This window comes from Galeopterus variegatus, unplaced genomic scaffold, assembly GCF_000696425.1.
Source record: "Galeopterus variegatus unplaced genomic scaffold, G_variegatus-3.0.2 Scaffold2101, whole genome shotgun sequence".
Classification (NCBI taxonomy): Eukaryota; Metazoa; Chordata; class Mammalia; order Dermoptera; family Cynocephalidae; genus Galeopterus; species Galeopterus variegatus.
In genome coordinates, this window is record NW_007728212.1 from 11,423 (window position 1) to 83,511 (window position 72,089).

General features: G+C 36.2%; 2 protein-coding genes across 4 annotated transcripts in view; one reads left to right on the forward strand and one right to left on the reverse strand.

The window, feature by feature from the left end:
- COMMD6 (COMM domain containing 6) overlaps positions 1–2,117 on the reverse strand; it is an 11,001-nt gene extending 8,884 nt beyond the window's left edge. The window contains exons 1-2 of one of the 2 annotated variants that reach the window (XM_008580448.1): positions 2,026–2,117; positions 1,925–1,936 (exon numbers count right to left, since the gene is read on the reverse strand). In XM_008580448.1, the coding sequence (XP_008578670.1) occupies positions 1,925–1,936; positions 2,026–2,067 (54 nt within the window). In that variant the 5' untranslated portion in view covers positions 2,068–2,117. Of the gene's footprint in view, positions 1–1,492; positions 1,937–2,025 lie in introns of those variants that run through there. The other variant, XM_008580447.1, reaches the window with a different exon arrangement.
- Positions 2,118–11,989: 9,872 nt separating this feature from the next.
- On the forward strand, positions 11,990–57,064 carry UCHL3 (ubiquitin carboxyl-terminal esterase L3 (ubiquitin thiolesterase)). 2 transcript variants are annotated; one of them, XM_008580450.1, is made up of 9 exons: positions 11,990–12,078; positions 12,436–12,447; positions 20,298–20,426; positions 24,233–24,389; positions 24,744–24,829; positions 26,906–26,953; positions 50,449–50,524; positions 56,188–56,246; positions 56,837–57,059. In XM_008580450.1, the coding sequence occupies exons 1-9, from the start codon at positions 12,034–12,036 to the stop codon at positions 56,918–56,920; spliced, it is 696 nt and encodes a 231-aa protein (XP_008578672.1). In that variant the 5' UTR covers positions 11,990–12,033; the 3' UTR covers positions 56,921–57,059. The 2 variants fall into 2 exon arrangements, with proteins under 2 accessions (XP_008578672.1, XP_008578671.1); XM_008580449.1 differs by lacking the exon at positions 11,990–12,078 and adding an exon at positions 12,225–12,320 and having other exon boundaries at positions 56,837–57,064.
- Positions 57,065–72,089: the final 15,025 nt, after the last annotated feature.

Genomic DNA, 72,089 nt, shown 5'->3' on the forward strand with positions numbered 1-72,089 from the left:
ATGAAGTTATGAAAATTATATAAAGACCTCTTAGGACAATTTTAGTGCTCAAACTTTATTATTGACTAGAAGAAAAAATGTAAACTGCAAATATATTTAGAGAAACATAATGACTATCATTTACTAATATCAATAACTTTAAGGAAGAAAGTAGAGTTGAGTTTAAGCAAATCAAACCTGAAAAATTTTTTGAAAAAGAGCCTGTTCCAAATTTATAAATGGCTCTTCCTTATGAATACAACTTAGTTAATTACATTACTTGATAAAACGGACTTTGTAGATGAAATAAAATTATGTATCTTACGATAGAGGGATTTTCCTGGACTATCCAGTTGGGCCCAGTATAATCACAACAGCTCTTATAAGAGGGAGGCAGAAGGGTCAAAGTCAGAGAAAGCAATGTGACGACAGAAGCAGAGATTGGAATGATGTGCTTTGAAGATGGAAGTAGAGGCTACAGGCCAAGAAATGCAGGAAGCCTCTAGGAGCAGGAAAAGACAAGGAAACAGGGAAAACAGGTTCTCCCCTACAGCCTCCAAGAGAAACACAGGTCTGCCAACACCTTGTTTGTAGCCCCACAAGACTGGTGTTGGACTTCTGACCTCCAGAACTGTAAGATAATAAATTTGTGTTGTTTTAAACACCCGGGGCCTTGGTGTTATCAACACCACACTCTCCCGAGTGAGCCACGGGCCGGCCCCAGTTTCTGTATATTTTACTCGAACATAAGATGTAATGTAAATGAATGGATAAAATAACTTACGAGAGATTGAATCTAAATGCACTAGCTCGTGTGACTGAGCAAAGCCTGGTCCTGGGTTGATTACTACCTTCCTAAATTCCCCTACTTTCCAGTGTCCTTAAAAACAACGAACAAAGGCCGGCCCGTGGCTCACTCGGTAGAGTGCGGTGCTGATAACACCAAGGCCACGGGTTCGGATCCCATATAGGGATGGCCGGTTTGCTCACTAGCTGAGCGTGGTGCTGACAACACCAAGCCAAGGGTTGAGATCCCCTTACCGGTCATCTTTAAAAAAAAAAAAAAAAAAACAACGAACAAAATCAGTTGGAGCCAAATGACAAAGAGAAGTCAATGGACACCTCTCTCAGCCCCTGTGTTATTTTTTTACCTCAGCCCTTTCGTACATCTTGTATGGACCTGGGTAATTCCTGACCTAAGATACTCTAGTTTTAGTACTCTTCTTCCGGAAGTGTGTTAAGTTATGCCTAAAAATAGTTTATTAAATGAAACAGAACAGGAACACTTGAAACAAACAAAAAAACCCCATGGGACCAAGATACATTTTCAAAAGTCAAATTCTTATTTCTAGCATTAAAAACAGACACTCTGAAAGGTTAAAATTTTTACTCCATTTGAAAAAAAAACTTTTTTAAAGACTAAAAACTGGTTTGCGGTGTTATCTTTGTAAATTTTAATAATCTCTTCTATATCCATCACATTCTAAATTTCTAGCATTAAAAACAGACACTCTGAAAGGTTAAAATTTTTACTCCATTTGAAAAAAAACTTTTTTAAAGACTAAAAACTGGTTTGCGGTGTTATCTTTGTAAATTTTAATAATCTCTTCTATATCCATCACATTCTAAAAGACTGTTCCTAAATTCGAAAACGTCGCCTCATCAAGGAAGAACAATACTTGGTCTGTACGCTTTGAGTTGGAGAGGGTGGAGGAGCTTAAATCACAACGGCAGCGGCTCCCTTCTCGGGTGCAAAAGGGAAGGAGCAAGGCAGGGAGGTGAGCTGAACATCACCGGATTGCGGACACCAGCCTCGGTCTGGGAGAACTGGGGAAGGCTCAGGGTGGCCCTGTCCTCCGGCTGCGGGAGGCGGGCCGGGTGCAGCAGCCCGCCCCCTGCCCAGCGAAGGCCGACTGAGGACGGGGCGGGGCGGCCACTCACTCACCTGGTTGGTGACCTGAAACGGAAGCAGAAAACACACATTTAGGGAAAGATCTTTCTTGTTCCACAGCCCCTCTGATCCTGCTCTTCCAGGCCGGGACTCACCCCGGACTTAGCATCCAGCAGCGGCTCGCGAGCCCTCTCCATGGCAGGGGCCCGGGACTCGCCCCGCGGCCTCAGGCAGACGCTCCCCCGGCCGACACTTCCGCTTCCTCTTCCTGCCCTTTGCGGCATTGCGCACGCATCGGACGTGGGGAGGGCTGAAAACAAACATCTCCGTGAAACTTTTACCTCTATTCTCCATTCAGCAGTCAGTTTTACGAAGATACTCAGTAATAATGAATATTGTGAGAGGAAAAGGTCAAAGACTTGAAGAAGCCTGGCGAAGGGAGAGACCAATTAACTTTAGGATGCTGTCTACCCCCGTCTTGGGCTGTACACGTGGGCTCTTCCAGTCTGGGGCCCAGGGGATCGTGACTGCGCGAGGGATTGATGCCCGCCAAATTAGAAAGCAGCTGGCCGACCACACCCCCTCCCCAAGGAAGTTTGTCCTGCGAGGGAGGTGCCTGTGAGAGCTATAGTTATATGATGAGCTTTCGTCACTCGTTTACTTCACTGGCCTCGCTGGAGGCCGGGGTTGGGTGGGGTGGGGTGTTGTTTTTTTTAATCCCGGCTGTCACGTCCTACTCCAGTCCTCAACCTGATTACAGCAGTACCTTCCCATCCAGTCTTCCCACTTCTCTCTTATTCGCCTCAAATCCATTCTACGCAGAGTATCCGGAATGATTTTTTCCCCAACTTTTTATTTTGAAAAACTTGATAATATTTTTAGAAAAGTTGCAAAAATACTTGAATGAACACCTGGACATCCGTCATTTAGATTCACCACCTAACATTTTACACATTTGTTTTATCTCTGCCTACATGCATAGTAATGTTACTTTACTCCTAAATACTTGAGCTTGTATTTCCTAAGAACAAGGGCATTGTCCTAAATAACCACAGTACAACTATCACATTCAAGAAATTTAACTTTGATAAAATACTATTGTCTAATAAACAGACCAAATTAAGATTTCCCCAGTTTCGATACTATTCTTTAAAATTACTCCCTACTCCACCCACAACAAGGATCTAGTCTAGGATTGTATTGAATTTAGTGATCATGCCTCTTTAACCTCCTCTAATCTAGAACTGGACTGGTAAATTGTAGGCAGGACTATGTTCACCACTTGGAGGCTCTGGGGGAGAATTCTTTCAAGTTTATTCAGGTTGCTGGCAGAACTCACTTCTGTGAAGTTCCCGTTTTCTTGCTGGCTTTTAGATGGAGATTCTCAGCTTCTAAAGACCATCTGCATTCCTTGGCTTGTGGATCACTTCCTCCATCTTGAAAGCAAGCAATGGCAGGTCATCTCCTGTTAACACTTTGAATCTCTCTGATCATTCCTTCTGCGTCATCTCTCCTATGCCTTCTTTTGCCACATCTCTCAGACTCCAGCCTGAGAACCAGCCTAAGAAAGTTCTCTGTTTTTAGGGGCTCAAATGATTAGATCAGGAATACCCAAATAATTCAGAATAATTTCCCTTTGTTAAGGTACAAAGGGGTCTTCAAAAAGTCATGGAAAGATTTGTATTATCTTTTAATCCCATTTTCCACAAACTTTTTGAAGTACCCTCATATATAATTTTAATTACATCTCTAAAGTCCCTTCAGAGCAATACCTAAATTAGTGTTCCATTGAATAATCAAACCATGAAAATCTTTGGGGTTGGGGGGCAGGCATTTTTAGAATTCCACTTGCCACAAACACCCGTCATAGGATTGGTGGAGAATTACATTAGTTAATGCATGTAAAGCACCTAAAACTGTGCTTGGCATGTAGCACTCAGAATCTAGGCCAAAAAAAAAAAAAAAAAAAAAAAAAAAAAAAAAAAAAAAAGCCACTGACTCAGGTCATTAGACCTAGTTAAATGTACTAATTAGATTGGAAGCATAGTCCCTGAATGAATCAAGTGATTTCTTTTCTATGCAAAACTGATGAAAAGATAGAACACTACTGTGCACCCAATTTGTCAGTGCATGAGTTTCATTTGTCAGGAAATTTTTTTCCTTAGCTCTTCGCTGCCATCAGATTTATGCTCCGTGGGGGGCGGGGGGGGCGGGGAGGTGAGAGAGGAATGCGCACACACGCACGTACAAATCTTAACATTGTAAAAATGCTTCAAAATGATAAAAGGATATATATATATTTTTTTAAAGTTAATGTGTGTTATTTTTCTGTATTTTTCATGTATTACTTTTAAAACTTATTGTTATTATTATTAGACATGAGTGGCCCTTTCCAAAAATCTATTGATCTAATTTGGGGAGAGAAAATGTCAGTAGTGTTTAGGCCAACCTCTGCCAGTTGTTATTCTTATTCTTTTCTCTTCACAGCAAGCAACACATGTGGTAAGCCGTTTATTTTTAAGGCGTCCATCTTACAGAAGATCAGAACTTACTTATGCTTCATACTTAGAAAATACAGATTTTATAAAGAGTCAAGAAAAATGGTAAAACTAAAGATGCATGGGTATAGCTTTTGTTTATTTATATTTATTTTCATCTAATGACATGTAAATGGACATATAAATCAGAAAATATTTCTGGAGCTGTTACAGTAAACCTAGTACTGTTATGTGCATAGGAGAAAGCCCACAGAACTATGGTATGAACTCTGATGTCACGAGGATTACAGTGTAATGGAGAAAGCAAAATGGACACACATAATGCAAATAATACTTAAACTTAAGCATTTATTTTAGGGCTTTTTTGTGCCAAATGATATAAATCCATCTCAAACTAGCTTAAGAAAAATAGCAAAAATTATTGTCTCACAGGGACGGCCTCTTAAGTGTAGGGGTGGAGCCACTGGCAGAGTCAACAGAATAGTGAGATTTAAATAGCAAAAGGGCCCACTCTCTCTTTCTCATTGTAGTCTGGCTTTCTGCTTGTCTGTTGGCTTCATTCTCTTTGGCTTCTCCATATGTTCTTAGGGGAAGAGTACATGCATATAGATATATGCCACCAGCATCTCTGGGATCACAGCCTTATGGCTCATGATCCAAGGGGATCAATTCACAGGTAAGGAGTCTTATTGACCTGCTTGGGTCTTATGCCCACTCTTTGGACCAATATTGGGCCTAGGATGATGCATTATTGTTTTTGCCCCATGTCCCCTGTTGTGTCCATAGGCAGTAGAATTGTGTGCCTAATAGAGTCACTAGTAGCAAGAGGGGTGGGAAGATACACCCTATAGGAGACAGAAGTGAGGATGATGCAACAAAACTTAGATGAAAAGTTGCTGGGAAAGCAAGAACCATAGATGTCCACTAAACGTATTTACTATACTGTATACTATGCTATACTGTACTATCCTATATAAACAGTGGATATAGTAGGCAGAATAATGTCCCCTTCCAAAGATGTTTACTTCCTAGTCCTCAGAATCTATGAATATGTTATACTATGTGGCAAGGGGGAATTAAGGTTGCAGATATCATTAAAGTTGCTAATCATTTAAGCTGACCTAAAAGGAGGAGAGGTTCCTATATTAGCCAGGTGGCCCAGTGTAATCAGAAGGGTCCTTAAATGTGGAGAATGGAGTCAGAGGGGTTAAAGTCAGAGAGAGTGTGTCAGAGTGATACCATGTAAGAAAGACTCTGCTGGCCTTTGCTGGCTTTGAAGATAGAAAGAGGCCAAGAGCCAAGAAACACAGGCAGCCTCTAGAGGCTGGAATAGGAAATAAAATGGATTCTCCCATATAGCTTCCAGAAGGAGCACGGCCCTGCCAGAACCTTGATTTTAGCTCAGCAAGACTCAGTTAGTCTTCTGACCTTCAGACTGTAAGATAAAAGTATGTTGTTTCAAGCCACAAAATTTGTGGTAATTTGTTTAGCAGTGGCAGGAAACTAATACAGTGGAGGATAACAATGACATACTGGGAGCTTTAGAGTCACCTAATCCTAAATCTAAGTCCCTCTTCCACCACTCAGCTCTGTGACTTCAGTAAAGTTAGCCTTTCTGAGCATCAGCTTCCAGATCTGTAAAAATGGGGCTATTAATATTTATCTCACATGGTTTTTATTAAAGGGTAAATGAGATCATGTATGTAAAGCATGTAGGAAAGTTCTTGAATATAGTAAGTGCTGAATAAATACTAGCTGCTATTATCATCATCATGACATTCAGTCCTCCAAAGAAGCCTGTAAGCTATCTTGATCATACATTATCTCCATTTTATATATGAGGAAACTGAAGTTCAAGAATACTGAGCAACATTGTCACCTAGCTAATAGGTAAAACTTCAGTCTGGTTTTAATTTAGTTTGCAATTTAATTTCAGAGAACTCTGGAGAAATTCCAAACCCCCAATGTGCCTACTAAATCTTTCTTAGCTGCTTTCTGCTAATTAAATGTTCTATTTCTATTCCATTCTATTCAAGAATATGAGTGACTCGTGTGTGTGTGTGTGTGTGTGTGTGTGTGTGTGTTGTGCTGGTGGTTGGGGTGGATAGTGGTGCTAATCACTGGGCAATATAAGCAAAAATGCAGAGCCAGGAATGAGCATGATCACTGAGCCTAGAATTATAGAAGTTTTAGAGCTTAAAGCAGGGCTTAAAATTCTTAGCCTTTGGCCAAATCTGGACTACCCTCCTACTTAAAATAAAACAAAGAAAACAAAACAAGCTATATCAGAAACTCTCAAGTAAAAATGCACTTACAAAGGCTTCATATGTTCCAGTTTGTCACAGGTCCCATGTTGCTCTTTCATTTCACCTGGTCAATTCATATTAACCTGAAACCTGCAAGATATAGATTTCAACCTTTACTTACAAAATGAGTCTTAAAAAAATAAAAATAAATAAGAAATAATAAAAAATAATAAAATAAAAAATGAGTCTTGTCTTTAAAAAATGAGACCTAAGTAGGTTAAGCTCCTGGCTTGTGGAAACACAGCTAGGTTGTGGTAGTCATGATTTCTGATCAAGTGGGGAAAATTATTATTCCATAATGAGGAAAATGATGCTAAGTCACTTAAGATCAAAGTAAGGCTTTGATATGTTTTTAAGTTTGGCAAGAAGGCTGTGTTTTAGGATGGTAGTTTGGCAATGCAATACAGGTTCAAGGCAGATGACAGGGTACATATGCATGTAGCAGGAAGACAGCTGGGACATATTCCTATTAAGATAAGTAATGTAAGATAGTGAGTATTCAAGGTGGTATGCAATGAGTGAGTTACAGCTGTACAAAGTGATTGATTCCCATAGCCCTAGGGACAGCTGGGTGGGGACTGAGACTAGAAGGATTCTCTGGGTTGGTCACAACTGTGTTGACAAACTTACCTGATTAAGTCAAGTGTTATACAAATACTAAGTTTCATCAATTCTTAGATGTGCTTTTTTTTTTTTTTTTTTTACATTTAACATCTCAGAACTCATACTGCACATTGCATCAGATGGCTTCTTAAAGTGACCATTAACTGGGCAGCAGTTATGACTCAGTTGTTTTTGAAAGTGCATGCATGAACTTAGTCATAGCTCTTCAACACTTCTTGAGTTATGGGTATTGTTGGCTATTTAGTATGTTTAATATCCATTTAAAATAGCAAAAATTTCCAAGGAATAGAAGCAGCCATGGGAACGGTGGGTTATAAACTTGTAGTGGTGAGGCAAATATGGATTATTGGAGAAATAACCACAATTCCATCCTTTCTTGCAAAGGAACTAAGTAATTTACAATTCCTAAAAAGGTGGGTAGCCTTGAGTAGGTAAAGCAAAAGGGTTGCTTATTTCACTTAAGGTTGGATAAGTCACAAAGTCTCTCAGAATATAAGAAAGAATATGTATAAGGATAAGCACTCTTGTTAAGGCACAAAATATTAATTTGTCAAAAAATGCCCTGCTGTCTTTGAATAGAAACGGCTAAATTTTCAAAGATGTATGATGTACTAGTTGCTGAAAAAAATGAAACTGTGTTTTGACAAGTATGAAATGCTGATAAACCCTGATATCCTATGGCAGCCATCAAAATTATACTGTCAATGCTAAAGGTACTAAAAATAGATGAATTTATATAAATAAGTGGCATGTCACTATGATACTATGCATAAGCCTCCCACTATGTTTTATTAAAACTATAAAATGATATTTAATAAAATCTTCCCCTATGATGATATTGTGCATACTAAAAAGAATGGGATGCACAATACTTGAGTTGATGGTCTATAAAGTTGCCATAAACACTGAATTAGCAAATACTGAACCATTGCTCCAAGAGGAAATACAGGTTAGGTTCCTGTGAGCCTCTGTGAACAACATTTTCATCAGTTGATCAATACATAATGTTGTTTTATATGTGTTTCTGTTTAGTCAGCTTATTTAATATACAAGGAGTCTTCAAAAAGTTCATGGAAAGAATAATATTATCTTTTAATTCCATTTTTCCATGAACTTTAAAAAATACCCCTATATATTGGAGATTCATTAATATTGAACTATGGCCAACAGCACTTAGTCCACTTTGTGCTGATATTTAAAAATACCTTAGACTTGGTAATTTACAAAGAACAGAAATTTACTTCCTCACAGTTCTAGAGTGCTGTGGATTGAATGTTTCCCCAAAGCTCATTAAAGTTTAATCCCCACTGTAACTATTAAGAGGATGGGAAATCCTATTATGGTATTTGAAAGGTGAGGCCTTTTAGAAGTGATTAGATTGGGAGGACTGTACCCTTGTGAATGGATTGATCCATTCATGGAGTAATGGGCGTGGCTCTGATGGCTTTATAAGTAGAGCAAGTGAGAAGATTAGTGTGCACTCTTTCTCTCTCTCAAGCTTTTCATCACATGAGACCCTGTGTCCCTGTGGATAGTCACCACCATTGAAGAAGGCCCTCACCAGATATGTTCCCTAGACTTTGGACATCCTGGCCTCCAAAATTGTAAGAATAAATTTTATTCCTTTATAAATTACCCAGTTTAACGTATTCTGTTATAAGCAACAGAAATGGACTAATACATGGAGGCTGTAAGGTCCAAGATCAAGGTACTGGCATTTGGTGAAGGCCTTCTTGCTATGTCATCCCATGGCTGAAGGTGGAAGGACAGAAGAGGGTGAGAGAGAGCAAGAGGAGCCAAATGTGTCCTTTTATAAGAAATCCACTCCCATAATAATGGCATTAATTCATTCATTCATGAGGATGGTGTCCACATGATCCAAACACCTCCTGTTAGGACCCATCTCCCAACACTACTACACTGGGGATCAAGTTTCTAACACAAGAACTTTGGGGGACACATTCAAACCAAAGCAAGCACTATAACTGAAGGTCTGAACAAAGCTTATCTAACACATATGTTTTCTCTGTAAGGCACATCATAGCCTTCTTGCACTTAGAAACACTAGAAAGCACTTCATCACTACGCGTGGGGGCCATTTTAAACAGTAAAATTGTCAACAAAAAGCACAAAAATAGAGAAAATGAAGCACTAAATAGACCATGAAAAGAACGCTTGTTTCTATTGTGAGAGCTGAAATAAGAAGGCAGACCACTGCTTTGTTCAACTTCAGCTGGGAACTCATATTTTTTGCAATTTTGTGCATGTGTGTGAATGACCACGAAAGTGCTGTATTGATTTGTGAGTTATAAATAAATTTCAGCAAGTAGGCAAATTCAAAATGCAGAATCCATGAATAATAAGAATGGACAGAACTTTGCTCTTTAGTGGAAAACACTTCCAAGTCATATGGCAAAATATGAAGATAAAAGGGTTAAAAAATTGGGGCCAATGATGCCAAATCTTGGGCCTCCTCAGAGACCCATGGATCAAAATCTGCATTTCAGATATCCCAAGTGTTTCTATGCACATTCAAATCTGAGAAGTACTGCCCATGATATCATGGTAAGTACATACATGACAGAGGGTAGAAGTTAAAGATTAGAAGCCAGTTAACATTTGTAAGTTTTTATTGGTCCAAAGGTCTGAGGAATGCTAGGATAACAACCTCTCTAAGGTGAAAGATGAGTTACTGCATCTTGAAATTCCTATTGATAGGAAAGAGACAGGGCACTTGGTGGGCCTCTTTAGCTTTTAGAGACAACATCTACCACACTCGGGAATACAGCTCAAATTCAACATTTATTGGGTGGCATGGAAGACTCCCCATTTGAGTGTGTCCCTGAGCAAGAGTGCTCTGCAGCAAGTCCATGCTGGGATGCACGCTGCCTTGTTATGTGGCCTTAAGTCTCAACAGATGCAGTGGTGCTAGAGTTGTTTATGGTGGATAAGGATGCTGTGTGGAGTCTTAGGCAATCCCTAACAGGATAGTCACAGTGTAGAACCTCAGAGTTCTGGAGCAAGGCCATTCCTCTAACAGCAAGCCATTTGAAAAGCAGCCCCTGAATTGCCACTGGGCCCTAGTAGAGACTGAGAGCCTTGCCATGCAACTCAAGCAATTATGCAACTAAAGCTGCACATCATGAGCTGGACATTGTCAGATTTACCAAGTCACAGTGTTGGGTGGATATAGCAGCAATCCATCAGACAGAGAAAGAGAAAGAGGAACCAAGGGTTGAAAATGTCATTGAGGTGAAAGGACAGTAGCCAGAAGAACATGGCTGGGAGTCTTGGAAGTTCCCCAAGAAAGGCAAGATCAAAATTATAAAATTATCTTTTTCCCACTCTCTACTCTCTCCCTGAATTCCCTGTATTGAGTTTGGAGTAGTAATATGCACTCTATTTCATGTCAAATCTCTGGAGTCATCATTGACCTCTCCTGCTCATCAAAGAGATAACCCCTTCAAATAATATCTGCTGAATCTGTATCTGCATCTCTATTTCCAAGGCTACTGCCCTAATTCTCTCAGCACTTCCCTCTTGCAAAATTTCCACATTATTGAAAAATGGTGTTTCTGCACATCTGATTATATCATTCATTCCTCAAATATTTATTAAGCATCTACTATGTATCAGGCACTGGGTTAGGCCCCAGGGAAACAACGTGAAGAAGGAAAAGGCACTGCTGCTGGCCTCCTGGAGTTTACAGTCTGGTGGAGGAGAGACAAAAAAAATCCTGTTTAAAATTCTTCAATGGTTCCCTGCTGTTTTGAGGATGAAGCCCAGATGTCTTGATAGGGTTGCCCGTGATTATCTCTCCAGCATCACCTCTAACCAGTGTTCATTACTCTCGCAGGCTCCGCAGCCACAATGTACTTTCCCTTCTTCAGAGCACCCTCCTCTCTGCCTGGGTTCAGTCCAGGAATCCACTTTCTCCAAGAAGCCTTCTGGACACGCACTTCCCCCGTTAGCTGCACTTCTCTGTAATTCCAGCACGCCTCATGCTATCACTACCACAAACGAACCATGCTTCATGGTGATTCTCTATTCTCTCGTGCACCCCCTCTACTCTTGAGTGAACTCAGCTTTGTGTTCCCAACACGTAGTACAGTGTCTGGTTCATAGTAGGTACTCGACATTTTTTGTCAAACGGACTGAATAGATATATATAGAAATGCCCCCCCTCCCCCAATAGCACATAAGGCCAATACATCACTTCTGCACCCTGACAAAGGAGCGACAGGGCCATGACTAGAGGGCGTCCTCTGGCCCTGCTGTCTTCTGACGGGTAGCAACCTGGTCCCTCTCTCGCAGAATAGTACTCAGCGACGCGCCCCCTAGCGCCTCCGGCTGACACTGCAAGAATGGGAGGGCGCCGGCAAGCATGCGGTCCCAGACCAGAGCGTGGCGCAAGCGCAGAACGCGAGCGCTCGGCTTGGATAAGGAGAGTCCAAGCGTGAGGGGGGCGGGCTGTGGATTCAGATTCTGTTTTTCTTGCTAAATCGAGAAGTAGCCCTATTTTTTTTCCCTTCGACTGTATCTTAATTGAAACTATAAGAAAAAGTGTGGCTCTGCAGGGACCTATAAAGGGGATAGGGGGTTGTTAAGCTCTACTCTGTCCTTCGGCTCCCCTCTTGCGGGGCGGTGGGTTGGAAGGTCCCAGGTCAAGGCGCGCGGGGGCGGAAGCGGCGGCGGCGGCGGACGTCAGAGCCGAGAGGGGCAGGGCAGAGCGGCCATGGAGGGTCGGCATCGCTGGCTGCCACTGGAGGCCAATCCTGAGGTGAGCGCGGCTCGGGTTCGCTCCTGGGGCCGCGGCCAGGGACGGAGGGATTCGGGCTGCCGCAGCTGGACCGCGGCGGTTTGGTTCTAAATCGTGTTCTGTGTTTGGTTTTCAGGTCACCCCAGGTCAAGGCGCGGGGGGGCGGAAGCGGCGGCGGCGGCGGACGTCAGAGCCGAGAGGGGCAGGGCAGAGCGGCCATGGAGGGTCGGCATCGCTGGCTGCCACTGGAGGCCAATCCTGAGGTGAGCGCGGCTCGGGTTCGCTCCTGGGGCCGCGGCCAGGGACGGAGGGATTCGGGCTGCCGCAGCTGGACCGCGGCGGTTTGGTTCTAAATCGTGTTCTGTGTTTGGTTTTCAGGTCACCAACCAGGTGAGTGAGGTGTCTGTCGCTGCGGACCCCGGAGTCTTTTCTGCCTTCGTGGTCAGCTTTTTCACGTCTACGCTCCTACGGATTCCGGGATTTAATTCCTTGAGGGTCTCTCTTGTTCTGCTTCAGGCGGCACCTCCCCTTTCACGGCTGTCTCTCTGCCACCTGGCTCCTGGTGATGCTCCTAGCTGCCTCAGCCCCTTTCCTGGTCTCCATCCCGGGTCATCACGTTTCCTGGGGCCTCCGGTCTGAGGTTTGAGGGACTTTCATCCCGTATTCCTATTTCTTTTCCCTCCTCGTTTTGCCTCCGACTAGTGCCGATTCCATGATTTTTCCCACCCTGTACCTTCTGGGTGACTAATTTGCCGACACTTGTGACTCCAAGCTTTGTTAACTCGCCCACCCCGTCCTTGTAATTTCATACACCTCCTGCACTATGAAATCATCTTCCAGTCATCTTCTCTTGCCCCATCAAGTTACTTCTCCCCGCCACGCCCCCTTTCTCTTCCAGTCTTTTAAAACTGGAAATTTAGTTGCTTTCATACCATAGAAAGCTCAGCTTAATAGTTTCCACTCTATTCTTTGCCACCTACGACCCTTAAACTTCGCTTTGGGTATTGGAAGTTGGGGTTTGGGGAGGGAAGAGGGAACATCTCCCAGCTACTTGATTTAAAGAACAGTGGGTGTTATCGGGTATAAACTTTTGATTTGCTGAGGTGTATCTCGTCTTATCCTGTTTTTTCATTCTCAACAGCTCGTTACTGCTCTCTTGGTTTATCGTATGAAATTACCCCCCCGTCCCCCCATGGTCCTTGTCATTAACAAGGAGTATTCATTATGTACTTAAATTGTTGTTTGGTTTTCAAAGCTTATAGCAAGTTCCTTATATTAAGTAGGTAGTTAGGCTTTATCTTGATTAAGCTGTAAACCCCTTTACCTTCTTGTTCAGGTTTATTATATGCTTTTGAAATGACTGTTATTCCCCTGACTTTTTAGTAATCTAGAAATATACAAAGCTTAAAACCCAGAATGTATCTTTTATATTATTCTTATGGTGACTTTTCCAATGGATGTTAATTTTCTTTTGTTTTCCGGCCTTCCAAATCTGGTGTTCATTTTTTCCCTAACACATATTTGTCCCCTTTGTACAGAGAAAAATCTTAAGGCTGAAGAAATCAGTATTTGCAATTTCCGATTTAGTGCTGTAGGAAAGAAGCATATTTCTTTCAGACCTAAACCAAACTATTTTTACACCTTTGTCAAAAATCAATTTACCAAATACCTGGATTCTTTTTTGTTCCATTGATCTATGTGTTTGTCCTTTCACTGGTACTACACCATTTTGATTACCGTCGTTTTATAGAAAGACCTCACATCAAATAGTATGAATCCTCCAACTGTGTTCTTTTTCAAAATTGTTTATTTCTTTCTAGTTACTTTGCCTTTTCATATAAATTTTAGAATCAGCGTATCTGTCTCTACAAAAAGCCATGCTATGATTTTGGTAGGGAATGTGTTAAATCTATGGATGTATTTTGAGAAAAATTAACTTAACAATACTGAGTGTTGTAATTCATGAAGGCGTACATTTCATCATTTAGTTAGGTCTTTGATTTCTTTCATCAGTGTTTTGTAGTTTCAGCATGTTTATCTGGAAGATATTTTGTTAGATTTATTGTACTTATTTTGTTTCAGCATTTATATCTTGGATATTTTGCTAGGTATTTAATGATTTTTGGTGCTGTAGTAAATGGTACTGTTTTAAAATTTCAATTTCTAGTTGTCTATTGCTATGAATAGAAATATAACTGATTTTTAATAGTTGACTTTGTATCCTGCTGCCTTCCTAAATTTACTTACCAGTCCTACTTCCTGTTTTCTGTAGATGCTTTGTAATTTTCTATATAGACAATTATGTTTTCTGTGACTGTTTTGTTTCTTTCTTTTCTGTGTGCCTTTATTTCTTTTTCTTGCCCTCTTTCACTAGTTCGGGCCTTTAATACAATGTTGAATAGTATGGAGAGAGGGACATCTCGTGTTGTTCCCCATCTTAGGGGGAAAACATTTGATCTTTCACCATAGAGTATGTTAGCTATAGGCTTTCAGTAGATGCTATTTCGTTAGGCTAAGGAAGTTTCCTTTCTTTTCTAGTTTGCTGAGAGGTTTTATTATGAATGTGTTGAATTTTCTAAAATGATTTTTCTGCATCTCTTGAGATGATCGTTTAAGGAAGAAACAATACCAATTCTACATAAACATAAAAGAAGGGAGACAATTCCCAACTCATTTTATGGCCAGCGTTACCCTGACGTGAAAACCAGACAAGCCAAGAAAAACTGCAGGCCAATTCCTCATGAATGTGGATGTAAAAATCCTCAACAAAATATGAGCAAATTGAAAAAATGTAAAAAGGGTGATAAATCCTGACCAAGAGCAGTTTATCCTGGTATTGCAAAGATGGCTTACCATTCAAAAGTCAATGTAATTAGCCATATCAATAGACTAAAAAACAAAACTGTTTTTAGGTGATAATTATTGTTTTAATGAGATATAAGCTTGTATAACTGGAAACATATTCTGTGATTCAGCTGCTATTGGAACTTGTTCCTAGGTGATCTTTATAAACTATAAAACACATTCACTCATTCACATTAATTAAATGATATTTTGGGCATACCTTTCATAATACCACTTGTTTGAACAGTAGTTGGTTATTCTTTGGTGATTAAAATATTCATGGTTTTCTGCATTTCAGTCAAGTGGGAAAACAGTAAACAAGTAAGCACACACATCATTAGTGATTGTTTTAAATGCAATGAAAAAAATTAACAGGGTGCTGTGATTGAGACCATTGGGGAAAACTTAATAGGTTGGTTAGAGTGACAGGAGACATTTGTGAGGTGACATAAGCAAAGGAAAGATGTTTTTTAGTCTATGATTGTACACTGTGTGTGGCATGCTTTATTTTAAATTTATTTATTATAGGAATAATATTTTTTTTAGTGGGAGAATGAGCAAGTATCTAAGAAGTTGTTGATTTTAACCAAAATTTTTGTGGTTGTTTCTTTGTTCTCTGTGAGTTAAAGGCAAAACCCAGAATAGAAAATGAATAGAAATTTAATTAACTGACTTAGAATTTAAAGAATTAATAAACCCCAACAACAAAATCCATCCCTACCCTCTCATTAACTCAACCTAATAGAATCATAGGACTTTTACTTGATCTTGATCTCACTCTGTTACCATCTGGTAATTGCATGTGTTATTAAATCTAAGTTTGAGCAAATATTGTTTTATGTCCTAATGATGCCTAGTGTGTAAGAATGGCCAACCAATTTCTACTATAAGAAGATCAGTATTAATTGTTAGACATTAGCTAGTAAGGATATTTTGTCATGCTACAGGTAGGACTTAGAGTAATAGAAATATCCTTAATTGTGATTTTATTGAGGAGGCAAAATATTTTCTAGCATAATGTCCAAAGGTAAATAAATTTACTTTAACATAACTATTCTATTTAGCCTAAATGCTTAGAGTTAGAAAAGCAATTAGAGGTCATATGCTGGATTATTGCCATAAACATACATTACTGTGTTGTCCTCTAGCTACTGCATTGTCTGTTTCCCTTGTAAACTTTCCATGAAGAAAGAATTGTCCATAGCTACTGTCGCTACTACCTCATCTCCTATTCTCTTCTGTGTTCACTCCTATCTAGCTTGTTTATATCCCATCCATTTTATAATAACTACTTTTGTCAGATTTACTAATGATTGCTGCTTTGCCAGATCCAGAGGTCACTTTTCTGTCACTGTATTTTTTGGCCTGTCAGCAGCATTTGGTAGATCAGCCATCCTTCTTGAAACATTATCTTTTCTTGGCTTCTGTGATAATCCTGGTTTTCCTCCTATTCCCCTGACTACTTTTTAGATTTTTCTTTGCTAGATCATCTTCCTTCCAATTTCTAAGGGCTCCTTAGAGTTTTTTCCTAAACTGCTAATCTTTTCTATGTGCATTCTCTCTCTAGTGATGTTGTTTGTTGTGTACCTTTAATACCATCACTAGTCACATAGTTGACCCCAAGTTCCTCTAACCTCTCACTTCACCAAATTAGAAAATTGTACATTCAACTATCTCTTTGATATCTGCATCTGCATGTCTTATAGATACCTCAAACTTAACATGGCCAGAAAAGAAATCTTGGTTTACATCATCCCACAATCTCCCCAAATCCATTTGTTTCCCAGTCTCCCATGCACACTGCTATCTATCCAATGTTCAAGTCAGTGTCATTGATTCTTCTCCCTGACTGTGTAGTTTTGAAGAGGCTGTAGCTTATTGATTTGATTTCCTAGGTTAGAATGTCTGCTCTGCCATCTACCAGCTCTGAGACCATGGGCAGTTACCTACTCTCTTTGTACCTCAGTTTGTTGATTTCTTATAACCTCTCCTAATCTTGTTAAGATTGTTGTGAGCATTCAATAACATGTAAAGTATGTAGAATGATGTATGAAACAAAGCATCACTCCATGAATGCTTGCTAGTTTTTTTTTTTTTTTTTTTAAAGATGACCGGTAAGGGGATCTTAACCCTTGACTTGGTGTTGTCAGCACCACGCCCAGCCAGTGAACGAACCGGCCATCCCTATATGGGATCCGAACCCGTGGCCTTGGTGTTATCAGCACCGCACTCTCCCGAGTGAGCCACTGGGCCGGCCCATGCTTGCTAGTTTTTAATATAACCCGTGGCCTTGGTGTTATCAGCACCGCACTCTCCCGAGTGAGCCACCGGGCCGGCCCATGCTTGCTAGTTTTTAATATATTTTTTTTACCCTCTTGCAGACTCTTCTTTCAAAATTTATCCCATGTCTGGCAATTTTCTCCATTTCTAATACCACCACCCAAGCCACCGTCATCCTAACTTGGACAATTGAAGCTGCCTCCTAACTAGTTTTTCTGCTTTACCATTTGCCTCCTTAAAATTTATTCTCCATTGTATTATTCTATTTGTGTTGCTATAACAGAAATACTGGGTAATTTATAAAGAACAGAGGTTTATTTGGCTTATGATTCTGGGACAGCTGCATCTGGCATGGGCCTGAGGCTGCTTCTACTCATGGCGGGAATCAGCAGGCAGCTGGTGGATACAAGCAGATAACATGGCAAGAGGAAGCAAGAGAGAGAGATGGGGGAGGTGCCAGGGTCTTTTAAACAACCAGCTCTCTCGGGAACTAATAGAGTGAGAACTCACTCATTAATCCCCCCACCTAGGGATAGAATTAATCCATTCATGAAGGATCTGCCCCCATGACTCAGTCAGTTTCCAACACTGCCACATTGCGAATCAAATTTCTGCATGAGTTTTGGGGGGACAACTCTTCCAACTCTATTATCCGTATATACCCAAAGTGGTCTTATAAAAATGCAAATCACATCTTGTGACTCCTTGCTTAAAATACTCTAATGGTCTTCCACTGTTTGTCCTTAGAATACAATTCAGACTTGCTGTGGCTGGATGAGGAGGTACTGCCCAACTCTGTCCCATTCATGCTGTGCTGCAGTCTTCAAATGTCAGCCCATCCCTGCTTCAGAGACATTGCACTTGTTATCCTTTGCTTGAATCATTGTACTCAAGGTTGTTTCATGGCTGATTCTTTTTTGTTTGTGGCTCAACTTCAGATCACTTCCTCAGTGAGTCTTTTCTTGACTACACATCTAAAGTATCCCCTCCAAGTCTGTACTGTCCTGTCTTGTTTTATTTTCTTTATAAAACTTACCACCTTGTGAAATTATCTTGTTTCTTATATGTTTACTTGTTTATCATGTGTATCTTACCTCTAGAATGTAAGTTTTGTGAGAGCAGTGACAAATCTTAAGTACCAAGAATGGTGCCTGGCCCTTGGGCTCCCAATAAATAGTTATTGAATGGAAAAATGAATAGATCTTATGAATATAAAGGTGCTTTCCTGTTCCAGAAAATCTTTCCCCAAATTATCCTTAATGTGGTCATGAATCCTTTGCCTGAATATTATTATTTTTTTTCCTTTTTGTCTTTCGTACTGACTGGTAACGGGATCGCAACCCTCGGTGTTGCACCCACACCGCACTCAGCCAGTGAGCGGGAACCAGTCTCCACATGGGATCTGAACTCTCTAGTGCGCCACCAGGCTGGCCCCTTTGCCTGAATATTTTAATGAGCAATATTCTATCTCGTAAGGTGGTTTAATTTTTTATTATAATGCCGAGAATAATATATAATATAATTAGAAGAATTATATTTCTTTTTATTAAACCAAAATCTTCTTTTCCGTAACTTCCTCCAAGTTTTCGTCCATCCTCCCATTGAAACCATACAGAGTAAATTTAATTGCTCTTCCATGATATTACTAAAAATATCTGGGGACAGGGATCATGACAATTTAATTCTTCTATGAACATGCCCAGATTCTCCAGCTATAATGTCTTCGAAAACCTTATCATTCCTGGTCACTTTCCTTTGGATTCTATTCCCTTTGTCATTGGCCTTCATAAAATATCCCTCCCAGAGCTGGTATCATAATCCATGTTGAATAATCTATTTTGAGTACAGTGGCTATTACTACATTATCTTGAATGAACCTTCTTTTAAAGCAGACTAGCATTGCATCACCTTTGTTGACAATTTTGTAGTTAGTACATATTGAGCCTGCAGTGAAGTCAACCCCCTTTGTTCTTAATCCCCACATAGAACGTTTTTAGTGTTTCCGCATTCTGTACTTAAATAATCTCATTTTTGTTTTATGTTTTACTCAATTTCCATTAAATTTCATTATTACTAGTTTTCAAACTGCCATTTTCTCATTTAACTATTAGTTATTCTCCTAGTTCTTCAACTAGCAGTTACTACTCATGTACTCTTACTGGTAGTAATATCAAACAATTACTAGACAAATATAACTTATGTCATAATTCACATAATTAATAAATTAGTAACAAGGCAGAATCTCTTGTTGCCCTGAGCAGCTAATTAAAGACCACCGGAAGTGGCACCGTACTCATTATTTTTTCTTTTTTCTCTATGTCATAGGTTAAAGTCTGACATTTTATTTGAAATGAAATTATGAGTTTTAAAAAACCAGTAATCTGTTACATTTCTTTTGCCAGATATGAGAGGCAATGAAGTTGAGAGTAGGTTTCATTGTATACTAGAGGTCAGGAAGCCAGTGGTTTACTTGCAATATCAAGCATTTTCTTGTGTTTACACAGGTAATTTGGATTTTTTTGGCTCTTTGTCCATTGATATAATTCTTAGCTATGTATCTTTCTTTAAACCTCAGACATTATTTTTGGTAAGTAGGATAAACTGTGTTGGTCTTTCACTAAATTAATAATTTACTGGAACTTTGGTGTATCTTCTTAAAAAGCAAGTGCTAGAAATGAATTCAACATATCAACCAAACCAACTTGTACGTATTTGGTAAAGTTCTGGCTTACATTCAGTCTCAAAGTAATAGACTTGAAAAAGGAATTTTGCTTTTTATGTTTTGAATTTTAAGTGTTTGTTATGTGGTATAAATAAGTTGCTATCTCTTCCCACCCTGTTCATGGAAAAGTTGCTTTAATGTATTCTTTTTTCCCCACCTTTATTAAGGTATAATTGACAAATAAAAATTGCATATATTTATGGTGTACAATGTGATGTTTTGATATATGCTGCTTTCTGCATTATTATTGAACATCAGTAATAATTTGTATTACATTTCCTTATATGCATTAGGTACATAGTATATACTTGTTGATTATTTCAATGTTAACATTCTACTGGTATTTCTTTTACCAGTTAACATTCTACTCTTTTTTTTTTTTTAATTTTACTAGTTTCTCCAACAATTAGGTCTACATCCTAACTGGCAATTTGTTGATGTATATGGAGTGGATCCTGAACTCCTTAGCATGGTACCAAGACCAGTGTGTGCAGTCTTACTTCTCTTCCCTATTACAGAAAAGGTAATATAAAGTAGTTTTCATTATTGAATTAAAAATAGAATTTTTAAGAACAAATGGTCCTCCTCTTGCATAAAATCAGGCAGTCCAGACAGTGAGGAAATCTTAAAAATGTTTTATTAAAGAGACGATATTTAGATTTGATTTATAAATTGACAATAAAGCTCTGGGTTAGTCTTTTAAGCTTGGGTATTTTTTTTTTTTTAATAAAATATTAGTTTGCTTCAACTGTGTTATGATGTAACATTTAATCACATTTTGATGTATGTACTCTAGAAATTTAAGCAGTAGAATGATCCTAAATCTGTATTAGAAAATATATGAATAAAGAATATTCATTCAATATTATCTCAATATAAAAAATACACAAATTTTTTTCTATATGTAAAAAGAAATCTCCTTTGCTTATTTTAAAGGAGATAGGGGAAGCTGATGACATGGGTTACATTATTTTCAAAATAAACTTGATTTGGGTGGGAATCACTAAGCTTAAATACTGTTAATTGGCTTTGTTAGGATGTTTTGGAAATTATAAATAGTTATTCCTAGATCTCAGTATTTAAATTCAAATCTCCATATTTCAATTCTTCTAGAATGCTGTCGTGCTCGTGTGTGTGTGTGTGTGTGTGTGTGTGTGTGTGTGTGTGTGTGTGTGTAGTAGAGCTAGAACTTTTAAGTACATTTAAAAATAGCTGGTGAGTCTATATATTTCTGATTTTTATTTTTAAACTTAGAAATAATAGGATGAACAGTAGTTGTAAAAAATGAGGAAATGTTTGGGAAAATGTGAGAGAAATGAGGTGTTGATGATTTGACATATACATGCTTAGGTCATCCTATTCTTCAGAAATAAATGGAGCCAAATCTCACAGAAATTAAGAATTAGGCTTTGCTCAGTCCTACATATTCTTCATCATTTTTTTTTTTGCCATAACTAAATAGCCTCAGTTTGAGATTAAATAAATAATATTGAAATTTTTCTCTCTTATACTTAAGGTTGTACAAAACAAATTATTTAATAAAAGAAATGGTATTTTTTCACATTTTGTATTCATAATATTGATAGGAATTTAAGTTAGAAAGTTTTTGTGATTATCCAGTGTTAACCAAACCTTTGTTTTTAGTGGTGAGATTGTGATTATTCTGAAATTTGTAGAAGAAAGAGCAGTAAAGAATTGAAAAAAAATCAATTGCTTAAAGCTTATGCTTTCTTAGCTGATGTGATACAAATATGAGTTCATGGTTTGAATTAGAAATTTCCCAAACCATCGGTTTTTATGATTTCCTTTTTTTTTTTTTGTACAGAATAAATTGGATTTGATCTCCTTCATTTAGTGGGTCAGTATTAAAAAAACCATGTTATTATCAATAGGAGCTCTTCATTTAATGGATCAGGAGAACTGAAGATCATTAGAACTTGTGCTTATCGGGCCGGCCCGTGGCTCACTCGGGAGAGTGCGGTGCTGATAACACCAAGGCCACGGGTTCGGATCCCATACCCATTCGGATGGCCGGTTTGCTCACTGGGTGAGCGTGGTGCTAACAGCACCAAGCTAAGGGTTAAGATCCCCTTACCGGTCATCTTTAAAAAAAAAAAAAAAGAACTTGTGCTTATTGCTAGGAAGAACACAATTCTGAAGTATGTATGTAAGTAAGTATAGATACTTTACATACATACTTTAAAATTGTGTTCTTGTAAGTATCCATACTTACAGAAAGAATATAAGTGACATCTGCCACTTTTTGATGACTCTTAAGCAGTTTGGTAGATTCCTGTTTCATACATATTAGTATTACATATGACATAAATGTCATATGAATATCATAAGTGACAAATGAGTATTACATAATCATTCAGAGGATATTTCGTACATGTTTTAGGAGATACAAAGTGTTTCAGTCTTCCATGTTCTAATTTAGAAATTGAATACATAGCTGGGAATGACTTAACAAAACTACTAGCAAGGGAACTATCATGGATACCTCATTACTCTTTAAGTAAAGCCAATGATGGTGTTTTGAATGTGTTCTTTATAATAGTGCTTACCAGCCAGTGAATCATAGATAAAGATACTATAAATGTATTTCTTTTTGATATTTATGTCTCTTTACTTTATGTTTTTTGCTTTGATCTGCCATATTTACTTTTTTCCTCTACTTGCTTTGTAGCATTTTAGGATTTTTTTCTAAACATTAAATCTTGAGAAGTTAACAAATCTTATTTGCTTTGTCAACAAGAACGTTAATATTAAACAACAAACTAAACCATAGAACTGTATAAACATTTCAGCATAAGACCTTCGTATACTGAGCCTTTCAATGGTTTTTATCAGTGGAACTTATATGAATGAATTAATGTTGGTTTATATTGCAAATGTTACTTAAAATTTTGATTTAGAAGCACATTCATACAATTCATTTTTTTTTTTTTTTGTCTTTTGTCTTTTTCCATGTCCGGCAACGGATCGCAACCCTCAGTGTTGCCCCCGTACCGGACCGGGGACCGGCAACGGGATTGCAACCCTCGGTGTTGCCCCCGCGCCTCACTCAGCCAGTGAGCGGGAACCAGTCTGTATGTGGGATCCGAACCCTCGGGCGGGAGCGCCACCGCGCTTCCCAAGCGGCGCACCTATCCAGTGCGCCACCGGGTCGGCCCCATACAATTCATTTTTTAAATTGTAGATATATTTGTTGTTAGAAGCAGTTTCTTAATTCTTGGTTTTCTGTAGAAATCATTTGTTTTCTTTATTGCAGGGATCAGCAAATTTTTCTGTAAAGGGCCAGATAGTAAATATTTTTGGCTTTGCAGCCCTTAGAGTCTCTGTTGAAAACAGATATAGACAATACATAATTAAAATTTTACTTATAAAAACAGGCAGTGGGCTAGATTTGGCCCTGTGGGCTGTAGTTTGCTGATCCCCACTGTGCTGGAATCTGAAAATTATAAAACAAAATAAACCATGAAATCATCTTTCTCTTCTCTCCCCCCCCCACCCCGCTTCTCCCCACTTTTTAACCTCTTTATTATTTTTAACCCCTTTTTACAATCAGGAAACTGACACCTTAAGTAATTTGCTGGAAGTCATGCAACTAATGAATCAGCCAGGTTGTGCGCCCAGGCAGTCAACTGTAGAGCCCATACTTTTGATATTCATTATTATACTATATTGCTTTTATAACCAGTTACTATAGATAATGGTGAATATTGGTTGTGAATATTCTACAGTTATAAATTTTGTGTGGATTTTATTTATATAATAGGATTTTCAAAAAGGAAAAGTATTTTTGCACTAATAGTACAATAATATAAAACTCAGATTGACAGTTCTCTGGTAAAATCTAGGCCCAAAATTAACCTCTGTTGAATTTTTGCATATCCTTTCAGACTTTTCAATGCATATATAAAGTAAATATTTTAAAAACATAAATGGAAATCATAATAATGTATACTGACCTATAACCATTCTATAATCTTGGACAGATTTCTAAGTCAGAATATAAATTTCTACTTCATTCTTCTTAAAATGCCTTATCATATTCTATTAATATGTGCCATAATATGTGCCCTTTAGCATATTTGTACAAATGTATACTTTTAATAGTAGCATGTGAGAATACCTTTTCACCAATACCCTTACCATCACTGAGGACTACTATTCTTTTTTCCATCTTTTGTCTGGTAGGTGATAAATTGATTCTTTTACTTTAAACCTTTCCTTTTGTAAAAAATGTTTTGTCATTTGTATTTTTTTTTACCTAATGTTATTTTCCACATGTAGACTGTTGACTTTTTTTTTTCCCCCCAATAGTATGAAGTATTCAGAACAGAGGAAGAGGAAAAAATAAAATCTCAGGGACAGGATGTTACATCATCAGTATATTTCATGAAGCAGACAATCAGCAATGCCTGTGGAACAATTGGACTGATTCATGCTATTGCAAACAATAAAGATAAGATGCACTTTGGTAAATTTTCATTACTGCTATTTTTGCGCCTTAAGATGTAATGTGATTTCACTGAGCAGTGGGTGGTGCTCTAATTCTTTCAAACTGAAATAAAGCATTCCCCCCCTTCTTTTGTAATGAGAACGTATGTACTGTTAGAAGAAATATTAATCCTTCCCATTCTTTTATATTAGTGATAAACAGAGGTTTAACAAATAGCTTAAAGCTTATCATTTATCCCAAGATTCTTGTATTCTTAACTTACCAATGAAAAGATTTTATCTGTCATTTAACTAGCATGCTTCTAGTATTTTCATATATCTGTTTCTTTGTGATATCAAGCCTTTTCAATATTATCTTCTTTGATATTTTCAGAATCTGGATCAACCTTGAAAAAATTCCTGGAGGAGTCAGTGTCAATGAGCCCTGAAGAACGAGCCAGATACCTGGAGAACTATGACGTCGGTACCTTCTTTCTGTCTTGATTTCATATGTGGGCAAAATTTTGTGGGTTTGTAGATTCTGTTTGGGGTTTGTTTTGAAACTATAGTTTTGAGCAATTATGGATTTGATTGTGTCCCTTAAGAAAAGCCTTTTGTATATTTTGGGTAACTTTATCTGAAATATCCACAAATGTTGGTAAATTGCTACTTTTACATCCAGAGTTGAATGAGCCAATAAAAGCAGTTTGATTTACAAATTAATAAAATATCTTATGATTGACTATTCCTTACCATTTCTTTCCTATCATAAATGTATTCCTGGCAATACCCTGTATGTCTTTCATTGGGAATTTGAAACAGGCTGAAGATGAAAGGAAAAAGCAAAGGTTTAAAGGCAGATATTAGATTATATTCTAACTATTTGGTTAGTGTAACAGCCAGGCCATGTATAGTTTTAAATGATTGTACCACTTCTTAGAACTGTTTTAAAATAGTTTTTAAATTTTATTATTTTTGACATCAATTTTTTACTTCAATGCTTTTTATTTTTTAATAACATTATTAAGCAGGTTGCAAGTTCTTTAAAATTAGAAGCAGTATGGTATACGAATTATTTAGCTAGAACAATGCCTTGTGCAGAGTTTGTGTCCAATAATTTAATTGATTTTTTCATGTTGTTTAGTGTTACAATATACTTTGATTATTTTTTAATTGATTTTTTTTTTTTTTTTTTTTTGGTGACTAGCCCGTGTGGGTATCTAAACCTGTGACATTGGTGTTATAACACCGTGCTCTAACCAGCTGAGCTAACTGGTCAGCTCTTAAATTGTTTTTTTCTTTCAAAAAACCTGGAGATTTCATAAAACGTCTTTATTTTACATAAAAGTAAAACAAATAGGGCCGAGCCCGTGGCGCACTCGGGAGAGTGCGGCGCTGGGAGCGCAGCAGCGCTCCCGCCGCGGGTTCGGATCCTATATAGGGATGACCGGTGCACTCACAGTGCTCACTGGCTGAGCGCGGTGCGGCCGGTCTCAAAAAAGGACAAAAAAAATAAAAAATAAAAATAAAACAAATAACATGAAGGTCACTAGTAATCCCACCAATGAGATGTAGCTACCATTAATATTTTTTATAGGTAGTATATACACAATTTTTTACAATAGAAGTTTGATCACACTGTAATACTGTTTTATAACTTGCTTTTTTCATTTATCACAAATGTATTACATACCAGTAAGTATATATTTGACATTATCATTTAATGGGTGCATAGCTTTCCATTTTATCGTATTTTATTTAACCCATAAATTATCATTTGAAATTTTATAGTTTTCTCTCTTTTACACTATTTTAAAAAATACTTTAAGGTATATCGTTTTAGCTAAATCTTTGCAGATATCCTTAATTATATATAATTATGTGCAATTATATGTAAATATATAAACTCCTAGAAGAGAAATTGCCAGATCAAACAGTTTGCATGTTTTTAAGGCTTTGATACTTATTGCTGATTTGCTATTTATAAAGGTTGTACTTTCACCCATAATTTACTGTTGTGCTCATTTTTTTCCATCTTTGCTAATAGTGGGTATTATAAAAACATTTTTTTTAAGTTCAGGAAACCAAATTCTATAGCTTCTGATAAATGCATGCATTTTGCTCTACATTTCTAAATTGCCAACTGAAACTGCATGATTATGCACAAATACAGCCTGAGCTGCAGAGGAGCATGGAACCTGGAGACAGATGAGATAAGCTTCTTCAGTCTCTATCTGTGAGATGCTCACTAGTGTTAAGTGTTAGTTCTAACAATTACGTTAAATGACCCTTACTTACACACAGAAATTATAAATAATCGGATATTCAATTTTCTAAGACTTCAGAGATTTGTGGGTTAGAAAGTACAGCAATTCATTTGGTTACCCAGATATCTATCATTCTTTAATATCTAGTATTGAAGTGTTATTAAATTTCCTCTGATTTGTTGTTTCTTCACAAGACTGTATGTATTAAAATTTAGCTTTGTTGTTGTTTTCATTTAAAAAGTTGGGTATAGTCATTTCTTCTTATGAATACCTTGTATTCTTATTACAGGCTATTCGAGTTACTCATGAGACCAGTGCCCATGAAGGTCAGACTGAGGTATTTTATATTTTTTCAAACTTTTTCTTGCTATATATAAATTTAACCATAGTGTTACTGTAGGACGTATAGTTTTAGAAGATTGCTTGGCCTTTCTTTTCCTTTGAGGGAATTTGCTTATGTGAAAGCAGTCATAAGGTAGCACAAGAACATGTTTTGACAAGTTGATATCTGCCATCTCAGTTCATCTAATCATTTAGACAGATTGCAGGTTGTGTGCTGTTTGCTTTAGCCAACAGGTGGCCTTTGTCTTCCCTATCGGCTCCCTTTGACTTCTAAGTATTTTGAGAAAAATACTTGCATTATTATACAGTTAAATAGCCTGTATGATCTTCAAGAGTCTTTATCATGCCCAGCTTCCAGCAAGAAAAAAAAAAAACACATCGTTCTCTTTGCTCAATAAATCTGTTCTGGGGCAGTGTGATGATCTTTACCATTTCTACTGTGTTAGCTAGTTCCACTAGGTTGCTTCTCTCCTCTTCTTGCCTCTTTTTTTATTTTATTGTTTTCTCTCATTCCCATCTTCCATTTCTTCCTTTTATCCTACTTTCTTTTCTTCCCTCCAACTCTCACTCTATCACTCTTGGGGGAAGTTTGTCAGACAGACAGTTAAAATGAATAGAGTTTAATTAAAGCTGTTTGGTGTGCTTATAGCACATTTAAGTGTTAATGCCAGAGAATTATAGATTTTCTTCTTTCTTTTCCCATTAGTGACCACACTTTTTTGCATATGACATTGCCTTTACACTTTAAAAATACTAGAAAAAATACCTGATTTAAGAATATTGGTTTTAAATATTCACAGTATCTTCAAAAACATTTTTTTAAGGAGAAAATGGTTTGATACTGTTATCTAACTGTAATTATTCTTAGATTCAAATGGATAGCTGTGAATGTTTATACTAAAACTGTTTAGGAATTGAAACATTAATTACATCATATCTTGGTTGCTCTCAGGTGCTGCTTTCAAAGGTGTGGACTATTGTTTTTGACTAAGTTTATACATATAAAAGTGCCATTTCTAAATGTCTTTAACACCTGATTAGAAATTAATGAACTGTTTTTTGTATTGCTTTATATGATCCTGAGCATGTTCTTAATGTCCACAATGCTTTGCTTTTTTATTTGCAAATTTACAGTGTTAAAATTAGTGGTGACTGGGCCGGCGCGGTGGCGCACTGCTACAGTGCGCCGCTTGAGAGCGCGGTGGCGCTCCCGCCGAGGGTTCGGATCCCACATACAGACCAGCCGCTCACTGGCTGAGCGAGGTGCGGGTGCAACACCGAGGGTTGCGATCCCATTGCCGGTCCCGGTCCGGTACAGGCGCGACACTGAGGGTTGCGATCCATTGCCGGCCATGAAAAAAGACAAAAAGGAAAAAAAATTTTAAAAAAATAAAATCAGTGGTGACGAGGATCAGCATAAGATTGTTGTAAGATACAGAAACAATTCCTTATAGTAAAACTATTAAATGCTTTAATACATATTTACTTCAAAAAATGTTTATGTTTGCTAAACTTTCTCTTGCCTCCTTTTTGGAGCTTCATCCAAATTATGGCTTTAACTGGTCCTTTTTAGATGATGTTCTTATCTCTTTTTCCAGACCTAAAGTCATTCTTTCCCGTCTTGGGTGTCTGTTAGATATCTCCTGAATGACCCACCAGTATTTTAGAATACACTTGTCCTTGTTTGAGGTTATTATCTGTATCTTAAACTTTTTCTTTTCTTTATTTTTCCTATTTCTTATAATTGTTCCACCATACTACCATCACTAAGCTAATACAGATTTGTTTAACCTCTTTGGAAGATTGGCTTCTTATGCAGATTCTCAGTTTTTATTCTAATTATCACTCATTTTTACACAATTCTGCGGGATTGCCTTTTCTAAAATGTAACCTGACTCAGTTGTCTACTCACATTTTTCTAGGGGCTCCCTAGTGCATAGAGCAGTGATTTTTCAAGGTGGGGTGGAGGTAGGAGTTAGGATCTTCTGGAGAGCTTTTTCAGACTTTACTACCACAAGAATTAATCTCTTCTGCTCCTTTCTCATCTCCCACATTTGAGGATCATTGCTAGAATGAACCATATTTTTGATGTATAATATATCCCTAAAATGTATTGGGGTGAAAAAGTGTTTGAGAATCATTCCTCAAGCCTGTGTAATCAATTTCAGCTGCTTTAGCCTAGCTGTGTTCAAGGTTTTCCTAACTCCTGTATTTTTAACTTTGTGACAGTGTTCCTCTTTAAATATTTTTCTCTAGCCATTCTTTATTTTATTATTGCTATTTTGTACTTCTTGCATTCCTTCTTTCTAAAAATATTCCTTCCCTCAATCTCTGCACTTCCTACTGCTATTCGTCCTTCAGGACTCAGCTTAAATATAACTTTCTGAGTGAAGCAGTCCCTGATTATCAGACCTGGATATATTTTATCCCTTCTATGAACTCTTTTATTTGACTCCTCCAACAATTTGTATTTTAGCTGTTTTTATATTCTTTTTTATTTAAGATGTATATTTTCATATTTTAATAACTCTGAAAGTAGGATGTATCTTATAACTGATGTCATAGTTTACTTGGTTTTATTCCTTTCTTAGTGACACATAAAACGATGCCTCTTATAACTGATGGTGCCTCAGTTTAATAAAATAAGGTATCATATCTCCCGTACTGTGTCTCTTAGTCCTAGGTCTCATTCATGCCCATGCTCCAAATTATCCAACACTTTCCCTTGTACATAGGCACAACACATATTTATTAATTCACCAGAATTAGCTTAGAACTGTTCTTGGTGATATAAGGACTACAAAAATAGGCCAAATCTTAGTTTTCTGTAGTCTCCTGAGTAAACAAGACATATCCATTAGCCATTGTTCCTCAATAGGGCACTGTTAACATTTTGGGAATTCTTTATTTTGTGGGACTGTTTTGTGTATTCCAGGGTGGAGTATAGTGTCCTCTGGTTACTATACATTAGTGACTTCTGGTCACTGAGAGAACAAAAACCCACACCATGCATTTCCAAAACCAGTTATCAACCAACTTAAAACCCCTATACCCAGGGCTTTTTTCCTGATCATCTCATTTCAGGTTCATCTGCCATCTCTGGGCTTAAGAGTCTTTGATGTATTATCTCTATTGCTCTCTACATTCCAGCATACTGGTTTCTGTCAGGTCTTTCCCATCTGTATTAGTCTGCTTGGTCTGCTATAACAAAATACTACTGCGTGCCTTAAACAACAGAAATTTATTTTCTCTTAGTCCTGGAGGCTGGAAGTCCAAGATCTAGGTGCCAGCAGAGTTGGTTTCTACTGAGGCATCTCTTCCTGGCTTGTAGATAATTGCCTTCTTGCTGTGTCCTTACATGGCCTTTCCTCTGTGTGCACATAAAGAGAGAGACAGATTTCTGGTATCTCTTCCTCTTATATAGACACCAGTCCTATCACATAAGGATCCTATCCTTATGACCTCATTTAACTTTACCTCCTGAAAGGCCCTATCTCCAAGTACAGTCACTTGAGAGGTTAGGGCTTAAACATATGAGTTTTGGGGGGACACAGTCTAGTCCATAACACTGTCTTTGTGTTTTCCAGTACCCTTCTAGGTATAACCTTCCTCTTTACAGAGTTTGGCACCTTCTCATTCCTCAGGTCTAACCTTTAAAGTCATTTTTCCTGAGAAGCCTTCTTTTATCACTGTTAAGTGGGTCCACCTTATTTTCTCTTCTAAAATTCTGTTTATATTCTTCCTGGTACTTTTTAATAATCTGTAATAAGTTTTTTTCTTCTTTTTGTTTGTTTATCCTGCTCACTTACTAGAATGTAAGTCCCATGAGGGCATGGGCCTTGTTTGTCATGTTCACTTTGAATCCCCAGAACAATGCTGGACATATGTAGGAGCTTATAAAAAAAATTACATAATATAAAGTTAAGAGCACAGGATGTAGGTTCGCATACTGACTCCATCACCTATTAGCTTAGGCAAGATACTTTTCTCAGCATAAAATGGAGATAATAGCATCTACTTTATGGGATTGCTATGAAGATTAGTGAGTTAATCACATAAACTTATTAGAATAGTGCATTCCATAAGTATTAGGTGGTAATTTTATTTTAGTAGGCATTCAGAAAAATGAATCTGAATGGCAAAAGATGAGGCTGAAGTTATGGGTTGAAACCAGATCAAGGAGGATGGCTTGGATTTTATAGGCAATGGAGAACCACCAAAGATGGTTTGTTTAGTTTTCAGTATACTGAAAGATGAGCTTATTGGGTCATCATTAGTAGTTTAAAATTCAGGGGAGATATCTGGAGTCTTTTTTATTTGGGTAGTAGTTAGATTCTTGAGAATTCTGTAGAGGGAAAATAGTGGTGGACCAACAATAAACCCCTGGGGCATGTAGGTGTTAATGGATTGGGTAGAGAAGAGGAGCCAGTAATAATACAGTGTAATAGCAATTGCAGTCATCATTGACATCATTGGTACTCTCTATCAGAACATTTTCATGGGAATGGAGGACGTAGGAACCTTACTGCATACTGAGATTTGTAGACTAAATGAGGAATTAGTACTTCGAGCCACCAAATACAGTAGTCTTCTCAGAAGATTGGCTGTAGTGTGCTGCTATAGAGTAATTATCTATTTAGTTATGTTTTTCTGTATCCCACCATGATTGCCTGGCAGACGTTGGCTAATTCTGAAATTCGGACAGTAGCCCCACCTTGCTTATGCTTCATTAACTTATACTGAAAGGTATTTCTTTCATTTTTCACTTAAGATTGGAAAGATAAAAGAACAATGAGATATGAGGAAATTAAATTATGAGTAGTTGAGAGAATTTTTTTCCTTTGATTTTTCATTTGCTACAACCACCATTTTGTACACTATTCTAGATAGTGAGAATAAAATAGTGTTATTGGATTCGCTTCTCTTTAATAATGCTACAGAAGTGGTTGATATTATGGGACATTTAATTCAGCCCTGTGAGGTATTACCATTATCCCCCTTTTACAGGTGAAGTAACTGAGACACAGAAAGGTTTAGCTACTTGCTGCGAGGCCACATACCTGCTAAGTGGTAGAGCCAGAATTTGAGCTCAGGCAGTCTGGCTACAGAGTCCCAATTCTAGTCCCTCTCTCCTCTTCACCCCCAACCTCCAAACAAACATTTTCATTAAAAGTTTGAAAAGCTGATTTTGCAGCAATTCTGTTAAAACCAGTGCTTTTTATTAGTCTAATGTAATGAAAGGGTATTTTATTTGCCTTCAGACTCTTTTACTTCATTGATACTTATCTAAAAACTAATTTCTAAAGTTTGTGATTTGTCCATATTAATCTAAGAGCCAACCCAGATATAAGTAGAGATCTCTTGATGATTTATTGCTTATTTATCTTTTCACAAAAAGAGTACATTTATTGTATTGCCCAGAACTCGCCAGGTAAATTTATAGTAATAATGAAAAATAACAGGAAGCACTATTGTCTTATTTATGTTTTAAAATAAACATGACAGTGTGAAAAATATAGCAAAAACCACTTTTACAATTTATGTATATTTACCTCTAATATTTTTTAGTGCGTTTTTAAAACAGTTGAGATCTACTTTGTGGGACTTTTTTCTTAACATCTTATCATGAGCATTTTCTTGCTTCATCGGAATCTCTTCATAAATATTTCTTCATGACTGTATTCTATTGTATGAATGAACCGTAATTTACTTTCTATTTCCTTAACTTTCGATGTTTAGATTATTTGCAGTTTTTCAAGTTTAAAATAAATTCATTGAATATCTTTGTTTATTCAAGTATTTATTCCAGGTTCTTTCTTTAAGATAGTTTTTTGTAGGTGGAATTACTGAGTCAAATAGATGAACATTTTTAAGGTTCTTGTTACGGAATGTGAAATTGTCTTATTTTTATTTGATCAGCCAAATAACCTGTTTGAGTACCTACTATGCCAGGTACTATGGTATGAATTGTAAAAAAGATGAGTAAGACATGGTTTGTGTCTTCAAAGATCTTTTAATTGAGTGGAAATAATAGCTTCAAAAATAGCCCTTGCTGATGTTAAATTCTATTTTTAAATTTTTGCTAGTTTAATAAAGGGAAATAATATGTTTGATTGTTAATGATACTTCAAAGATCTTTAGTAAAAGTTCATAAAATGAATTTAAAACATGAGATAAAAGTGTAATTTACAATGAAATATGTAATCTATTTTGGTTAGTGTTGTTGACTTATAGAAGATTTATTTGACCACTGGGTAAAAAAAATGGTTAATTTCTGATTTCAAGTATGTAATCATAAATATATATGAGGGTACTTCAAAAAGTTCATGGAAATATTTATGTTATCTTTTAATTCTGTTTTTCTATGAACTTTTTGAAGTATCCTCATATACATAATTAACAATAATTGTGTGTGGGCGTAGGGGTGTGTGTGTGTATTTTCAATTTAAGAAAATCGTCTTTTAGAATCTAGTTGCCTTTTTTTTGGCCCAGCGAGTGCATACTGTTAGTGGGGGGAAATAGTTTAAAGTTTTATCTTCATTAGATGTATTAGTGTATATAGTTTGCATGGCTTCATTTTACTCTGGGACTATAGTTTTTAGTTATTTTTATTTTGTTGGAATTACAGGGAAATAGCAGAAATTATTCCAATAAACCAAAAGTGATTTACGCACACATAAATTAAGGTGTTCACATAGTTCTTTTCTTTAGGTATTTATTTTCTTCTTTCCTTCACTTGAAAGAAACTGAAGTTATTGGGAAGAAACTTAGTTCTTGTGTAATATAAAATTTAAGTTCCAGATTATCTTGAAAGAATCACATGGAAACAGTAAATGCAACTCTGATGAATAATATCATATGGTTGAATCGGTATAGTCCAGTTTTGTCAAGAAGTCTGAAACTGCAACTTTCTAATCTTTCTTTGTTTTCTTTTACTTTCCATACCCCATTTTCTTAATTCTATTCCAACAAGACTTAAGGTAAACCTTTTGAGGGCAACTTTATTTTATTTTATTCTTAAAACTGAAAAATTCTCTGGCACTCCTGTCCTAACTCTTTATACCTTTGCCTCTGTCTTGGTTTTATCTTTTGTTGTTGTTTCTTCTTCATATCATTCCCTGAGTGTAGGCCTTCCCTTTCTTTTTCTTCCTCCCTTCCTTCTCTCCAGCTTTCTTCTTTTGCAATCTCAGGGTTTTAGAAATGAAGATATTAAACTATTACTTATTTTAAAGGAAAAACTCAGTAGATCTGATTGAGATGTAACTCTTCTATCTAAAAATACCTTCATCTATAAAAATAGATTTGACGTTGTATTTGGGGATGGTGAGGTTTTCTGTTTGTTTTGTTTTGAACCACAACTTTCCAGAAAAGACTATAATGTTAGGATTTAAGATTTTTTCCTTTTATAATAAGTGAGAACCTTATTTGGGGCTACTCTCAAATTGTAAAAGAAAGAATTTCTGGGAGTTAGTTTGAACAACTTAACAATAGTAAGGTTGAGTTTAATGTAATATGTAGAGATATATAGGTCATTATATTGATAGAAATTTTTAAAATGGAGAATTCTAAATTAAAGTGAGGAAACACAATTGTTAAACCAATAGGAGAAAAAAGTCAAGAATATCATGAAATCTGTGGGTATCTTGATTTATTAGGTGAGCAAAATGAAGAAACTTGCCATTACCCAGATTTTTCATGGAATATGTAGCGGAATGTGTATTTTGATATCCAGCCCATGTTTGACTTTTACTTTGCCAACTGAACATGGATACTCTGTAGGAAAGTTGGCATCTTTTTTCATGGAACTGGTTTTACTTTCCTATTTTAAATTTGAACCTTATAGTTACTGTAATCCAATGTATTATACTGAAATTTACCTGAAAATTGATAGAAATCTATTTAGAATTAATTTATAATTTTGATTTTAATCTTTAAAGTTTTATATATGTGTACAGTGGTCTCATGCACATACACACATGCCCTTACACATCTGTGAATACACATGTATAGTCCTCTTTTCATAGCATTTGGCAGCCCTAGAGAAGTTCCCTATTCTTTTCTTTTTCATGTGCCATTTAAAAAATTTAATTTAATTTTAAAATTTTTATTTATTTGATGGCTGGCCAGCATGGGGATCCAAATACTTGACCTTGGTGTTATCAACACCATACTCTAACCAACTGAGCTGATAGGCCAGCCCTGTCATTGAACGTGCCATTTTTTAGATTCAGTGCTGTTTCTGAAGTCTGAAAGGATGTGCCACATTCAGTAATAACTTAAATTTACTTGTCATGATCAAGTACATATTTTATTAACAAGTACATATTTTATTAACAGGTCAGTAAAAGGAATCATGATTACTAATGATCATGTAATGAGAAGCTAAAATTCTTTTTAAAAAATAAAGGAGTCAAATTTTATTCTTTTCAGGGTGAAATATTCTTTTATTTCTGCCAGGTGAAGGTAGTGCCCAGTGTTCTCTACTGCAAATTCAAAAATGTCAAAGGCCCTTAAACCAAAAGATTTTTGAAGTGCGATGGATAGAATTGCTAGAAAGATTGGGAATTAATTCTGGGTGCTACTGTGTCAGTGAGAATTTTCTCAGCTGCTCTTAAGTGTCATTTATGGATGAATACAATGGAAATTCTTTGAAATGCTTATCAGCTTCCAAGTTTTCTCATCTTCTTAATTCTCACTGCTTTTGAAAGTGTGTCTGCAATATTATTATAATGATGGTTACCGTTTACTGAATGCATCTTATGTGGTAGGATAATTAAGCGCTGTGTGTAGCTTAGTCTGATCTTCTCAACTCCATAAGATAGCTGTTACCCCATTTTACAGATAAAACTAAGAAGTTACTAACATGTTCAAGGTCACATAGCTAGCAAATACTCCCATGCTCTTAAAGCAACAAAATGTATAGGTAAATCAAATTGTTAAAACAAACAAAACAAAGAAAGTGTGTTTTTTAAATACCCCATTTTACAGATAAAACTAAGAAGTTACTAACATGTTCAAGGTCACATAGCTAGCAAGTACTCCCATGCTCTTAAAGCAACAAAATGTATAGGTAAATCAAATTGTTAAAACAAACAAAACAAAGAAAGTGTGTTTTTTAAATTTAAAATTGTATTTTTAATTCTAGAAGCAAGTTTATACACAGCTAATAATTTAATGCAAATACGTAATAAATAAAAAGTACCATTCAGAGTTGTGCTGTGTACTTTGTTCCCTCACACCCAAGTTCTTAGTGTAGTAGTTTTTTTCTTACATTAAATACGAAATCTTACTCATAAACCAACTACAGTCTTATGGTAGCCATGTCAGGTATATTTTGGAAAATAATAATTATTTTAAGTATCTACCAGCTAATGATCCCTTCATGTTCAGGAAATTACGTGGTTATAATAGTATTTTTCTTAATAACAGGATGTCAGGTCAATGAGAAAATGCTTTGGGTATAAGCCAAAATTGACCGACTACTTTATTTTAGCATTTTAGGATAACTTAGATTTAAGCACTTATGATAAACTACCAAACAATTGATTGTTTTTAATAGAGAAGTACTGTTAGGCAGTCCTCTACTTCTATTTTTTAAAGGTGTGGAGCATTTCTTTTTAGCTTTCACAGCATCTCTCATACTTCGATTATTATTAAACAGTTTGAGAACTATTTCTTCATTTTTTCATAAAAAAAGATACATTTGCATTAACTGTGAAGGAAAAGTAATTTGGTCTTTTAGGACCTGGATTTTTGTTTTTCTGAACTACTCATAAGTTTGACAACTAGAAGATAGATTTGAATTGTGTTTGGGGAATACAGATAGAAGTAGTAATAGATACACCTTCATGGATCAGTTAAATTAGTTGACAGTTGATGGGTGGAAGGTTTTGCATGTAATGGAAAACACTGAAATTGGAGCCAGGAGTCATGGGTCTTCCTCTGGCTTTCACAGTCATTAGTTATGTGGCTTTGGGCAAGTCAACTAAGTCCTTGTGCTTCTGAATATTAAAAAAAAAAAAAAGCAGTCTTGCATATGGACTGTATCCACATGGCTCACTCTGTGTGTATGTGTGTGTATGTGTGTGTGTGTTTGTGTTTTAAACTCTGAGAAGATTTAAGTCAGAATCAGAATGCTTCAAAATCTCTTAAATGTCTTTACCTGATTACTTTATGTGACAATCACTTACTAAATTCCTTGGTGTACTTTCAAAAGAGTAAAACATTTAATCTGCTTTTTGAAATTCTTGGAGCTTTTGAAAGCCTCTTCTAGGTTTTTTGGAACTTTAGTGAAGAGATAGGTTTATATTACATGTAACGTGGTATATATGAAGTCAAATTATACTATTGCAATACCCACCCAGTCAGCAGAGGAGACACAGATTCACTGTTAATGTCCTGGCAAACAATGATGTCATTAATAGTTTGCATGAAATAAATAATTGTTAGTGATTTTGGACCCCTCACCAGAACTGAAAAACTGAGGAAGTGAGTTCTTTATTCAGTCTCTCTAGAAAGTGAGCTCTTTAATAAGACTCTTCTGAAAGGCTCAAGAATAAACTGTAGATATTTAATCTTTTCCAATTAGTATGGAAGACAATGTGCAAATTAGATAGTTAGCCCAAGATTCAGCTCACAGTTTACATTTTTATATTTGAAAGCAGGACTAACTTAAATTAGGTTACTTAAGCAATTGCATCAACAGCTAATATACAAATTTAAAAGTTGGAATGTGAGTCTTTAATCTTGGTAATTCTAAGAAGAAAGGTTAGGAATTTTAAGACTGCATAAGGCACACTTTATTTCAAAGTCCTCTCATCTCTTGAAATGATATTGTTTGGAAGTTTTCCTGGATTATCATATAAACTTTTTTTGGAATTGAAAATATATATGATGTACACTGTTATGTCTATATTATCTTTAGAAATTACACATTTATGAATTATCTTTAGAAATTGTACATTTAGAGATAATATGTGTATATTGTGTTCATTTAGCACTAGGAGGTAGAAATAAATATGAATAGTGTAAAAATTTAGAATTACTGGTTCTAATGTTTAACATCTCAACATAGTTCATTTACTTATTAAAAACAATAAGATAGTGGCTAAAAGTTTTCCCTGGCTGAGAACCTTACAAAGTAGTTACACATAAAATAATCATAATATAATGATGTACTGTCCTATTTTTAATGTAGATAATTAGCCAGATACAAACACACTCACACAAACACACATATAAACCTTGATGTTTGGAACTCGTTCAGCAGGGTGTATTTTTGCGCCCATCATCATTTCTTTTCTCATTCCTTCCCCTGTTATATATAAGTTTACATTGGAAAACATGATAATCAAAAAGAGCGCTAAAATCACCCACAAATAATCTGATAATATTTGGGCAAAAATTTTAGCTTCATTTTAAAAATAGAAATGATCATAATTTCTGCCTTATAGGATCACTGTGAGGATTTATAGTATCTACAGTTTATAACATCTGGTATGCAATAGTAAGCACTCAACATTAGCTATTGTTGACTGATGAACAAAGAGATACTTGATTTTCATTGAGCATAGTTTATAACTAGAAAACTAGAAACAATCTAAAGGTACAATAAACATTTAAGGGTAATACATTGCGATGAAAAATGATACAGAGATATACTTATCGGGTTGGATAGATGCTCAAAATATATAAGTAATGAAAAAAAAAGACAGTATGAAGAAGATGATCCATTTTTGTAAAAAACAAAATAGCTAAAAGATTTTAACAAATTGCTAAAGGCTACAAGTAGGTTAACATGAGACTATAAAGTCCCTGTAACCAACCCCAAAGGGAAAGCTCACATCTACTCTTCACAGACCTCACTAGGTGCTCATGAAAAGACTAGGGACAATGTGAGAGAGAACCTTTAAGTGCAGGCCTAGGTGGGAAGAGCTGTTACGACTGTGGGAAAGGCACCAAGCCTGGATTCTTCTCCCAGACAGAACAAAGCCCTAAAGCCTCAGGAACAGAAAACTATTCTTGGGGAAGGGAATAGATAAAAACCAACCCTTTGGGGGATGGGCAGGAAACTCCCATGAGATACCCTACCACTGGGATAGGAAAGGATCCCTGAGAAAGCCTTGTCCTTGGGCCGGCCCGGTGGCGCACTGGAGAGTGCGCAGCTTAGGAGCGCAGTGGCGCTCCCGCTGAGGGTTCGGATCCCATGTGGAGACCGGTTCCCGCTCACTGGCTGAGCACGGTGCAGGCACAGCACCGAGGGTTGCGATCCCGTTGCCGGTCAGTAAAAAAGACAAAAAGGAAAAAAAAAAAGAAAGCCTTGTCCTTGATATTCAGGGACAAAGGATCTACATGGGACAGAGGCTGAACCAGAACAAAAATAAATGCCTCTACATCTCCACCATTAGACTAGCAAGCACCAATAAGCAAGTGTCAAAAGTGTCGGGATAGGTCAATAGTGTTTAGAGATAGATACATTCTCTGAGGTATAGGCTCTGAGCAGAAGCCTAAAGCTGAGGGTTGAAGAAGAGCTTTGAAAAGAAAATATCCAACAAACCAGCTCCCACCCTAAGCACAAGGTAAAGCCAGATGAATTTTAAGCCAGTGGTGTGCTGAGGGTAACTATAGCAACAATAAGACCCAAACATCTCAACTCCTGACTAGCTTGACTCATCCCCATACACTTGAGTCCTAGAGGAAGATGAGGCATGCCCATTCCCAGGCACAAATATTGTCTAACTCCCAGGCAAAATATTTGATCTCTACGTTCCTACTCAAGTCTTTTAACCAAAAATTACAAGAGAAAAAGAAAAGAAGGAAAACATCAACATACTATGGAGAGACAAAGCAATCAACAGAACCGGACTCAGATATGATCCAGATGTTGGAACTGCCAGGGAATTGAAAATAACTATGTTAGGAATAACTAGCCAGAGCAATTAGGCAAAAGATAAAGTTGCAGGATATAAAATCAACATACAAAAAATCAGTATTTCTATACATTTAACCCTTGAACAACATGGGTTTGAACTTTGTGTTAAAAGCTTAAGGGGAAAAGGTGGAAAACATGTACCAACAGATGGAGAATATCAGCAGAATTAGAAACTGTAAGAAGGATGGGCCGGCCCGGTGGCGCACTGGATAGTGCGCCGCTTGGGAAACGCAGCGGCGCTCCCGCCCGAGGGTTCGGATCCCACATACAGACCGGTTCCCGCTCACTGGCTGAGCGAGGCACGGGGGCAACACCGAGGGTTGCAATCCCGTTGCCGGTCCCCGGTCCGGTACGGGGGCAACACTTAGGGTTGCGATCCGTTGCCGGACACGGAAAAAGACAAAAAAAAAAAAAAAAGAAACTGTAAGGAATCAAATGGAAATACTAGGAATGAGAAACACAGTACCAGAGATGAAGAATATCTTTAAGTAGACTCCATAAAGTTGAGAAAAGGATCAGTGAATGTGAGGATAGATCACTAGAAATTACCCAAACTGACCCACAAAAAGAAGAAACCATGAAAAAGAAAAAAATAAAATAAAAACAGAGCATCCAAGAGCTGTAGGCAATGTCAGTTTATCTAATACATGAAAGTATAATCTCAGAAGAAGAGAGGGAAAGAGGTGGTGGTGGGCATGGGAGTGGGTGGGGGCTGGGGATTTGGGACAGAAAAAATATTGGAAGAATTAATGGACAACTATTTCCCATAATAATTAAAAAAATCAAATCATAGTTTCAAAAATCTTAGAGATAATAGGTTAAATACTCCTACCCTCCAAAAAATAAACACAGGCATACCCACTAAGACACATAATATTCAAACTGCTGCAAAAAAAAGATAAATAAAAAGTATTTAAGGCAGCCAGAGGAAAAGGATAAGTTAGACCCAGAGCAAAGATAAGAATTACATTAGATGTCTTATCAGAAATTATGCTAGCTGGAACACAATGGAATGGTATTTTTAAAGTGCTGAGAGAATTCAGTGGAGCAACAGTATCTTTCAAAAATAAAGTAGAAATAAAATAAAAACAAAAATAAAGGAGAAATAAAAACTTTGAGATAGACAAAAACTGAGAGAACTCATTACCAGCTTACCTGCACTGCAGGAAATGTAAAGGAATTTCTTCGTGCCAAAGCCAGAAACATGGATCTACACAAAGAGAATTGTGAAGCATTGGAAATGGAACAAATGAAGGTAAATATAAAATAAATTTATTCTTATTTTTAATTGCTCTGAAAGACAATTGGCTCTCTAAATCAAAAATAGTAGCATATACTATAAATTTATAACATATAAAGATAAAATTTATAACATTAGCACAAGGAATGGAAGGGAGAAAGTGGGATGATACTGCTCTGAGATATACTACATATGAAGTAGTATAATATTATTTGAAGGTACACTGTGACTAAAGATATATATCATAAGTCCAACTACTAAAAAAGAAAGTAAACTGTAAGCCCATAGTACAGATAAAATGGAATAATAAAAATGATCCAAAAAAGAAAAAAGAATGAAGAACAGATGGAAAAAATTGAGAACTGGCAATATGGTAGATTTTAATCCAACCATATCAAAAATTAAATGAAATTAATGAAATGGAAATGGTCTAGATGTAATCACACAGACTGAAAGAAAGGTTATTAGTCTGGGGAAAAAGCAAGACTAAATTATATGCTGTCTACAACAAAGTCACTTTAATAAAAGACATGGGAAGATTACAGTGAAAAGGATGAGAAAATATATACAATGCAAACACTAATCAAAAGAAAGCTGGAGTAGCTATCTAACATTAGATGAAATAGACTTCAGAACAGGTGTATTACCAGTGATAAAGACATTACATAAGGATAAATTGGTTTTCTCACCAAGAAGACATAACATACAAATAATAGATAGTATGTGTTTACAGCCAAAAATTAGAGCTTCCAAATATGAGGCAAACACTGATAGGAGAAATAGATCTACACTTGTAGTTGGAGATTTCAATACTGTGATCAATAAAACAAGTAGACATATAAAATTAGTGAGTACATAGAAGATCTGAACAATGTTTTCAAACAACTTGGCCCTTTTGATATTTTGGAACACTCCATCCATCAACAGCTATATGTACATTCTTTTCAAGTGCACCTGGGATATTTGCCAGGATAGACCCTTTTCTGGACCAGAAAGTAAATGTTAACCAATTTTTAAAAACTTAAATCATACAAGGAATGTTTTCTAATCACAATGGAATTAAATTAGAAATCAGTAACAGAAAAATATTTGGAAAATCCCCAAATATTTAGAAATTAAACAGTACATTGATCCGAAATCAGTAACAGAAAAATATTTGGAAAATCCCCAAATATTTAGAAATTAAACAGTACATTTCTATATAACTTATGGATCAATGAGGAATTCACAAGGGATTTTATAAAACATTTTAAATTGATTGAAAATTTTAAAAAAATCAAAATTTACAGTATGTAGCTAAAGGAGGAGGGGTTAGAGAGAAATGTATACCATTAAGTGCTTCTAGTAGAAAAGAAAAAGCGGGGGTTAAAGAGAAACTAGAGTATTACATGCTTGTAGTAGAAAGCAAAGGCTTCAAGTAAACTGTGTAAGTTTTTACCTTAAGGTAGCAAAGGAAGAGCAAATTAAATCCAAAGCAAACAGAGGAAGACATAACAGGTAAAAACAGAAACCAGTCAAGTTCATTATTGTTCTAGACGTCCTAGCCAATGCATTAGTACAGGAAAAGGAAATAAAGGGCAAATGTGTTAGAAAGGAAGAAATGAAACATCTTTATTCACAGAGAGCATAGAAACATTTTCACATAGAAAATGTTTTATTGGGCCGGCCTGGTGGCGCACTGGATAAGTGCGCCGCTTGGGAAGTGCGGCGGCGCTCCCGCCCGAGGGTTCGGATCCCACGTACAGACCGGTTCCCGCTCACTGGCTGAGCGAGGCGCGGGAGCAGCGCCGAGGGTTGCGATCCCGTTGCCGGTCCCCGGTCCGGTACGGGGGCAACACTGAGGGTTGCGATCCGTTGCCGGACACGGAAAAAGACAAAAGACAAAAAAAAAAAGAAAGAAAAAGAAAATGTTTTATTAAGTAATGGGTGAGGCGATGGTATGTAAAATGTCATAAAGACAAAGACTGTTGGAAATGTTCCAAGTTAAAGGATACTAAAGAGATAATGATGAATAAATTTAATATTGGTTCCTAGACTAGATTTTGGGGGAAAATGCTGTAAACTATATGACTACATCCACTGACAAAATTGAAATGTGGAATGGGAGATTAGACAAAGGTATTAAATCAGTATAAAATTTTGAGGGAGATAATTGGCATGGTGTTAATGTAAGAGAATTCCCTGAGTCTTAGGAAATACTGAAGTGTTTAGGGTAAAGGACCATGATGTATATAACTTACCATCAAATGATTCAGGGGAAAAAAAAATTATATGTAGAGAGGAGGAGTGTAAGTGCAGATGGTAAAGTAAATTCAGGTAAAATGTCATAGACAAATCTGGATGTTCCCTATACTTTTTTTTTGTTTTTGTAACACTGTAAATTTGAAATTATTAAAAAAAAAAAAAAAGATTTCAAAAAGGTTTTTCAGAAAATGGCAAAAGAAGAGGCCCATCATACTTGAAGTTGGAATTCACATTTCTCTAAATTGTGTTTGTAGTAAGCAACCTTAAGGGACGAGGTAATGTCTTTGCCTTCAGAAGGAAGAGCAGGTTTGCTTACTGCTTGCTGTAAAACAGTGGTTTTCCCACACTCACTGTTCCTCTCCTGTAATGCAGCCCACTGCATCTGGATCTTCTGCATTCTCTCATGTGAACTGATAGAGACATACCGATGATCATGCTCCTTGCTGTGCTATGAGTAATAAAGTTCTTTTTCTCTGACCCAGGAGTCTCATGTCTTTTGCCAGTACCCATGAAAAAGTAACAGGCTAATTTATTAGATTGAAAGGGTAAAATCAAATCCCAGACTAGACTCAAGTCCTAGACTGTCAGAGTCTAGTCTTCTGAACATGTCCTACTTGTTCCTTTTCTGCTCTTTTTCTTACACCTTTCTCACACCTCATACCTTTTCACTTCACCTGTCCCAGCCTTACACATTTTTTCAGTGTACAACTCTGGTTTAGTGATTTCTCTCCCTCCCCAGATTCTTACAGTTCCCCACCCCCCCCATTAATCACCTCTCTCTCCCTCTCTTCCTTTACCTCATTTCTATTTTCTTTTTCCCCTATTCTCTCCTTCTGGCTTTCTTTTTCATTTAAATGTAATCAGATTGAATATGACCGATTTCTGATTAGACTGTAAGAGTGGACATTTTATTGTATACACCTTTGTTCCTTTATAGAGCCATGGATTCATTTATGTATTTCTGATTTATTCTTACTATCAGCAGTTGAAGTGTTCACAAACGTATTTTTTAGACCCCCATCATAAAGATAGCTTTATTTTAGGTTAGTCTGTTGTTTACATAGATTGAAAGTACTGAGTAGGATCATAGAATTTTGGGGGTTGAAAGAGTTTTAGTAATCATTCAAAGCAAAACTCCTCATTTTGCTAAAGAGAATAGCTCATGGTTAGTGAAATCTTATTATCACTAAGTAAGGACTGTTCTTTTGATTTCTTCCAACTGTGGTTATAGTGATTATAATTTTATCATACTTCTAAATTAAATTTTTTACTTTATGTTCTGGTGTTATTAATTGACAGTAAGAATTATAAAATCGTTTGGATTACCAATAATAAGTTATTGTACCCACGTATATTTTGTGGAAAACTTTTGGGGTAAATTTGGCTTTTGTGGTATAATAGTGCTCCAAAAGGTGATTCTCAAAATATCTAACCTTATGAGAATTATTCCTCTACTCAATAGAATCTGGTCTAATAAAGTTAGCATTAAAATTTTTTTCTTGGTCACTTAGGCAATACACCATAGCAATAAAAATCACTGGACTCCAGAATCTGACTTACTGGGTTTCAGTCCAAGCCCTGCCAGTTGCTGGCAGTGTATGACCTTGGTTGTGTTACTTAACCCATTTGTGCACTGATCGCTCATTTGTAAAATGGTAATATTTGTACCTATCTCATGGGTTACTGGGAGATTAAATGAATCGATACACGTAAAGTGCTTAAAAGAGTACCTGGCATAAAATAATTAATACTCATTTTAACTAATATTATTGTTTACTAAAAGATGGCTGATAGGCCATGATATTTTCCATGTAATTTGTCAGCCTAAGTATCTAGAGGATAGTTTATTTAGGTCATCAGCTTCAGAGTGGTTAATTTCACTCGTTTATATTTTAAAGCTTTTTTGTTTCCTCTTTATAGCTCATTCCTCTAAGGAATTCTTTTTACCAGTGCCTATCATACACTTTTCTTCTACCTGTTATTCTTTGTGTGCTTTGTATGTGTTACATGGTTTGTGTGTGTGTTACATTTTTTTAAAACAATTTAATATAACAGTTCCATTTAAGTGGCTTTTAAATATTAGGTTTCATGAGACTGCACTACGCAAGTGAGGTGAGGATATGTAAATATTTGACATGTGCACTCATAGACGTTATGGCACATAGCCTGATACTTGGTTATATGTATCTACTTAATGTGCTTTCAGCCAGTATTCACATATGATCCTTTACTAGATTATGGTTATTAAAAGTACCAGACCATATGAATACAAATATGACCATACGTTGCTTTTGAGAGTAAATGATCACCCAGTAAGTAACGTGGTCTAAGTAAAATATTCTCTTTTTTAATTATGTAGTCCTCCTCGCCATCCTCATCACAGCCTCATTCTAGCCACTGCAGAACGAAGTCCTCATCATTGTGTCACCATGCATCCCTGCCCTGGGTCAAACGTAACCATGTAGGCCCTGCAAAGGCTACCAGTCCATCTCTCCGTCTTCGTCGCTGGCGACCCTTCTTACGCCTGCCATCTTTGGGTCTCCATTCTGTTGTAAGTTTAGTCAATCTTCCATCTCTTCTTCCAGTGACAAGGGCAGTCCATTTTTTTTTCTTTCTTTCTTAAATGCCTTCAGTCTTCAAAGTGCTTTTCTCTTGGGTCATTCAACCATTAACTTTTTCTCCCCCCAAAAGATTGCAAACATACCTCTATGTTTTGCAGTCTAGCTTGACTTTCACCAGTGCCTTGGTGAACATCCATCTTTTCACTCCATATCCTGCCAGCATAAGGGCACCTGCCTTTTGATGAGTGCTGATCAATATTCGTGATAATGTTTAAGTTCTTGTCAGTTGTTAAAGTGAGTATGTGTTCTCTTACCTTTCAGCTTTCTGATTTCATTTAGTTGACTCAGGTCAACAAATGCTGTGTACCTTCTGAGTTCTTTGCCATCTAAAACTTTATTTTTTTCATGTTTCCGAGCATGACTTTAGTCTCTTGCCATGCTCTGGGGTCACTTTACTTACTCTATCCTCAATTTAAACCCTTCATGGTGTAGGGTGTTTCATCTAAGCTATTTTATTCCCTGAGGTGGCTCAGGTACTTGGTTTAATCTTGATCCAATCTTCCCTGCCTATTTGACTTCTAAAGATCTTTTCCAAGTAGGAGGTGAAGATTTTTTCCTTGTGTATTAATGTAGGCTTTCCACAAAATTTATGATTTCTTTTTTGTAGGCAAATAATATCAGCAAAGTTAAAAAGTACATTTGTTCTTGTACTCTTGCTAATTGCCTTAAAGTTGAGGTTGACGATGGAATTCTAATAATTCTTATAACTGAAACTGCAGAATTAAGCAACTACAGCTCTTGTCATTCTGATATTTTAGACTATTAAAGGCAATGACTGGTCTGTCAAAGCCTACCTAGACATCCAGTCTTTGAAAACTTTGGTGTGTGCCATACATTTATGAGAAACTTGACATTTCTATAAATCAGCATGACTTTTGAAGCCAGTGGAAGTCTCATTACACATACATTTAATGTTTAAAAATAATTAAAAGCCATTGTCAAACATTCTTTTCTCCCACTTAATTACCTTTCTCAAGCAATACTCAAACTATGAAGTCTTGGCACTTTTTCTTAAACATTTGCTTCTACCAAATATCAGTATGGTCATCAAATAGCCTTCCATTTGTGCTTAGTATCAACAAACTGGTGTCTCTCTCTCCTTCTCTCTCTCTATTTTGTTATCCTCATAGGGTCACAACATCATTTGTTATTTTTATTCGTCCATTTGATATTTGTTGCTGCCTTATTGTGCCGTACAGTTTTGCACAGTGAGAAATACAGTGTGAGTAGATGATCAGGGTAAAATCCTAAATTTGTAAAATTTGACCTGAGCACAACTGATTTAATTCTAAATATGAATAATTTCCTTTGTACTTAAAAAATATTCTAAATATCAATGAACATGTCATACAATTTGGCATTTTCAGTTTTTTATGTTTTTATGTAATGTCAGTCTTTATATTAATTCCATTGCCTTATAGGTTCATAAATATTTTCATAGCATAGTGGTTAAAAATCATGGATTCTGGAACCACACTGCCTGGGTTCGAATCCAGATTTCATGACTTACTAACTGTGTGACCTAGGACATATTACTTAATGCCTCTGTGCCTCAGTTTTCTTGAGAGTAAGATGAATATAATCATATTGTCTGTCTTATTTGATTTATATGAAGATTAACTAGTCAATACATATAAAGCACTTAGAACAGTGCCCGGTATATATTAAATGCTATATAATTATACATTAAACTATATTTTTTATTATGCAAAATTTATATTTAATATTTAATTTATAATTTGTTATATCACTTTTTAAATTCTTTGACATAACTAAGAAGTGTTATATTTTAAATTACATATATAAGAAAACAGTATAAAAAATGTAGGCAAAAATAATACAATCTATGGCCTCTGTTTTTTGCCTTTGTGTACCTATTTTTTGACCATTTTTCAAACAGAAAACTTGCTGGAATTTGCTTTTTATTTTTGTTTTTATTGGAATAATTCTCAAACAATTGGAATAATTGTAGATATTAGACTCACAGACTAATTGAAGTTAACCAAAGGAAAAGGCTCATAACTGGTACTGAGGTTTTGTGGAAGGCTTAGAAGTTTTAAGCTTTACTTATCTTTTATAATAGCTCTAAGGCTTTTCATACCCTCTTTAGAGTTTTGTGGTTTTAGTATGCACTTTTGCATAAAAGGTATGATGCAAAATTTTGGATCACTAGAATTGGTAATAGCTTACATTTGTGATAATGTATTATTTTTAATATAATATACATGAGGTTTATATAGCACTTAACAGTTTACAAAGCACTTTCATGCATCCCCTTTAAACCTCAAAACTGACAGGAGCCCAAGGCTCACAGAGATTGGATGCATATTCAGTTCTCTGACTACAATTGTACTACTTTTACCTCTAGCACAGTTGTGTATACTGGCAAAATATGAAAAGTAGAAGCTATAAGATGTATAATTCTTAAGAAGAGATGATGTTAAAGTAATTAATAACTTATGAAAACATGACTCAAAAGATTTAAAATACTTGATATCTCATTGGAAAATTATATTAAAATAAGTAAAACAAGACCCTTTTTTGGTTGAAAAAGGAATTCTTTCTAGCATTTTTGTTATAGAATTGAATTTACAGTTTGTAGAATTGCCTAGGTTTAGTCTTGAAAAATTGGACTCTTCTAGTCATTGATAAAATGAGAGTATTGGATTAAGTGATCACTATTATTTTTTGATTCCCCGACCAGGAAAGGAAGGGAACTCATTATCACTGTCCTTAAGGATTTGAAAAAATACCATGTTCAAGAGGAATTAGCATACATATTTTAGCATCAGTATAAGGAATAATGGTAATGAAATTGTCTAACAGTGGAACAGACTGCCTCGAAATCTAGTGGAAGTCCTCTGCCATTGGAGGGGCTACCACAAGATGGAGCTGTGGTAGAAAGGAATCAAGAATTGGAGCAACAATAAAACTAGATGACCTCGATTCCTGCCAACTGTGAATTTCTCTAGTTCTAGTTTAAAGTTAGGAAGAGCTAGTTTGCCACATTAGTTATTGTTGGATTTCTTCCATTCATAATTTGAGGGAAGTAATCTCTGAAGAATGTGAGATTAGATGAGTCACGGTAAATGTTTTAGAAGCATTCTGAAAATCCAAAATAGTAATGTTTATTTTGTATCTTTCAATTTCTGCATGAGGAAACTTTACATTACATCTGCTTGAAGATATATAATTACTTGAGGGTAAAAAAAGTACAATTTTTTTTTTTCCCTTTTTGTCTTTTTTCGTGTCCGGCAACGGATCACAACCCTCAGTGTCGCGCCCGTACCAGACCGGGACCGGCAACGGGATCGCAACCCTCAGTGTTGCTCCCACACCTCGCTCAGCCAGTGAGCGGGAACCGGTCTGTATGTGGGATCCAAACCCTCGGCGGGAGTGCCACCACGCTTCCCAAGTGGCGCACTGTAGCAGTGCGCCACCGGGCCGGCACAAAAAGTACAATTTTTTGAGTTAAGATACTATCTATGTTACTTAAAGGATGTTAAGTAACATGATATATAATTTGATTTATGCCTCTTAAAAACTTTTACCTCTAAAATTTGTGTTCTACTTGCATTTAATGGTGATTGTATTTCATTTCAAACCATTTAGATTTCATATATAGCTAACACATATTAGTGTTGCTGAGTAGTTACTACAGATCATGGAAAATGACAGTTAATCAGTGTATTGACTTTGCAAAAGTTATTTGAAAGTTTGAGAAGTGTAGATATTGCTCATACAAACTGAATTTGGTAAGCTAAGAAAACATAGGTATAGTTTTAATTTTAAACTGTCATTAAGAGTCAATGAAAGCAAGAGAAAAATCATTGACTACAGTTAATTATACTTTAATATGTTCTTCTCTTTCCCCCCCTTTTAATCTTCTGGGCTACTTTCCTGCATCTATTCATTTTTAAACTTTTTGAATCTAGAATGATTAAAGATACTTATTTTAGACTGTTTCCGTTGCATTTTCCAAAACATGAGATTATCAAGTTCAAGTCATTAAGGGAACAACTCTTTCTTGAAGTCTTGAAATTTAACTTGAAAAGAATTTCTTTAACTCTGTTTATGCATTATTAAAAATTTTTTAGTATTTTTATTTCAAATTTTGAAAATTACACAAATCAGTTCAAGCATTTATTTCATTCAACAAGTATGCATTGTGCACGCATTAGGTACCAGGCATTGTGCTAGGTGCTGAGGCTTCCAAGGTGACTAAGACTTTTGGTCTTTAGATCAGCTGAGACTAAGAAAGAGTTTTCCTTGTTGATGGACAAGCACATTTTCACAAACACGGGCATGGTCACTGTCCACAATATCAAAGATTAAACTTTGAATTATATTGCATAAATGTTCTCATGCTATTTGATGTTATTTGTATGTGTTTATATGTACTTGATTGATTTGACTACTAATTATATAATAAATATTGTTCCCTCCTATTCCAGGTACCAAATATAGATGAAAAAGTAGATCTTCATTTTATTGCATTAGTTCATGTAGATGGGCATCTCTATGAATTAGGTAAGAACTATTTTAATTTATGCTGGGGAGAGAAATGGTAAATGGGAAAGTCTCTGTTTGTGACAAATAGGACTGTTGTTATCCATTGTGTTTGCTTAAATTAATTGATTGCCCTATAAAATTGAGTTAATACAATGGAAATTTTCCTTTTAAGATTTTTTACTACGAGAAATAAATTTTTCTCATGTCTAAGCAACTTATAATTTAAGAATGTTTTCATACCACCTTTGCATTTTAGCAAAATAAGAAAATAAAAACTATTACAGAAAACTTCTGTAAATCACTTTGGCAGTCTTTACGGAATTACTGAGTTAGTTATTATCAACATCTGGATGAACTGGCTTTAGTTTTAAAACATGGTGCAGTATTCATAATAACTAGGTTTTGTATTCAGTAATGAGTATCACTAGTTTTCAGGCTTTTGTACTGTCCCTATGTATTCCTGATTTTTTTAAAAGGCTTTACAGGAGCCTGTATTTTTCTGGCAATGATTTCCTTGGTTTTATGTCAAAATACCCATGATTAATTACTTGGTATTTTGGCTGATATCTGCTCTTTTTCTTTTAAGTTTAATTTTAGGTGGACTATTTCAGGTCATGTTGGAGGAAATCCACATAATTTTAACTGATTTATTCAGACAGAAGAAACTTCTTAATTTTTTTGTAATTGGTATACAGTACTTATTATGAGTCCTTCATATCTTTCTCCACAAGGATTTTATTGTGTTAAAAGGGCCAAATAAACAAACAGTAAAAGAGAAGTCCTTTTCAGTAATTCTACATAGCATGATTTTTGGTTCTCTGAGTTCTCACTTGCTATCTTTATATTAACTTGCCACTTTCATTTTTCTTAGCTTATTAAAGGACTCAGATTGTGACTGTGATTTGTAAAATTTAGGTGAATTTTTTTTGTTTGGAATACAGCAACAGAATCATTTACTTTATTAAAAAGAAACCTGTATTAAAGGGGACAAGGAAAAGAACAGGGTACTTATAGAAATGTACAACCCTGAGAGTTGTCTACAGTGGTAGAGTGATTTGTGTAGGAATCAAACTAAAATGAAAAGAAGTCATCATTATGGGAGTATATAACAGATCTATGGAACAGTTTGGAAGATGTGCTTTGCTAATTCAGTCTACAAAATCTGCATAGTGATAAGGTATAACAGTGATTGGGGACTTCAGATGTCTGACTGATTGCTGGAAGCAGAGTTTCTACTCTGAGTTTTGAATAATAAAGAATAACTAGTAGAAGAAGTAAAGAGAGTGCTGAGACTGACCAGACACATTGTGTTGACTTCCATAAAGTAGATTTAGGAAAGGCCAAAGAAAAGATAAATGTGATCTGTAGCCAGACACTATAGAAGTGATGATGACTTTCAGAATGAGAGACTTAAAGAGCAAACAATAACATCTAAAAGATATTTAGACTAAAAAAAAAAAATCTCTGATAATCTTATCAGGAAGGAAAGAGTTATCTAAAAACCTCAGTTTGACTGTTTAGATAGCTCTCTGAGCTCAGAGGCTAAAAGGGCAGTTAAAAGGAAGGACAGGGCTGGCCAGTTTGCTCAGTTGGTTAGAGTGTGGTGCTGATAACACCAAGGTCTAGGGTTTGATACCTGTACCAAAAAAAATGGAAAGACAAGTATCACGGATACACTACATATGAAGAATGATGTTCTTTTGGAGCATGCCATCATCAACACAAAAGGATTTTAAAGTTGATTTGAAATAAGAACTTCCGGAAAGAAAGAACTACTGAGGTCTTCTTTGGTTTAGGTGTTCTTTATCAAAGAAGAATGATCAATATGGTTGATAGAGAATTAGAGGAGCATTGGGATTAGACTCTTTACAGTAGTTTAAAGAATTTCAGAGTTGTAAAGAATAGCCATAATCTTTGAGATGTCATAGAGAACAGTTACTAGACAAATGAAGATGGTCAGTTGCTGATTCATTGCAAGAGAAACTGGCAGTAACCCTGATGTGGACCTAATAAAAAAGGAAAATTGAGCAAGAAGAGTATTGAGTTAGTGAATACAAAACAGTGATTAAGGGCCGAGCCCGTGGTGCACTCGGGAGAGTGCAGCGCTGGGAGCGCAGGAGCGCTCCTGCCGCGGGTTCGGATCCTATAAAGGGATGACTGGTGTGCTCACAGCGCTCACTGGCTGAGTGCGGTGCGGCCAGTCTCAAAAAGGACAAAAAAAAAAAAAAAACAACCAGTGATTAAGAGAACAGTATACAGTTTTGTTTTTTTTTTTGTCCTTTTTTGTGACCGGCTGCACCGCGCTCAGCCATTGAGCGCATCGCACTGGCCATCCCTATATAGGATCCAAACCCGCGGCAGGAGCGCTGCTGCGCTCCCAGCGCCGCACTCTCCCAAGTGCGCCATGGGCTCGGCCCATAGTATACAGTTTTTAATAACAAAAAAACATTTCAAAGTAACCTTTTAAAAAAAATAAGGCTATATGATTATATACATGGTGCAAGATAATTTCTATAGGGTCATTCTTTAACAGGGGATGGTGGTAGTCTTTACTATATTTATTCCCTTCTAAATTGTAAAGTTAACTGCTGAAAAGGACTGAGTTATTTCTTTTTGTTATCACCCCTTTCTTTTCCTTGTGGCATCATATAGTTCCTGGCATATTAGAGGGGAAGAAGTACTTATTTTAAAACAGATATAACGACTCCTTATGGATAAATTAGAGTATTTGGGGTTTAGAGGTGGAATTCAGAATTGAGTGAACAATCAGGTTAAAAAACTGTTAATGAACTATTGTCTACCTGAAGTAACAGGAGTACTTTGAAACATCTAAAAAATTTTCATTTTGAAATAATTTTAAGTTTTCATAGAAGTTATAGAAATAGCATACTGAGTTTTCATAGACCCCTTCCCCCAGATTACCCAGATACAGGTAATATTTCTGAACCATTTGAAAATAAGCTGCAGACATGATGCCCTATTATCCTTTAATATTTCTGTGTGTACTTCCTCAAAACAAGTGGATGCTCTCCTATGTAACTGCAGTATGACTATCAATATCAGGAAATTAGCACTGATCCAATATTACCATCTAATCCACAGATCCCATTCAGATTTTGCTGATTATCACAATAATGTCCTTTTTAGGTTCAGGAGCCAGTCCAGGGTCGTGTGTTAAATTTAGTTGTCATGTTTCTTTGTCTCCTTTTTTTTTTGTCTTTTTTTCGTGTCCGGCAACGGATCGCAACCCTCAGTGTCGCGCCCGTACCGGACCGGGACCGGCAACGGGATCATAACCCTCGGTGCTGCGCCCACACCTCGCTCAGCCAGTGAGCGGGAACCGGTCTGTATGTGGGATCCGAACCCTCGGTGGGAGCGCCACCGCGCTCTCAAGCAGCGCACTGTAGCATGCGCCACCGGGCCGGCCCCTCTTTGTCTCCTTTAATCCAGAACACTTCCTCAATCTTTTCTTGTTTTTCATGTCTTTGATATTTATTTTTAGGAGTACAGGGCAGTTACTTTGAGATTAACCTTCAATTTCAGTTGTGTGATATTTCCTCATGATTTATGCCTTTTTGGCAGGAATACCACAGAAGTGATGCTGTATTCTTCTCAGTGCGTATATCAGGAGACATAGGATGTTAATTTGTCTCATTACTAGTGATGTTAACTTTTGTTACTTGGTTTAGATGGTATCTGTATGATTTCTCCACTATAAAGTTAATAAGTAATGTAATACTTATTACTAAGTAATGAATAGATATTTTTCAGGAGATACTTTGAGACAATGTAAATATGCAGTTTCTCATCAAGCTTTTAATCACCAGATTTAGCATATATTGATAATTCTTGACTGAATCGATTATTGCTATGATGATTGCCAAATGTCTTTTAAAAAAATACCTCCAACATTAGAAGCTTTCCTTTTCCTCCCATTCATGTAATCATTTATGTCAGAATGAATTCATGGGTTTATATTTTACTTAAAAGGTTACAATCCATTATGTCACATATTTTGATTCTCAGATTATCCCAGACTTGGCTTTTGAAGGGAACCTCTTCATGCTGGCCCTTGTGTCCTTTTTATGTCCTTGTCATTCTTTGAATGCTTTCTTTCAGGTGAAACAAGATGTCAGGCTTATCTTTAATTTTTTGTTTCCCAGCTCTATGTTCATGCACTTCTCCAAGGAGAAGTGTTTCTTTTGTTGTTCCTTTTAGTGGAAAATAGTATTTAGAGCCAAGATCTGGGTGCTGGATGAGCTCATTGTTACTAAGATATCATTGCTTCTAGGCCCTCTCAGAGGACAGAGCTAGGAAATATTTTTATGTATTATACACACTCATGTGTGTGAATATCGGTATACATGTGCACACAATTACATCTATTTCTCTGTCTCCATATATTAAAAAACATTCATTTACATCTACTTCTAATTCTTATCTAATATCATTGATTTATTGTAATGTTCTTTCCAGTTGCATATTGGGAAAAAAAGCTTTTATTGGTAATTTCATATTGATTCAGAAATTTTTATTGTGCTTACAAACCATGGGATTATAGAAGGGGGTGTGTTTTACGGATTGAATTTGAAGAAGTGCCCCTTATAAAACGTCTGAAATTACAAATTTGAATGTAGAGTATCAATTAGCTTTGGGTTAGCATGGGTTTATATAATTCTGGACTTTTTTGTTTTCATAATATTGAAAAAATACTAGTTTATTTAAGGTGACTGTGAATTTGTTTAATTAGTTTGGTGATCAGTAAAATAATCCTAGGTTATTTGAATTATTGCTCTATATGACTGCATTGGTGGTACACAGTTAATAGTAGTAATATATAAGCTATGAATGACACTGTGGCTCCCTTTCATTGGCATAAATATGTCAGTCTTACTTAATATCTAATTTGGCTTATAAAGTAAAAAAAATTTTTTTTAATTTCTAAGGGTAAAAACTGGGGTCATAACTTAAAAAAAAATTGACCATTATTAATTTTGCATATTCTTTTCAGGAAATTAAAGCTAATATTTATTTATAATAAATTCTGTTTTTGAAGATAATTTAGGCTTTCAAGCATGGAAGCAAAGTTCTAATAACCTTTAATGTTAAAAAATAGTCATAGGGGGCCGGCCTGGTGGCGCACTAGATAAGTGCGCCACTTGGGAAGCGCGGCGGCGCTCCCGCCCGAGGGTTCGGATCCCACATACAGACCGGTTCCCGCTCACTGGCTGAGCGAGGCGCGGGAGCAGCACCGAGGGTTGCGATCCCATTGCCGGTCCCCGGTCTGGTACGGGGGCAACACTGAGGGTTGCGATCCGTTGCCGGACACGGAAAAAGACAAAAGACAAAAAAAAAAAAAAAAGTCATAGGTTGCACATTTAAAATATTTGTTTTAGGGACCGAGCCCATGGCGCGCTCGGGAGAGTGTGGCACTGGGAGCACAGTAGTGCTCCCGCCACGGGTTCGGATCCTATATAGGGATGGCCGGTGTGCTCATAGGCTGAGTGCGCTGTGGCCGGTCTCAAAAAAGGACCAAAAAAAAAAAAATTTGTTTTAGGATATATTATTTAAAATATCTTTTAACTTTTCTTGCCTCACTATGGGAAAAGGAACATGGAAGTTGAAAGTACATTATCTTGTAAAAGCAGCTAAACATTTAACTCAACTGTTTGTTTTCACAGATGGGCGCAAACCATTTCCAATTAACCATGGAGAAACTAGTGATGAAACTTTATTAGAGGTAACAATAAAACCTGTTGGCTCATTTTAAGTGTTATTTATATTCTCATCTTTAAAACATCTTTAAAGATCACTTGTATAACATTTTCTCTATATTTGGATGCTTTTTTGCCTTTGCTCTCTTTAGAAAATCCAAAAGGAAAAATTTGAATTAGTGTTAAAAATCTATAACAAATTAAGAGGTTTCCAGAGCTCTTTGTGCGAACAAGTGTCAAATTTGAAAAAGTATTGACAGACTTGCTCAGTATATCCCATATTTCATTGAATCCAATATACCATCAATTGTATCCTGTTCCTGATTTTAGAGATTTTAAAATAGGGACAAATGATGTGGCCTAGAATCAATGAAATATGTAATTTTCAGGATAAAAGTTTCTTAAAAGCATTTTAAAAAAGAGTACTTACTATATCTTATGCTTTTGTACCAAGCAAAAACTGTTTACTCTTCTGGTCTTTTTTATTTTTCATTTGGGAAAGAAGTTTGCAATTTAAAATTAGTATGAATTAGAAAAATATGAAATGTTTATTGATCATTTGTAAGTAAAACATATGTTTCTAAACCAGAAAATTGTACTTTTTTTCCTCCCATAGGATGCCATAGAAGTTTGCAAGAAGTTTATGGAACGTGATCCTGATGAATTAAGATTTAACGCGATTGCTCTTTCTGCAGCATAGCTTGTCAATAATGGAAACACCAAATACTGTATTATTTGCATCAAAATTTAAATTTCTGCTGCCATACACAAACTCAAAACTTTTGCTATTTTCATTAACTTGGCTGATTAAACTTTATGTGAATTAAACTTTGACTTAACCCGTGTTTTATATTATTTTTGCCCCAAGTTAAAGTCGCAATTCTTTTCCTTCTTTTCTTTTTTGTGAAGGATTTATCTTGTTTGAAGACTAGTGATAGCTTTCCTATTCTTTTTAGATTTCATGGGATATCTTGTATTGGGACACCCGGTACAATTTCCATCTGCATAGTGTGAAATATATTATGCCATATTTTAACATTTATTTACAAAACATTTGTCAAGCATCTACTTGGAATGAGATGGACATTCTTCTGGGTTCAGAAGTTACAGCAATGAACACTGTTGACAAGCTTCATAGTCATGGACCTTATGTTCTTGTGAGAAGAGATAAATAAACACTTAAAGAAGATACATATTGTGAAAGTTGATGAAATCACTTTCTGTTTGACTCAGAGAAAATAGAGCTGGGAAAGGCACAAAGGAGGGGGGCTCATGTTTGCTTGTCTGAAATAAGAACTGTTTCCAAGGGCTTTCTAAAACCCATCAGAAATCCCTCATGTCTTTCACTTTCATCTCACATCTCCTGCTTTGTGTATATGCACGTTTCTGCAACAAAGGTTGTCATTAGATATTCTTTAGAACTACAGTAATTCAGATAAGATGCTCTGACAAGAAACTGCCCAGTAACATCATCTCAACCAATGAAATGATGACAAATCTAACTTTGAGCTTTCAAAACCAATGAACTCTGCTTCCAAGTAGCTTACATGAACCTCTGCCTTTTTGCCAATAAAAGCTTTCTCTTACCTTTTCCTCACAATGCGTTCATGGCTTGCCATGGTATGCATTCCAGATTATAATCCTATTTTATATTCCCTAGTAAACTCAACATATTTGGATATATTTTTCCCTAGTGTGTTTTTCCTAGGTTAACAATACCAATGATAGATGTTATTTAGAGAATTAATGTGGGATTTGTGTTAGAAGAGTGACTGAGTAGAGACTTCAGATTTTGTTCTCAGGGAAGGCTTCCGTGAAGAGGTGACTTTGAAGTTGAAATCTGAATGGCAGAATGTAGTCAGTTATATAAAGGTGGTAGAGAAGAGTAAGGGGAATAATTAATGCAGAGTCCCTAAGGTAGGAAAAATCTGTCTGCGTTATAGCACCAGGAAGAAGGTTTATATGACGAATGCATAGAGTTATGGGGAAAGTAGCAGGAGACAAGGTTGGAGAAGGAGGGGCTTAGTGATATAGGAAAAAGCATTTGGATTTGTTGCCAGTGTGGTGGTAAGCTATCAGAGGGCTTTAAACAGGACAGTGACCTGATTTGATTTATAATTTAAAAAGATCACTGATGACTCTGTGGATAATATATTGGGAAGGAAGAGGGGGCAAGAACAGAGGTGTGGAGACTTGTGAGGAGCCCACTATAGTAGTATAGTGAGAGATTGAGATAGCTGGGTCTTAAAAGTGGCAGCCTTTTAGACAGAGGTTTGTGAGTGAAATTGTGGTGTGCTTTGGAGAAGGAAAGGTGTCAGTTGAGTCTTTAAGACTATGTGGAAAGGTGGAAGAGCACTTACAGAGTTGGGTTAAAACAGGGTTGGAGTGATGATAATGTGTATCTTTTTCTGGGGGGTAGTAGTTAACTTGGGTGTATACACTTATCAAAAGTTATTGAATTGTACTTTTGAAATCTGTGCTTCACTGTATATATATTTTTACCACAAAAAAAAAAAAAACCCAAAACAAAACAAAAACCAGGGCTGGATTGAAACAAGTATAGTAATTAGAAGAAAGACCAGATTGGTCCAGACTGAAGTTCTGGAGGGATATTTGAGTGTAGATGTTTATACATTATTCTCTGAATTAACATGATTCTTGAGGCAAGTAACACAGGAGAAGTGGTTTTTAGGAAGAGTGATGTGATAGTGGCTTGCAGAATGTATTAGGTCTTTGTTATCCAATGTGAGTTCCATCAGTGTTACCTAGGAGCTTGTTAGAAATGAAAAAATTTGGACCCCAGCCCCAGAACCTGCATTTTGAACAATATCCCTGGATAATTCATATGCATATTAAGTTTGGGAAGCATTAGATTAGAAAAAGACTATCATGAGGAAGGTCACTTTAGAAGATATATAGGGGCCGGCCTGGTGGCGCACTGCTACAGTGCGCTGCTTGGGAGCGTGGTGGCGCTCCCGCCGAGGGTTTGGATCCCACATACAGACCAGCCGCTCACTGGCTGAGCGAGGTGCGGGCGCAACACCGAGGGTTGCGATCCCGTTGCCGGTCCCGGTCCGGTACGGGCGCGACACTGAGGGTTGTGATCTGTTGCCGGTCACAAAAAAAGACAAAAAGGAAAAAAAAAAAAGATATATAAATTTACCACCACTCTGGTGAAGAGGGCCTGGATGAAGGGATGGCAAAAAGGATGAAGAAAAGATCTGAAAAAATTCAGTAGGCTGTCTATATGTAGATGATGCTTTTGTCATACCAGTAATAACCATGTGTTCTATTCTTGTTACACTGTTTACATTTTATACTCATGTCTATTTTGTATATTAAATATTCCTAAGCAGTTTCTGCCTGTTACTCTGCTGGATTTCTCCTACTTAGATAATTTCCTAGTAGATCCTAAATCAATGGCATGTTACCTAGAATTTACATAGTATCTCAAAATTTGCTAGAAGGAACACTAATTTTGCAGACTACTAATGGGCAAGAAGGGTCATGAAGTCAAGTATCTTGAAAATATTGGGTTAAAGTTAAACAATTTTTTAAAAAGTTATAGATATATTGGGTAGGGGCAATTGCAGAATGCCTGTTTTTTTCAAGAAAAACTTATTCTACGTATTATGAATACATTTCCTAAACATTTTATGGAGCAACACTTAGGACTAGCATTCTTTGTCACACACTTTAGGGTCATAATCCCTTGGGGAACATACAGCTAGAAAAATTTCTCTTGCTTCTCCCTTCCTAGATTTATGTCTAGAATTTTAGTTTTTTAACTCTGTGCTTGTATTTCCTACAAAACCTTGTTTAGTTACTTTCTTAAAACTTGCACTTGTAGAAGAGATTAATAGTTTATTTTGTATGGAAACTTGTAGAGATACTGAGGCTGATCAAGTTGTGGGTCATTTTTGTATACTGCTTAACAGATTTGGTGGAAATGGAACTAAAATGAGAACTAAAGCTAAATTTTGCTTAGTGGACTTCTGGAAATTGACTAAACATCATCTTTCACTGGATGTATTGGTTTGCTTTAAATTATTGAAACATAAAGGAGCTTTTATGAACTCCATAATATTTCACCCTTTTAATATTTTCTTTGTTCATTTGTGAGTAAAACAAAAGTTATCTGTATTCTGTGGTAAATCAAACTTTAAGATGTCTGTAAAGAAAACCATCTTTAATTTCTTATAAAAAATATTTAAACAAATCTGATTTAAATTTATTTTCATTTCATTTTAGATTTGTGTGCAGTACCTACTGAGTAAACTTTATTATTTGGCTGTGTATAACATACAATGTGCTTATTTAATGAAAATAACATAGCTTAAAAGGTATTTTTAGCCATTAATGTTTATCTAATACGATAGCTTTCAAAAGAATCATCTATAGGCTTAAGATCCCTCTATTGGTGTTTGTAAGAATTGCAGAGACATATTTACATCACTTTTTAAAAACTTCTATTTATAGAAATTTATTCCTTTTAGGTAAATCGTGTGTGTGTATATATGTACACTCATATATACATATGTTTGTGTGTATATATGTATGTGTGCATACATTCACACATACTTATACCTTGAAAAGGCAAATAACTTTGGTTTAAATTCTCATTTAAATTCTAGACTGAAGTTAAGTAAAACCACTTTGAAGAGTGTAATCATTGTACAAGTTGTTTAGAGATAATTTAGAGGGATTTATATACACATACATAATAGATAATGCTTTTGTCTTGTAAGATTATCTGGTAAGATCATAAAAAAAATTCCTTGTGCTCTCAATTAAATTACTACTAAAAACCAAGTGTGGAATATACCGTTTTCAGATAGCAGATAATGTTTTGTCTTTGCTTCTTTTGATTTCAAGATTTGACCTTAAAGAGCATATACCATTGTGATGTAGAAGATGCAGCATCATGAAGGGTATTATTTTCTTGGTGACAGTAGTGCCAGTGGATGAGACCAGTCCACCGTGACTTAGTTTCATGCACACTCTCACTTGTTTTGCTTTTGAATAAAAATTATTCTAAATCTTTCTCTTGACTTCTTTGTTTAGTATAGTGGTTCTGAACCTGTCTGTTGATTCTCCCTACTTGATAGGTGAAGGTTCTCATTATGACTTTCCATAGTCCACAGCTAAATATTCTATGGGAGGCTATAAAAACAATAAAGGCTGTATTAGGAGACTTCAAAAAGTTTGTGGAAAAATGGAATTAAGAGATAAAAATTAAAAATATAAACTTTATTTCTCAACATAAGCACCATCAAGTTCAAGACACTTTTGTAAGTAATTGTACCAGTCATTTAGTCCTCTTTAAAGAACTAAGGGTTGTGGAATTTCAACCATGCCAATGCAGTCTTTTTTACATTATTAACTAAAAGAAAATGGGTGCCCTTTAAAGATTTTTTAAGATTAGGAAATAAAAAGTCAGAAGGAGCCAAATCCGGGCTGTAAGGGGGATGCTTAATGATCTCCCATTGAAACTCTCACAAAATTGCCCTTTTTCGATGAGAGGAACGAGCAGGAGCATTGTTACGGTGGACGACTCTCTGCTGAAGTTTCCCTGGGCACTTTTCTGCTACAACATTGGCTAACTTTCTCCACTCTCATAATAAACAGAGGTTATCATTCTTTGGCCTTCCAGAAAGTCAACAAGAAATGCCTGGGGATCCCAAAAAGCTCTTGTCATGACCTTTGCTCTTGACTGGTCCACTTTTGCTTTGACTGGACCACCTCCACCTCTCTGTAGCCATTGCTTTGATTGTGCTTTGTCTTCAGGATCATATTGGTAAAGCTATGTTGTATCTCCTGTTACAATTCTTCAAAGAAAAGATCTTGATCCCATTTGTTTAAAATTTCCATTGATAGCTCAGCTCTTGTCTATGGCACATCTGTGTGCAAGTTTTGGCACCCATTGAGCAGAAAGTTTGCTCAACTGTAATTTTTCAGTCAGAATTGTGTAAGCTGAACGAATGGAGATGTCTATGGTGTTGGCTATTGTTTCTGCTGTTAATCGTTGGTGCTCTTTAATTAGGAGACAAACAAGATTAACTTTTTCCTCACAAATTGATGTGGATGGTCTGCTCCTGCAGGCTTCATTTCCAACATCCTCTCATCCCTTCTTAAAACGAGTTAATCATTTGTAAACTGCTGATTTCTTTGGGTTATTGTCCTCAGAAACTTTTCATAAAGCATTAGTGATTTCACCATTCCATCCAAGCTTCACTGTAAATTTGATGATTGCTCTTTCTTCAATGTTATGAAAATTCATGTTGCTCTGATAGGGGTTCTTTTCAAACAGGTCTTATCCTTCTTAGTACCTCAAACTAGATACTGTTCAGACATGTTATAAAAGTTAGTATGAGTTTATTTTAGTGCAAAAATATTTTAAATCCATGCATAGTTTTTCTATAATATGCTTTTCCCACAGAGTTTCTGAGCATTGTATAGTATGGACAATTCCTTATTGTTTAATTTATAAGGTGGTTGGGAACCCCTGATTTAGAGTCACTAAATGTAGATAACCTATACCAAAACTGTTTTGCAAAATGAATTAAAATTGCTTAGAAATATATAATGTAATTCTTCCAATCTACAAAGTAGGTGTGTATGAATTGAATTATTTAAAATAAGAATCCAAGTGGTCAAGAATAAGTCCTAAATGATATGAATGACATTTTAATTGTTTTGTTAAAAACCGTGCTCTTTATCAACATGTAAACATAGTTGGTATTAAAATAAATGTTTAATAGTGTTTTAAGAACTAAAGCATGAGATCTCTGTGTCCTGTGCCTGTTTTGTGAGTACAAGATGAAAACAAGTTGCTTGAGGCTTTATTTGTATCCTAAACATGAAAGACTTGAAGCACATGCAAAGGTTGTAAATTAGACTGTTCTTAAAAAAATGTAGTAAAACCTGTCTGATGAAAAGTTGCTTTGATTACTGAGAGTTTAACTACCTGTGGTAGAAGGTGACAAACTTGAGTCTGAATTTTTCTATAGGGCTAAGAAGTAGAAAGTAATTTTTCAAGAAGGGTGCTTTTCTTATTCTAACTGGTTACTAAGTATTTGAAGCCAGAAGTCCCTCTCTTTCTCTTCCACCACCACTATGGAAGTATACACATTGGATCACAGTGTGCATGGTTAATGGGAATGTTACACTGTCCATATTTTTTTACCATCTAGACCAAAACATGGTATTTCATGGTTTGGGTATAATTTAAAAGGTGCTTTCTTATAACAAATTGATTTCTTTAATAAATAAAATGCATATGCCCTAAATATTTGTTTATTTTAATATAATAAAGATATTTGCTCTTATAGCCATATTTTGGTATGGCTTGACAATCAGGTACATGTAAAGTATTCAAGACAAGAGCACAACAATACTGATTTTATTTTAAAAACTTAAAATATGGCTTGTGGGCAAAATAAACTTACAGAAAGAATGTTTAAGTCAACTATTCACCTAATGGGGTTGGGTTTTGTCTTGCTGTTTCCATTTTCAGACTTAAGTATGTACCTTAGTTGCTATAAGTATTCCTGTGAAGTCTTTTAGTTTATCAGGACTAGTAGCCATGTCCTGTTTTCTTACTGTGCATGGAATGCCTAGGAAAGTGACTTCTTTAGCTAAATTTATAAAACAGGAACAAATATGCTTAGGCCAATTTTTTCATATCTGCCCAATATTAATTTTGTAGTTGAAAGCAATGTAGATATTGGGGGTTTGTTGAGCAGATAACCTGGTTTTAAAAAGGAATCCAGTTGTTCTCAAACCTTTTGGTCTCAGGAACACCTTACACGCTTAAAAATTATTGAGGAGCCCAGAGAGCTGTTGACCTATAAGTATTAGAAATTAAAACAAATTTTAAAAATTATATTCACCTAAGAATAAAAATAAACCCATCACATATAAAATAAGTATTTTCTTTAAAAGGTGAGACAAGTAGCATTGTTTTATATTTTTTGCAAAATCTCCTTAATAGCTGACTCATGAAAGACAGCTGAATTCTATCTGATAATGAATGAGAAGTGCTTACTGGAATTGGCAATTTAGGAAGTCAGTGGTGATCTATGTCAAAACAATTTTAGAGATAGTAATTTGAGGACAAGGACCTTGTGTCTTTTATATTCCACTTTATCTTGAGAGTCTAGTAGTACAGTGCTTGGCATATAGTAGCAGCCAGATAATATTTGGCAGGTGACTAAACTATACTGCAGCAGTTTGAAAAGTGAATGGGAGGAGAAGATATGGATTCAGGGGTTACAGAAACCTTCAAGGCACTTGGTTGAGAAAAGAAATGAGGTCATTGCTGGGGTGGGGTGGGGGATGAGGGATCAGGAGAGGGCTTTTAAAAATAATGTTTCTATGTGAGAAAAAAATAGAAATAAAGAAATTGAAAACAGAGGAAAGAAATGGAACGATTGAAGGACATATGTTGGGGGTAAGATATGTGTCATCTAGCAGAGCATTTCAAACTTGAATGAGCATATGAGATTCCAGATCTTGTTAAAATGCAAATTTGGATTCAACCAGTAGGTGGGTCCTGAGATTGTGCATTTCTAGCAAGCACTCAGATGATCCTAAGACTGGGTCCCAGGACCATACATTGAGTAGCAAATTTCTAGAACCCAGTTGAAGAGGTGAACCCTGAGCAGGAGAAATAGACACCTCTTCCATTGAGTGTGGAAATCTGGCTAATGGAACTTTTTAAGAGAGAAAATTTTTTTTCCTAATATACAGTTAGTATCCTGCCCTACTGATTGGCCGTTACGAGAATTGTGTCACTTGGAAACTTCTGGTCTTGATAATATAGAACTTCACGGTTCTCACAGTGATTGGTAGTATCATACCTAAGTTATGGTATAAAATATAGTGGTTCTACTCCCCCAAAAGAGACACTATTAGGATCTCTAACAATTATCTATGAGCTATGAACATAGCTCAGACCTTGGTGTGAGATCTGGTTTTATTCTTGGCTCTGACTGTGAGTGATCTTTGACAAATTATTTATGCCTTAAGTAAAAGTACTCCCATGTGAGTTTTGTATGGGAATTATAAATGAAGTACATAAAGGTCAACACTCACAAATGGTAGTTATTATTATTACTATCACCCCAACACTGCAATAAAGTATATTAAAAGAAGTTTCAAAGTTTGCTTTATGAATCACCAGATTTACCTAATTTTCAAAAGAATTTCAATAAGAAGATGGAATGAATAGATACCATTTCATTTTCATGTACAAGGGAACTGTGCATATTTCTTATGTGACTTGGAAATGGTTTAACTTAAAAAAGTCCCAAAATAGCTGAAGTTAGCAGACATGCAATTTAGCAAGGATGAATGGAATTTTGGTCTTTCCTGTAATAATACTATACCTAAGCACAAGGCTCATTAAGAAAACATTTTTATCTAAATCTTTTACTCGTGGGGGCCAAGAATGCTGTTTTTCTTTTTGATAGCTATGTTTACAGAGTCTAAATCAGCCTGAACAATTATTTCAAAATTTCAAGTCATTATAACTATTCATGCTTCATTTACAGCTATTTGAATTGTGATGAATTTCGGCATAGTGCTAGAGTAACAGAACAAGGTCACAGAAAATCAATACTGTTATGGATATGGTATAAACCTACTTTAATTTTTTACTACAGCTGCTATGAAGAAAATTACAATATACAATATTTCCATGTTTTACAGTTGAACTTCCTATATGAGAACAGAGCTCTGAGCTCTGGAAACTTGGAGGCAACTGATCAGTACCCATGTCTGCATCTGTGTGGGTTGGCTGCATCTCAGGGAGGGAGTATGCAGCAGTGAAGGTAATAGTTCTTTGAATATATCTACATTGTTGCTTTTAAAGAACTGAGGCAGACTGTCTCCATTTGGGTCTTCTTCAGGAACACATGTAGGTGGAAAAGAGAAGGTCAGTAGGATGGCAAGAAGTAAATATTGCAACTGAGATAAAATTAAGTCAAATTTGCAGACTATCCAAGGCATTTTCGACCTGAACTTTTATTGTCTGTAACCACAAGACTGCAAAATTTTAACCCTCTCCTTGCAGTTTTGCAGTTGTTGATCCTTTGCACTGGTAGAATATGCCTGGGTGGTAGAAGATACTAAGATCACATAAGACATGTTGTAGTCTGTAGCTGCTTTTACATACAAGATGGGAAGGGCTTGCAGAAATGTCAACCATGCTACTCAAAGCCAGTTTGGGTTTAGGATTGTGTGTGCAATACTATTAAGATCCTGTTGGACTTTGCTTTGAAAAGTTTTTCTCATTCTTTTTCTAAATCTTGTAATTGTCTGTAAGTACTTCCTTCATAGTTAAAATGCTCCTTCTCTAATCATGCTTTGAAGAGCTTCAAGAATTATAAGCCTTGAGCTCCTTTCAAAGGATCAAACCAACCAGAAATGGATGCTTAGGGCAGGTGTCATATTGATTTACAACCACTATCCTAACCTGATATTAGATCTATTTAACAGATCTGGCAATAAACATAGAAGATACTAATGTCTGATTTTAAATAATTTAGCTATGCATAAGAAGAGAGTTTATTTTTTTCTCACTGTGTTGGCTGAATATGTTAGGATACAAATTGAAAGTAAATCTTAAAATGAATAACTCCTGCTTTTTTTTCTTTTTTCTCTCTGCTGGTAACTCCTGTTTTTTTGATTTACCATCCAATAAACTTCTCTCTGGCCACCATTATTGATTAATGAACAAAATACTCCTTTGACAAAGAATTTTGCTGGCATGAACTATTACTATAAAAAGGATTCTTGTAGAAATTAAAAGGAAAGATTAATTTTACATTGCAATTTTTTTGGAAAATAGTATGAAATTTCTGCAGACCACTAGAAGGGTAAAAATAGTTTTAAGTGTCGCTACAATTTGAATTAAACTTAAAATATTCTTAGCATTTTATTGGGTACATAACTGTGTTTGACTTTTTGGGGGACCAGCATTTATTCATCATTGCATCCCTCCTAGCTAGTATGGTGCCTTGGAACCTCAGTAAAGTACTTTTTGCTGCTCAATAAATATGTTGATTAGTTAATTTTCATTTTTCTCTGTGCTGGTGGTTTAGATTTTCCAGTCATGAATTTTTGCAGAAGTATAAATTAAGGGATTGAAAAAAGTTCTGGAACAACTATTCCTATTAAGGTAAAAATTTTTTTTGTAATTTCTAGGGAGAATCAGAAAATAATCAGAAAAGCACTTTTTATAATTAAATTAGTAATTTATTTTAGGTGTTGTCAACTAAAAAGTTTCTTTCAAAATGATAAAGACCTTGACTACTGAACCTTACCAATTTAGATTTGTTTTTATATATGTTATAGGGAGATAAAAATTACTGAAAATCTGACAATAGTGTAATTAGGAATGAAACTTTGGAAGGTGAACTGATGGGTGAATACTGTTCCTCCTACCCGTTCCATTATTAAGATAATAAAGTCAGTTCATAATGCAGATGATAGCCAGATGTCTCTAGGGTATTTCTAACCTTTGAGTTTTTGGAGTTATATCTCCCTACTGTTCCTCCTACCCGTTCCATTATTAAGATAATAAAGTCAGTTCATAATGCAGATGATAACCAGATGTCTCTAGGGTATTTCTAACCTTTGAGTTTTTGGAGTTATATCTCCCTTAATTTTCAAGCTAAATGCCTTGAATGACCATCTCAGACTTCCCCCAGTATCTACAGGGATTCTCAAGAGAGTACATCTCCAGCCATCTCTGGTTCAATTGTTTGCTTCTTCTGAATTCTCAATTTCTGTTTGTGTCATCATCTGTGACAGACAGTGACCATTCACAGGTGTACTTTGCCTCATTCTGGCATTAGCATACCCTCCAAGGTACCCGTAAGGTAAAGCTTTGTCTCTACCTTTACTGAAGGTTTCTACACTTCAGGAGGCAATTAGAATGCAGCAATGCCCACCACTACCTTAAACCTGTATTTTGAGTATAACTATTTCTAGAATCTAAGGCAAAAATGTTAGACCCTTTGCAAATGAATCCAGATTCCTAGCCTTTCTGCTCTACATCAAGGTCCACTCCACTTTCATTTGTTGGAGAGAGCACCTTTCATGTATGTTTCATAGGGCCAATCTCCACCTTACTTTAAGAATATTCTTCTTACTACCTACAGGAGTTGGTTTCACTCTAAGACACATTAGACACCCTCAGACACAAGGATCCACACAGGAGTACATATTCCAAAGTCTGAGTTGTCGTGGAAGTGGTAGGAATGATGGTGAATATCTATAGCAGAACAATATAGGATAATAAGTTCAGATTAAGGAAGGAAAACTTTCTCTAAAGCCAGTATATCTAGCAAAGAATTTTTCCTGTTGACAATAAATGGCCTTTTATATTTATGCAGCATAGTTTCAGGGCTTTCTCCACATATTCTTCTAATTATCTAGGCCATGCCCAGAGACCTATCTCCACAAAAATAAAAGAGCACATTATAGTACTTCTTGAAATAATAGTCATATAGACCTGATCTCTACCTTTAACTGTGCAAAGATTCAGGAGAAGATGTGTGTGTAGCCTTGATTTATATCAAAGTCTTAGGCAGGGCTTCCTCCCCAATAAATTGTCTCAGTAAGTAGAAATTGAGCAGTAAATAGATGTCTTCTCTCTCTGCCCAGAGAAAGCCCCAGTGTCATGAATTATTTCAGTTATATAGGATTAGAATAGTTTGACCTGACTGGTCTGTTTCTGTCCACAGGGACCAAAGAGGTTTCCCATAGAATCATGGATAGAGCATTCCTAGTCCAAGAGCTTGTGGGAGACTTTGATCGTTTACCTCAGAGACCATCTGGTTTTGTTCATGATCCTTGTGAGCATTCTAAACTGATCCCCACGTTTAGAGAAACCCTATTACCTTGTTTTACAGAGAATCTTCTGACCATGCTGGCTCCAAGACTGGCCTCTTCTGTGATTATTTCTGACACTTTAGGGAGTGCCAGACTTGTCTCTGAACAGGCTGAGATTTCATGGCCATGCTATAACTCTGAAAAACAGCCAAGGACTTCATTTCATAGCTATCTGTAAGGTTTCTTCACACTATGTAGCAGTGAGAATGAGGTTTACTTGAGATCACTGTGATCTTACAATGGAGGCCCAGACTGGCAGTAGTGGTAGATCTAGCAGTACAACTTGGGTCTCTCATCTCCCAGGCCAGTCCATTCTGCAGTCTCTAATCTGTGTCTTTAAAAAGAAAGTTATCTTTTATTTTTAAAATTTTATTTTGGTAAACATGAGATATATCCTCATAACAGATTTTTAACTGTGCAATACATTATTATTGACCATAGGTACTATCCTTTCCTTTTTGAAGCTATTATTATAAATATCCACCCATATTCACAGAATAGGGACAATGAAGGGGTTATAAAAACTGTGGTTTGAATTTTTACTTATTTCTTATAATAGATAAACTGTTTCTTCTCTGGGCCCAATTTCAGAATGTAAACAAGAATTGCTATTACAATTCTAAAGTATTAATAATATAGTACATACCATGCTTAAATATTTTTCTCTGCCTTTTTAGTAGAACAATTTGGATCGATAGGAAGATTATTTCTCTTATCAAATAAAGTTAGTAAGAGATCAGGTAGAATTCTCTACCAAAACATAAAAACACAGAGAAAAAAGTAATTACATTTTAGGGAAAACTAGACTTGACTATTTTAATCTTTGACTATTCTTACTAAAGATATCCTTCTAGGGAAAATACAGATTTTATTTTATTCATTTTACTGGACTTCAGGAAGAGAAGTTTAGTAAACACACATTGTCTCTGTTCTCTTTCCCAGAAGCCCCAATAGTTTATTTTAAAGCTAATTCTAGGGTAAGCCCTTTTGATCTCACTGCTGTTACTTAGGGAATTATAATGTGGTTTTGCAATTCTGGCTAGGATGCAGGGCCTTAAAAAAAAAAAAAAAAGCCTTAGATTTATGTTAAACAATTTGAGTTCAATGATAGGAAACTCCTCTACATATTAAAAAAAAGAAAAAAAAGTAAGATCTTTATAGTAGGAAGACAATAATCAACTGCAGTTCAAATTAGGGGGTTGGTCCCATGTTTTAAAAGTTACCATCTCAGTTGATCTCTTAATGAGATGTCTGTGCACACAGGGGGAAGGTCGATAAGAACTGAGGGCTTCTCATCTCCTTGTCTATCCCTTTTCAGCTAACCGTCCAGCAGCTTCTGAAGCCAAACATAGGACCCCTGCCTTTGTCCATTCACCATCCTAAGGCTGGACTGAAAACTTCCCCAAGGCTAGTCTGCCTTGTGGAGGAATGATATAATATGGGATTCATCTTGTTATTTTTTGTTTGTTTTTTCTCCTTTTGTCTGACACATACACATTTCCCTTCTTATGTTCATTACTTAATCGTTACCTTTGTTTTTTCTCCTTTTGTCTGACACATACACATTTCCCTTCTTATGTTCATTACTTAATCATTACCTGTAACATTTTCACTTCTTTTTGTCTCTGGCTTCCATTTCCAAATATAGAATTGAACGTACCTGTCTGAATAGCATTATGTAAGTACTGACAACATCATAATTCTCTAATTACTACACTGAAGGATATATTTTTGTGGGTAGAGGTGGGATAAATATTATTATATTTAATATATTTTTTATCTACCTTGTAGGAATAGTTCTTCCTGTTAATTAAGTTGTGACATAAGTATGGGAAGTATACACATAATTCAGATGAATCCTAAGGGCAAACACTTTTTCAGATCATAACCAACCACAGTGCAAAATACAGTTCTTTTGTCAGAAGAATTCCCATGTACCTGTTTCTTTCAATTCTTTCTAGCCATCAGGTCCCTTCATCATCCTGCCCTGCCCCTTCTTCCTTTATAACACAGAGTAGATTTTTCCCTCCAATTCACTCTAACTCCTCTCTACCCTAAGCCACCCATTTGCTGCAAGAAACTTCTGCCTAAGGTACACTTCTACTGTACCAAAGCACTTCCTAACAAAGCCAGTCTCTCCTGTAGAATAGTGATCTTCCACAGGGAGTGATTTGGCCCGCTTGGGATATACTTGTCTATGTTGGGAGATATTTTTGGTAGTTGCATCTACAGGGCTATTACCAGCATCTAGTGGGTAGAGGCCAGGGATGATGCTAAACATTTTACAGGGCACAGGAAAATCCTCTATAACAAAGAATTATTGGGAGATATTTTTGGTAGTTGCATCTACAGGGCTATTACCAGCATCTAGTGGGTAGAGGCCAAGGATGATGCTAAACATTTTACAGGGCACAGGAAAATCCTCTATAACAAAGAATTATCCAACCCAAATTGTCAATAGTGCTTCTGTTGTGAAACCCTGCTATAAAGAAATTCTTGTATTAGTTGCATCTTAGCTGCATTAGCTGTATCTTCTACTCTGCTACTATCAATGCTTTGTTAATTCTGTTCATTACATTATAAGTTTTACACATACAGACACACACACTCACACATACACACTTCTGTTAATAAACAGTTGTTGAACACCAGATATTATGTGTCAGGCACTTTGCCAGCATGAGCTAAAGTTGCTCATTGTTCAGTGAGAAAAACAGACAACATAATACATTGTGAAAGGAGCTATGATTGTGTTGTCGGAATGAAAGACTGGAGAGGAAAACTTTTAAGCATAAATCCATTTACTAAGAGCTAAGTTTGAGGATACACTTGGGAAACACAACCAACAGAGTTTGATGCATTCTGAAGGTCTGTAAAAAATCATGAGCTTATTTAGTGAAGCAGAAGGAGAAAAAGAGTGAGTGGGGACTGTCCCCTTCTCAGGAAATCTTATCAATCAGTGGCTACAT

Coding starts and splice junctions, on each gene's coding strand:
- UCHL3 (XM_008580450.1), top strand. CDS start 12,034: ATGGAGGGTCGGCATCGCTGGCTGCCACTGGAGGCCAATCCTGAG. Junction 20,427..24,232: donor TCTTCCCTATTACAGAAAAG/GTAATATAAAGT, acceptor TCCCCCCAATAG/TATGAAGTATTCAGAACAGA. Junction 56,247..56,836: donor GTGATGAAACTTTATTAGAG/GTAACAATAAAA, acceptor TTCCTCCCATAG/GATGCCATAGAAGTTTGCAA.